The following is a 72,089-nucleotide window of genomic DNA, read 5'->3' on the forward strand; positions in this document are numbered from 1 at the left end:
ACATTTTCCACACAAAGAAAGTCTGATTTAAACCATTGGGAAAATGTTAATTACTCATCAGTAGGCTGAGTAAAGTGATAAAAATGACAATTCTACCTAATCTACTTTTTCAGTGCTAAAACAATCAAAGTACTTAAAAATCATTTATTGATATAAAAAAATAACAAAATTCATCTGAAAGAACAGAAGGTCAAGAATATCAAGGGAATCAATGAAAAATAATGTCAAAGAATGTGAATTTGCTGTACAAGCTCTTAACTGTAATATAAAGTGGAAACCACCTCAACTTTTTTGTAACTGGTTAAGAAATAGAGTGGATCAGTACAATAGATTAGGTACAAAAAACACAGTAATCTACTGTTTGATAAATCCAAAGACTCCACCTTCTTGGACAAGAACTCACTCATTGACAAAAATTGTAGGGAAACAGAAAAATAGTATGGCAGAAACTAGACATAAACCAGTATCTCACGTCCTATACCAAGACAAGGTTGACATGAGTATATGATTTAGAAAAAAAAAAGGATACCATAAACCAATTAGGAGAGGAAGGAATAATTTACCTGTCAGATCTATGGAGAGGAGAAGAATTTGTGACCAAATAAGAGTAATTTTTCATTATGAAATGCAAAATGAATAATTTTTATTACATTAAATTAAACAGTTTCTACACAAACAAAATCAATGCAACCAAGATTAGAAGAACTGTAGAAAGGTATAAAACAATTCTTACAGCCAGTGTTTCTGATAAAGATCTCATTTCTAAAGTACATAGAGAACTGAGTCAAATTTATAAGAATTCATCTCATTCTCTAATTGATAAATAATCAAAGGATGTGAAGATGTACTTTTCAGATGAAAAAATTAAAACAATATGAAAAAATGCTCCAAATCATTCTTGATTAAATAAATGCAAATTAACACTACTTTGTCATACCATCCCACATCTAACAGATTGACTAAGATGACAAAAATGGAAAATGATCAATGTTGGAGAAGAAGTGGGGAAATTGGAACACTAATGCACTGATTGTGGGATTGGGAACTGATTCAATTTTTAAATTGTTTTATATTTTTTCTTTCTTGTGATTTTGTCCCTTTTGTTGTGATTCTTTTTTTGTTTTGTTTTGTTTTGTTTTGAGGTTTTTGAAAGGCAAATGGGGTTAAGTGACTTGCTCAAGGCCACACAGCTCAGTAATTATTAAGTGTCCAAGGTCAGATTTGAACTCAGGTACTCCTGACTCCAGGGCTGGTGCTCTATCCACTGTGCCACCTAGCTGCCCCTCTGCTTTTTTTTTTTTAAGAAAGATTGTATTTCTTTTGAGTTTTACAATTCCCCCCTCCCCCCAGTCTTACTTCCCTCCCCCACTCCCCACAAAAGACATTTGGTTAGTCTTTACATTGTTTCCATGGTGGTATACATTGATCTCAGTTGAATGTGATGACAGAGAAATCATATCCTAAAGGAAGAAAAATAAAGTATGAGATAGCAAAATTATATAATAGGACAATGGGTTTTTTCCCCCCCCTAAATTGAAGGTAATAGTTTGTTCTTTGTATAAACTCCACAATTATTTCTCTGGATACAGATGGTATTCTCCATTGCAGATAGCCTAAGATTGTCCCTGATTGTTGCACTGATGGAATGAGCAAGTCCATCAATGTTGATCATTGCCCCCATGATGCTGTTAGGATGTACAATGTTTTTCTGGTTCTGCTAATCTTGCTCAACATCAATTCATGCAAATCTTTCCAGATTCCTTTAAAGGATATTTTTTATATCCATATCTTTCTTTTCCCTTTTATAGCAAATTTCAATAATCAAGAAATTTTGTAAGTACAGTAACAAATCTACTAAATAATAGATTGCTACTAGAACACCTCTGAGATGGTATAATAGGATGCAAGTATAACATCTTATAATTTTAACTTGTATTGTGATAAAATTATAATTAGAGATGATAGCTTCCTAAGGGGGAGTATGAATAGACAAAATTGTACTGAAAAAGTTTTCTAAATAAATGGAATACTAAATTTTGAGAAACAGGATTAGACTACTTTCTCTAAGAACAGATGCATATCCATATATATGTACATGACTATATATGTACATATAAGTAAGATAGGTAAAAAAAACCCTCCTTTAACTCTGATTCCAGGCATGAGTAATGCTTGACAGTCAATCAATGGGGTGTTAAAAGCAAGGCTCAGGACACAGAAGCAGAATTGGGGTTTTTTTGTTCTATTAGTTTTAATTTTCTTCTTAGTATACATGTGCAATCATGCTACATATCTTTCCCTATTAGTGATACTGGGAAAAAAGAATCACAACAAAAAAGGAAAAACTATGAGAAAGAAAAAACAAAAACAAAAACATAATTTTAAAAAAAGTGAAAATAGTATGTTTTGATCTACATTTAGACTCCATAGTTATTTGAATGTGGATGATATTTTCCATCACAAGTCTTTTAAAATTATCTTGGATAACTACATCATTTTTTTTAACTTAAAGATTTTATTTATTTTGAGTTTTACAATTTTCCCCCAATCTTACTTCCCTCCCCCCACCCCCCACAGAAGGCAACCTGCCAGTCTCTACATTGTTTCCATGGTACATATTGACCCAAAATTGAACATGATGAGAGAGAAATAGTATCCTTAAGGAAGAAACGTAAAGTATAAGAAAAAGCAAGATCAGAAAATAAGATATCAGTTTTTTTCCTAAATTAAAGGTAATAGTCCTTTGTCTTTGTTCAAACTCCACAGTTCTTTCTCTGGATACAGATGGTATTCTCCATTGCAGATACCCCCTGAATTGTGCCTGATTGTTGTACTGATGGAATGAGCAAGTCCATCAAAGTTGATCATCACCCCCATGTTGCTGTTAGGCTTTACAGTGTTTTTCTGGTTCTGCTCATCTCGCTCAGCATCAGTTCATGCAAATCCCTCAGGCTTCCCTGAATTCCCATCCCTCCTGGTTTCTGATAGAACAACAGTGTTCTATTTGCTAAGTCATTCCCCAATTGAAGGACATTTGCTTGTTTCCAATTCTTTGCCACCACAAACAGGGCTGCTATGAATATTTTTGTTCAAAGTGATGTTTTTACCCTTTTTCATCATCTCTTCAGGGTATAAACCCAGTAGTGGTATTGCTGTATCAAAGGATATGCACATTTTTGTTGCCCTTTGGGTGTAGTTCCAAATTGCTCTCCGGAAAGTTTGGATGAGTTCACAGCTCCACCAACAATGGAATAGTGTCCCAGATTTCCCAGCCCTTCCAACAATAATCATTATCCTTTCTGGTTATATTGGCCAGTCTCATAACACAGATCATAACACAATGTTGCTGTTACTATGTATAATGTTCTCCTCATTCTGTTCACTTCACTAGCATCAGTTCAAGTAAGTCATTCCAGTTTTTTCTGAAATGTGCTTGCCCACAATTTCTTATGAAATAATAATATTCCATTTTATACATATACCACAAATTGTTTAGCCATTTCCTAATTGATGGGCATCCCCTCAATTTCCAATTCTTTGCCACCACAAAAAGAGCTGCTATGAATATTTTAGTACATGTGGGTTTTTCCCTTTTTACAAATCTCTTTGGGATGGAGACCTAGTAATAGTATTGCTGATAGAGCTTTAGCCAGAATTCTAAATTACTCTACAGAATAGTTGAATCAGTTTACAACTCTACCAACAATGTATTTAGTGTTCCAGTTGGGCCACATTTTCTTCAACATTGATAATTTTCTCTTTTTTTGGTCATTTCAGTCATTTCTGATACATGTGAGGTGGTACCTCGGGTTGTTTTAATTTGCATTTCTCTAATTAATAGTAATTTAGAGCATTTTTTCAAATCTTCATATATATATGTATATATATATGTACATATATATATAAATATATATAATTTAGAGGCAGGATGTTGACCACAAGGTTGGTTTGGGCCAATTGGAGGAGGGCACAGCTCAGCAAGGTCAGCCAATGAACACCAGCAAAGTTTGGGGAGTGAACAAGACTTTGGCTCACTGTTGGCTCCTGATTGGTTCCTTGCAGTAAATTGGCTTACTCTATGTCCAGTGCACCTGTCTGGTAAAGTACTTCATATAAAGCAGACATGTTAATCTCAGAGGCACTTTCATGGTCATTTTTAATTTTAACAGTCTAATGTTTTTTCACTCAGCTATCAAACTGAATTTAAACATAGATCTTACCAAGTCACTTTCCTACTCAATCAACTTCAATAACTCCTTAAATCTTCCAGCATCACATATAAATTCTTTCTCTCCTAAAGTCTTCCTGTATAAGCTGCCTCCATTCCTAAATTTCCAGCCTTCTAATACTTTATTCCCCTCCCTTCCATATATACTGTAATTGAATGAAACCAACTTCCTTGCTATTCCTCCATAAGACTCCATTTCCTGTCGTACATTTTCACTGGTTGCCCCCCATTCCTGGAATTCTTTCCCCTCCTCATTTTTGCTACTTGACTTCGCTGGCTTCTCTGGTTTCCTTGAAGTCCCAGCTAAAATCCCACTATCTACAAGAAACTTTCCCAGTTACCCTTAATACTAATGCCTTCTCTATGTTGATTATCTCCAATTTAAATGGCATATATCTTGTTTGAATGCTGTCTCCCACATTAGATTGTACTTTCCTTAAGAGAGTAAGGACTCTTAAGAGTGCTTAAGATGGGGCACCTAGGTGGTGTGGTAGATAGAGCATTGAGCCTGGAGTCAGGAGAACCTGAGTTCAAATCTGACCTCAGACACTTAATAATTACCTAGCTGTGTGACCTTGGGCAAGTCACTTAACCCCACTGCCTTGCAAAAGAAAGAGTCCTTAAGAGACTGTCTTTCTTTGTATCCTCCCCCCATTATCACAGTGCCTGGCATATAGTAAGCGCTTAATGATGACTTGTTGGCTGATTGGTTTATTTAGGTCTGAATTAGAATAACTTTTGTAGGGCTACTTATTCTTTTCCTGTTTTAACATAATATTCCTTGCTGCTTATTATAATAGAAATATGGATGCTTTCCTCACAGTATATATGCATAATCCCTAGTGGAGTGCTAAATAGTAGTATCTTAGACGCAACCTGATTTTGTAGAAAGAGCAATGAATTTGTAATTACAAGATATATATTTGAATTCAAGTTCTGACATACTTATTAGTTGTATGAGTCACTTCAATTCTCTAATCCCCAATTTCCTCATGTGCAAAATGAGGGATAATAATAATTATGTTACCCACCTCCCAGTACTATTGTGAGAAATGTGCTTAGTAACCCTAATATTCAGTCTAATCAAACTGGCTTTCTTCCTGTTCCTTACACACAACATTTCAACTCCTGCCTTTGGGCCATGTCCAAAATGTCACCCCTTTTCAACTTCTTTCTTTAAAGCTCTATTTGCCTTCAAAGTTCCACTCAGATAATACTTCTTTCCTGATAGTTTTCCTAATTCCCCTAGCTGCTAATGCTACCTCTCTAAAGTTGCCTTCTTTTCACTGTTTTTATATACAGATGCACACGTATTTTGTATATACTTATGTGTTCAAGTTGTTTTTCCCTAGAGAATATAATCTCTTTGAGGGCAAAGTTTATTTTATTTTTATCTACATATTTCCAGAGTATGTAGTATATAGAACATAGTAGTTGCTAAATAAAATGCTTGCTGATTTATTGATTTATTAATGTTAAAGCAAAATGTTATTGAGTTACATTATTATTATTATTATTATTATTATTTATTCATTTTATAGCCTCCAAATCAGAATATATTCCCTACCACAATCAGAGAGTAGAGGAAAAATACAAAAATGATCACAGTTCTGTAATCTTTGAAGAAGTAGTTGAGTTTCAATATATTTTCTGATTGTAATCTCAAGTATTAAACTGAAACACCACAGGCTGATGAAAGTTATCTATAAAAATTCTCAAATTTACCAAAACACTTTTCAATAAATTTCATTTGCCAACTTACAAAAGGCATTTTAAAAATTCACTGACATTGAAAGAAAAAGATTTTTCCACTTACTTGTTGAAACTCCCCCAATCTATATCCTACCCACACAATCCTTAACTAATAATAGCCTATTTCACTCACTGTCAGGGAAGACTAAGAAGAGCTGTAATCCACATGCATTCTATTTTGTTGCACATGGCTTCAAACTATAATTAGCAGATATTTGCCATGAACATCAGTTAAACATTTTTCAGTTTTTTTTTTTTTTTGCTTGTGGCAAGTGATTCTATCAATTCTGAGGAGCAAACTGAACAAATCAGTATGTGAAAAGAATGTTTCTTCCTAAGAATCAAAAATAATTTTTTGTGGAAGGGAGTACAACTCCTTCAATTCCATTTATTTCATAGATTAGGAAACTGAGTCTCAGAGAAGTGACATGATTTACCCAAGAACACGGCAAGAGAGTTGGTGGCAGATCTGAAACATGTCAAAAATTAACTGACTCCATTATCAAATTCTTTTTAAAAATAATGTATAACTAATGTTTTGTTTAGTGCCCTAACTTTGTAAGTTAAAAAGAATTAGACAAGGAGTGAATATGTTTATGTAAAACAAACACACAGGCAACAGAGCTAAAACCAACTGAAATTGTGCCTGGAACAAATTCAGTTAAGTCCCATCAGGGGTGCAATCAACCTTTAAGGGGGCAGTCCTTTCTATGAGAGTGTCATGGAACAAAGTGCTACTTAACCTAATTATGATTTTGTTTAAACAACTTAAGAATACAGCAAGGAAATCACATCAAGTAACTACTTACAATGAGTACCAATTAGAGTTCATTCAACTATAGAATTAAAGATTTGTGAGGAGAGAAGAAACATAAGGAGTCATCTAGTCTAAATCCTTCCCAATGTGCAAATACCATTTCTAAAATCATTGGCAAATAGCAATTCATCAATCACTTTAATGTCTCCTGCACTGGGGAACTAACCACTCAGCCTGAGACAACCCAATCAAATAAATATTGCCCATTTAATCATTAAGTTTTACCTTGAACTGAAATGTCTTTTCTTGTATCTCTAGTCCATTGGAAGTTTGTCCTATTAGACCAAGCACATTAGAATAATCATAGCTTCACCTAATTTTGAATTAGAAATGATCTTAGAAGTCATCTAGTCTAGGGGGTGGCTAGGTGGCACAGTGGATAAAGCACTGGCCTTGGAGTCAGGAGTACCTGGGTTCAAATCCAACCTCAGACACTTAATAATTACCTAGCTGTGTGGCTTTGGGCAAGCCACTTAACCCCATTGCCTTGAAAAATCTAAAAAAAAAAAAGTCATCTAGTCTAACCCATTCTCAAAATGAATTTCTACCATATCCTTAAACCTTATCTTATATCCCACTATGTAAAGAAGTCATCCAATTTCTACCTTTAAGCTCTCAAATGAAGGGGAACCCATCACTTTTCCAAACAACTCATTTGACTTACAGATAGTTTTAATTATTTTTTAAAAACTTTGCTTATGGGACAGCTAGGTGGCATTGTGGACAAAGCACTGGCCCTGGAGTCAGGAGTACCTGGGTTCAAATCCCATCTCAGACACTTAATAATTACCTAGATGTGTGGCCTTGGGCAAGCCACTTAACCCCGTTTGCCTTGCAAAAACCTAAAAAAAAAACAAACAACTTTGCTTGTTTGTGATTTCTACACTTTGACATTGGTTCTGTTCTCTAGAATTAAGAATAATATTTGTAGTAACATTTTCACCTGCCAGTTCTTCAACTAAGACAGCTATTGTGTCTTCTTTAAGTCTTCTCATCTCCAGTATTGAAGTTCTTTCAATAGATCCTTGTATCTTTTCAAAATCTATTCTAAGTTATTTTCCTGTAGATCTGTTTAACTTATCAATTTGCCTTCTGAGATATAACATTCAAAATGGACACAATATTCTCAATGTGATCTGACCAGGATAGAACACAGAAGAAATTCCTCACTCTAATATGTGCCATTTTTATTAAATGTCTCCTAAGATTGCACTAGTTCATTTGACCACCCCATCACACTGCTCATTCATATTAAGCTTGTGATCTACTAAACTCATAGCCTTTTCTTACATGAAATGATTTCTAGTTATGTCTTCCCCATAGGATGATTTTCTTTTTTGGAATAAGTAAAGAAATTTACATCTATCTCTATTAAATGTCTCCATTCCAATGATCATTTTAGATAATGTAATTCTGTCTTTACTTTCTACCATTTGCAAATTTCATAAGCATATCATCACTGCTTTCATAGTAATCAGAAAAAATTTGAACAGAATAGGGCCAAAGGAGAGAGTACTGTGGCACTCCAATAAAGAATACTCTCTAGGTTGACAATGATCCAATTATCATTAATCTTTAGAGTCATTCAACTATACTATATTCATTCAGTCCAAAATTTTTCCATTTAGTTCAGGAGGATATTATAATTGACTATATCAAGCACCTTGCTGAAATTTAGATCTACTTCCCACAAGGCATTTCCTCAATCTTTTGAAAGTGTAAATAAGTAAGAAAAATAAGTAAAATAAATAAATAATAAGTAAAATTAATTTAGTATCACTTGTTTTTAATGAATTTACAATCTCCCAGTGACTTTTCCACATTCTTCATGCTCACAAGCTAAAATTTAATTCATTAATTCATTTTAGAATTTTATTTAAGAACAAATATTTATATTTTCAAATATTTGTGTCTTCCCCCCTTTATTTTAATTAGGTCATTTGCTTGTGATTTCTTAATTTTTATTATTTTTTATTATTTTTAGGGGTTTTTTGCAAGGCAAACGGGGTTAAGTGGCATGCCCAAGGCCACACAGCTAGGAATTATTAAGTATCTGAAACCGGATTGGAACCCAGGAATTCCTGACTCCAGGGGCGGTGCTTTATCCACTATGCCACCTAGCCGCCCCTGCTTGTGATTTTTTAAGAACCACTGTAGTCAGTTCATCAACCTCATCTGCATGCTCTTTATCTATTCTGCAACATAATTTGCCTTGTCTAGGTAAATGAAGCTCTAAAGGACAACTCTTACAACCCCTGCCCTTATTTTGGATTCTCAGTTAAACAATTTTGTTCTATTTTTAAAAGATTGAAGATCATTCTCTTTGATAAAGAAAACAAAATAAATAGGAATTCAATAATTTCACTTTTAAATCCCTAGTGCTTATAATCTTTTCATTATCCCCTTGGAGACTGACACTTTCCAATTTTTTTTTTGCTTCCTCCCTAATAAAGCTTTTTTGGAAAGTGGTCTTTTAATTACTTTTTCTACTTTTCCCCTTATTTGTTTGTTTGTTTGTTTGTTTATTTTCCAAATACATGCAAAAATATTTTTCAATATTCATCTTTTAGCAAGCTTTTGAGTTCCACAGTTTTTCACCACCTCCTCCTTCTGGCATTAATCTGATATGGGTTGTACATAATTTCCTTTTCTATTTATTGAAAGTCTCTGCTTCTGTTGGATTTAGACTGACACTATGTTATAGTTTCATCATTGTTTTGTATTCATCCTGAAGTATTTGCTTTTACTCCTATCCATCTAAAACTGTATATTTTAATTGTTGTTTTACAAGGCAATGGGGTTAAGTGACTTGTGCAAGGTCACACAAGTAAGTATTAAGTGTCTGAACTGGATTTAAACTTGGGTCTTCCTGAATACAGGGCTGGTGCTCTATTCACTGTATCACCTAACTGCCCCATTGTATATTTTAATTCTGAGTCATCAATGGCTTCCCTATGTAGCCAAATCTGTTTCTTTAGATATTTTTTCCTCCTTTATTAGAATTAATTTTCCACCTAATTCAACAAATATTTATTAATCTCCTCATTTTGACACAAAGTTGGAAATGCACTAATAGCTACTCTTAGAGAGTTCACAGATAAAGCATGTGCAGAAATATTAATTAGTCAGGGCAAAATGAAACTCAACAATAATATGAAAAATAAGTGGCAAAGTAGAATAAATGAGGGACTGAGAGTAAGGAAGAGCCAATTTAAAATTTGTTCCAGATACTCACTTGGATATATGGATAATGGATGAGGCACTCCCCATTTTCAGACTCCATTTCTCTATCTGTAAACTGGTGATAACAGTCTTTGAAACATCTATCTTACAGAGTTATTGAGAGAAAAACATTTTGCAAAATTTATTTTGCTAAATAAATATGAGTTTCTAATAATAGTATGGTGTTATAATTTGATGCTATTATAGCAGATAGATGAATGGGTGGATGAATGGGTAGATAGAAAGATAAATAATGATTTCAAGCTAACAAAGTTTTACATACATTATTTTATTTGATTTTCACAAGAGTCCATTGAGGTAGGTGGTATCATTATCCCATCTTTTTAAATGAGGAAATTAAGGCCCAGAGATGCTAAATGATTCATCCCTGGCCACACATACAGTAAGTATCAGAGGCAGTATAAGAACCACTAAAACATGCTCTATTAGAACAAATTTTAATCACTTGCAAACTGACCTAAGACTTTCATTAATGAGAGCCTCCCATAGAAGGTTACATATCTATATCTATATCTATATCTAATCTATATCTATATCTACACACATTTATGCACAGTATGCATATGTGCATATATACACATGTCTGTGCATATGTATTATGTTGTGTGTGCATGTGTGTGCGTGCGTGTGTGTGTGTGTGTGTGTGTGTGTATGTGTGTGTGTGTGTGTTGGGGCAGCTAGATGACACAGTGGATAGAATGCTGGACCTGGAGTAAGAAAGACCTGAGTTCAAATTTGCTCTCAGTCATTAACTAGCTATGTGACCCTGGACAAGACATTTAATTCTGCTTGCTTCAGTTTCTTCATCTGCAAAATAAACTGGAAAAGACAAAGGTAAACCAATCCAGTAGTTTTGCCCAGTAAACCCAAATGGCATAACAACAAGTCAGATACAACTGAAACAACAACAACAAATAATGCTCACACCAAGTGTCAGTAATATCTATGAGATTATATTGAACTTCCTCCCTCATGACATATTAATTTACTTTGTTAATTACCATAGAATAACAAAACAACAGAATTTCATTATAGAAAGGGTTATCAACACTGGTCAAGTTGTCAAACCTATACTTTAAAAAAATTTCCATTATAATATTCATGACTAGTGGTTATACTGCCCAAGTTTGAACATCTCCAATAAGGTGAGCAACACTTTTCACTTTTGGATTGTTCTCCCTGTTAGAAAGTCTTTCTTAATATCCCCGACTAAATGGTTTCTATCTGTTTTCTGGTTCTGTCACTTTGGGGCCAAAGAGACCTAGTCTAATCCTTTTCCATGTGACAATGCTTTGAATGCTTGAAGGCAGTGATCTTAGTCTCCCCTGAGTATTCTTCTGACTAGATGCTCTCAGTTTCTTTAAAGAATTCTCCTATGACTTTGACTCACTATCCTGGTTACTTAGATTTTTATATTTCTTGGCATACAGTTGGGCAAAATAGGTGTGAATTATCATTTAATTTCTTCCTCATTGGTGGTGAGTTCACTCTTCATTTTTGATAATGGTAGTTTGGTTTTCTTCTTTTTTTTAAATCAAATTAACCAAAGGTTTATCTATTTTATTGGGTTCTTTTTTTCCCTCATAAAACCAACTCTTAGTTTTATTTATTAGTTCATAGGTTTCTCATTTTCAATATCATTAATTTCTCCTTTGACTTTCAGAATTTCTAATTTGGTATTTAATTGGAGATATTTAATTTGTTCTTTCTATTCTATTCTTTCTTATTCTATTCTTTTTAGTTGCCTTTCTAATTCATTGATGTCCTAGTTCTCTATTTTATTCATGTAAGCATTTATAGATATGAAATTTTCCCTAACAACTGCTTTGATTGCATCCCACAAATTTTGGTAAAATGTCCCATCATTGTCATTGTTTTGGATGAAATTGATTATTTCTACAATTTATTGTTTGATCTACTCATTCTTTGATATTAGGTTATTTAGTTTTCAATTAATTTTATTTTGTATTTCCATGGCTCTTTATTACATGTAATTTTTATTGCATCATGATCTGAAAAGGATGCATTTAATTTTTCTGCTATTCTGTACTTGATTGTGAGGTTTTTATGCCCTAATACATGGCCAATTTTTGTGTAGGTTCCATGTACCACTGAGAAAAAATTATATTTCTTTCTATTTCTATTCAGTTTTCTTTAGAAATCTATCATATCTAACTTTTCTAAAATTCTGTTCACCTTCTTAATTTCCTTATAGTTTATTTCTGAGAGAGGAAGATTGAGTTCCCTCACTAATATAATTTTGCTATGTCTTCCTGTAACTCATTTGGCTTCTCCTCAATTTGGATGCTATACCACTTGGTGCACACATGATTAGTATTAGTTCATTGTCTATGGTAACTTTTAGAAAGATGTAGTTTCCTTTCTTATTCTTTTTAATTGGTTGAAAGGAGAGAGAGAGAGAGAGAGAGAGAGAGAGAGAGAGAGAGAGAGAGAGAGAGAGAGAGAGAATATAGAATAAATGAGAGATGAGAGTATGGAGGAATAGAGTGGAGGGAAATACAGCTAGTAATAGCAACCGTGGGAAAAATAGTGAAACAACTTCTCTGGTGGACTTATGATAAAGAAGGCAACTCATCCCAGAGACAGGGCCTTTGATATCTGAACACAGACTGAAGTATGCTTTTTTTTCCTCTCTCACAATTCTTGAGGTTTCTCTTCTTTTTTTGTGGGGGAGGGGGATTTATGTTCACTCTCACAATAAGATTATTGCGATAATATAGAATAAATAAACCAAAGTGTCAGAGATCCAAGGAAAAAAAGGGGAAACTAGGTGGCTCAGTCAAAGAGGGTCAGGATGAACTGAATTCAAATTTGGTCTAAGATACTTAATAATTACCTAGCTATATGACCTTGGGCAAGTCACTTAACCCCATTGCCTTGCAAAAAAATCAAAAACCAAAACACTAGAAAGTTTAGGAATAAATGGAGTTTTCCTTAAAATAATAAATAGTATCTATACAAAACATCAATAAATATTATATTTAATGGGAATAAACTCAGAACATTTCCAATAAATTCAGGGTTGAAACAAGGATGCCTATTATCACCATTACTATTCAATATAGTATTAAAAATGCTAGCAGTAGCAATAAGAGAAGAAAAAGAAATTGAAGGAATCAGAATTGGCAATGAGGAAGCAAAACTTTCACTCTTTGCAGATGAGATGGTGGTATACCTAGAGAACCCGAGAAAATCGCCTAAAAAAACTTCTTGAAACAGATTCAGCAAAGTAGCAGGATATAAAATAAACCCACACAAATCAGCAGCATTTCTATTTATGAACAACAAAGCCCAAGAGATAGAAAGAGAAATTCCATTTAAAATAACTGTAAACATTGGGTGGCTAGGTGGTGCAGTGGATAGAGCACTGGTCCTGGAGTCAGGAGTACCTGAGTTCAAATCTGACCTCAGACACTTATTACTTAGCTGTGTAGCCTTGGGCAAGCCACTTAACCCCATTGCCTTGGAAAAAAACCTAAAAATAAATAAATAAAATAAGATAAAATAAAATAAAATAACTGTAGACAACATCAAATACTTGGGAATCTATCTGCAAGACAAACCCAGATCCTGTATGAACACAATTATAAAACACTCTTCACCCAAACAAAGTCAGAGCTAAATAAATGGGAAAATGTCAAATTCTCATGGTTAGGTGAAGTTATGTTACTTACAGAGTGCCATATCAATCAAACTACCAAATAACTACTTTACTGAGCTAGAAAAAAATAGTAACAAAATTCATCTGGAGCAACAAAAGGGCAAAAATAGCAAGGGAACAGATGGGGGAAAAAGTAAAGGAAGATGGCCTAGCTCTACCAGATCTAAAACTATACTATAAAGTAACAGTCATCAAAACTGTTTGGTGCTGGTTAAGAAATAGAGTAATGGATCAGTGGATTAGGAAAAGTAGAAAAGAAACTGCAGTAAATGACTACAGCAATTTCCTATTTGACAGACCCAAAGACATCAGCCTCTGGGATAAGAACTCACTATTTGACAAAAATTCTTGAGAAAACTGGAAAATAGTGTGGCAAAAACTAGCCATAGATTCACATCTCACACCCTATACCAAAATAAGGTCAAAATATGTACAGCATTTAGACATAAAGAGCAATACCATTAATAAATTAATAGACCAAAAAATACTCTATCTGATCTATGGAAAAGGCTTAAATTCTAACAAGAATTAGAGTACATTATAAACTGTAAAATGAATGATTTTGACTATATTAAATTAAAAAAAGGTTTTGCACTAATAAAATCAATATTTCCAAAATTAGAAGGAAAACAGAAATATGGAAAACAATTTTCACAACCAGGAGTTTCTGATAAAGGTCTCATTTATAAAATATCTATATCTATATCAATATAGATAATTGCATCATATTTATAAGATCACAAGTTATTCTCTAATTGATAAGTGGTCAAAGGATATGAACAATTTTCAAATGAAGAAATTAAAGCAATATATAATCATACGAAAAGATGCTCCAAATCATTATTGATTAGAGAAAATGCAAATTAAAACAACAATGAGGTATCATCTCACACCTATTAGATTAGCCCAGATGAGAAAAAGGAGAGATGATCAATGTTGGAGAAGTTGTGGAATGACCGGGACATTGATGCATTGCTGGTGGAGTTGTGAATGTATTTAACTTTTCTGGAGAGCAATATGGAACTATGCCCAAAGAGCAACAAAACTGTCCATACCCCTTGACCCAGCAATTCCAATACTAGGTCTATAACCAGCAGAAATTGTAAAAATGGAAAAGTCCTACATGTTCCAAAATATTCATAGCAGCTCTTTTTTGTAATGGCAAAGAATTGGAAATTGAGGGGATGGTCATCGGTTGGGGAATGGATAAACAAATTATGGCACATGAATACAATGGAATGCTATTGTTCTATAAGAAACAATAAATGGTCAGACTCTAAAGTGGCATAGTAGATAAAGCACTGGCCTTGGAGTCAGGAGTACCTGGGTTCAAATCCAGTCTCAGACACTTAATAATTACCTAGCTGTGTGGCCTTGGGCAAGCCACTTAACCCCATTTGCCTTGCAAAAAAAACCTAAAATAAAAAAGAAGTATGGAATGACTTATAGGATCTGATGCTGAGTGAAGGGAGTAGAACCAAGAGAACAATGTTCACAAACACCAACATTATAAAATGAACAACCTTGAAGGAAGCAGCTCCTCTCGACATTCCAGAGAGCGAGGACAACTGTATTTGACTGGTTATGGACTATATTATTCCAACCAGAGGAAGAAAAACAAAACAAAACAAGACACACAAAAAACAACAAAAACCCTTCCAAATCTGATGTATATCTCTTTCCCTCAATCCTAATTCCTTATGCCAAAAATTACTAATTTGTAAATATGTTTAACAAAATGTAAAATGCTAACCTGACTATTTCCTGCTGAGGGGAGGGGTGTGGGAAGGGAGGGTGGAGGGAAATTTTGTAACTTGGAAATATGCATATATAAATGGATATAGATAGATAGATAGATAGATAGATAGATTTGGAAAACAACAACATGATTTTCAGGAAAATATGTCACCAAATTGTGAGTTTTTGCAAAAGAAAAAGATCCAATTTCCTTGTTTCCTTGCTGTGACATGACAGCAAGTCTGATCAGGTAGAGAGCTCTCACCTGAGAGCTTGATTCTGCTTGTTCTACATAAAACACACAATTTAAACAAACACCTATAAAACACATGAACCAATTCAAAGCACCTTGACCAGAATGATCCCAGAACTCCAGGGAAAACTCCAGAGAGTCCCCAAAACACAGCATAAACAAAGAAACTGATCTACATTACCACAATATAGTTTTGAGAAATTATTATTCCTTGACAACGAATACTTGCAAATATCCACATCCATAGTCTACATTTGCATGTATGTGAGTGCTCCAATGCTAATTCTCAGTCAAGGATTGCTCAATGTCCTTAAGCAATCACTAGACACAATGTGCACAGTGATTACAGAAAAACCTGACCAGAATATTGAAAGATCTCTTTCTCTCACCATTTCCTCTTCAGTTTTCCATTGTTTGTCCAATCTGTTCTTCATGTGGTTAGACTCAAAAAAACACCTAAAAAGACAATTTACAAGCAATAAAGCAATATCCAAATGAATGGTATCAGTGCTGGTATTACTATAGGGGACGATCCTGAAAAGGACCAACCACATTTATTACTTCATACTTCTGAACTACCCTTAAATTTTAACCACAGTAACCCTGAAAATGAACTGAACTACAGTTAGTCACCCTAAGCGTGATAGATACTTCTCTTGATATCAAAACGATTGTTAAGCTGGTCAAAGTCATCAGATCAACCAAGCTGTACTCTAACAATTTTCCTCAGTGAGTGAGGACATATTACTTTTAAAGTAAATACTAGCAATTATTATGGAATAAATTCAGCATATAAATACAGACTATAATTTTTTTAACCAGCCTAACTCCTAAATGTGAACTCATCTGACTACATTTTTCACCTACTATGTGCAGGTTACCTTAAATATGCAAAAATAAAGAGAACTAATGTCTTCCTTCAAAGAGTTTACATTTTACATGTATCTATGACATTGTACAATGTGATAGCTACACAGATAAGTAAATATGAAATAATTTAAGGAAGAGAGATATTAGCAACTTAGAAGAACTGGGAAATCTTCACAGGAAATTTTAATGTACCAAAGGAGAGGGCATCTGATATTTTTTATTTAATTTTGTTTTTTAAGAAAGATTGTGTTCAAATATCTCAGAGCACTTTTTTTTCTCTTGTGTTTCTTTCCTCATCACTTAGCGAAATGCTTAACACACAATATGCTTAGGTGCTTAATAAATGTTGGATGATCAGGCATTGATTGATTGGACTGTTACACTTAAAAATATGATATCTCTAAGTCCCCTTCAGGAACACAAATTCTGGGAGAATTCTATTTTGAAGCCCATTCAAAATCTTGTGTTTAGTTAGATAGGCAATAAGGGAGGGAAGTAATGGAGCCACACAGCTAATCAATCCAGCATGTTTTTATGCTTATGTGATATGTGTTGAGGATTATCTAAAGTACAATAGAGAGATTTGCAGACTCTAACACATTATAGACTATAAATTACAAAGAAGTTAGGTGAAGTTTTTACCAAAAATATATGAGTAAAACATTGGACTGACCAGTAGTGAGAGATAATGAAAAAATTATTGTGCGCTCCAATGGTATTTTCTCCAATGGCATTCTGTAAGAAAGGTCCCCAGGATGTTGAGTAAAACCCATGTAAGGACTCATAGGAGAATGCAGAGAAGAGTCACATAGATTAGACTGTAATGGATGACTTTACATCTACATCATTAGAAGAACTTCTGAATTATTGAGATATTGGAGTATTTGAGGAAGAGGGAAAGATGGAGAAAGTATTCTATATAAAAGAATAAATCAGTCAAGTAATTCTGAAATGGAAAAAAATAAATCTGATGATGATACCATTAACATCTATACCTATATGCCAAAATGACTGGAGTCTGGTTGTGGCTGGGGGTGGAGTGTGTGGAAGGTGTTTATCATTGAGGTCTGAGCACTTCTATTTCAAAGGAATCAAAAAAATGCAGCATCTATAATGCCTAATACCCAAAAGGAAACCATGTTTTGTGAGAAGACTGATGATAGTAGAAGAAAAAAAAAACCTTTTGAAAACTTTAGCCTCTTTTACTAGAAGATTCTGAGGAAGACTAGCAAATAAGATGCTAAAAAACCTATTACTTAATTCTTAATTTATCTGACAGTAATTAGATACTGAACTATTGGGGTCTAAAGTAATATGGAAAACATCTATATTCCCTCTTTCCAAGATATAAATGGCCTCTGAATTGACATTCTTTAGGAAGACACATGCTTGATAAATGGGATAAGAATGTAATATATATATATGTATGTATATATACTAATTCTTATCTGCCAGCTAGCTATATTGAGTGTGGGTGATCATGTAGTCACACTCTTAGATTTCATTTTAGGGAGAATAGAGCAGAGTATGCTCAGGTACAGCTATCTCTAAAACATGTCAAAAGGGGTCAATTACTGGGGGATCAGAACTTTCCACTGGGAGAGTAACACAAGGAGGCATATGGTAGAAGAGGAAGAGATGGTTCCATTAGCTGGTGCTAAAAAAGACCTGAGTTTTTTATATAACCAACTAATCACTAACCAGTACCAAAACACCTACCCTTTTGGGAAGTCTTAACTATTTATTTTTAGCTTTATTTCATCTAATTAAAATATAGAAATTAGGAAACATTGATTTATCCTGTATCCACAGGCATGTAAGGAACATTTCAATAGGGTGTGTACCCAGTGATTTTAGTTTTCAAGGTATATGTTTATCAATAGTCTTGTTAAGTCATTTCAGCTGAATCTGACTTTTTTTGTCACCCCATTTGGAGTTTTCTTGAAAAAGAATCTGTTTTACCATTTCCTTCTCCAGTTCATTTTACAGATGAGGAAACTGAAGCAAGCAGTAAGTGTAAGTTTCTGAGGCCAGATTTGAACACAAGTCTTCCTGATTCCAGATATGACACACTATCCACTCTACCACCTAACTGCCCTAAAATATTTACTGTATAATAAGTCATAAAATATTTCATTTAAATTCCTTATTAAACAAAAAAATTATTTTTTAATAAGTTAATGAAAACAATTTACAAAACAAAATTTAAAATGGCACACAAAATAACAAATTTTGTGTGAGGTATTAGAGTATAGCTAGCTAGAATGCAGCACACCCTACGTGAACTACATGTGTGAACACCAAACTCTACTTGGGGTAGCCTTCTTCAGACTAAAAAGTCCAGAGACTAAGGGTAGCTATTACTCTTGTTAAGACAACTCAGAGGCATTATTATCTCAGCTAACTCACCCATATATATCTTGGGGCAGCTAGATAGTGGATAACATGCTGGGCCTATGGTAAGGAAGACCTCAGTTTGAATCAGTCTTCAGATACTTGGTATGTGACCTGGGGCAGGCCACTCAGCTCCTGTTTGCCTGATTCTTTATCTGTAAAATGGGTAACCATAGTCCTTACATTTCAAGGTTGTATGGGGATCAAATAAGATAATGAATCTTAAGTAATCAATATAGTGCTTGGCACATAGCAAGCACTATATAAATGTTAGCTATTATTATTATTATTATTACCAAACCTCCTTTCCCACATAACACCATGAATTTGTCATTATTTGCCAAAGAGAATCCAGGAACAATCTCAATATTTTTTTAAATTTTGGCTTTGGGGGAACTTAATACTTTCAATCAATTTTTTCTGGTTTATTTTGAGCTCTCAGCTGGTAATTCAGCAATTCAGAAAGAGAATTTTCTTCTCTCTATGAGGATAGCCAACTTTAATCCACACTTCACGAATCTTAACTTTCTCCCCAAGGACACACATGAACACACTGAATATTATTTTAGAGAAACTGCTTCTCTTACCCCACCCCCAACACTTGGTTAATACAGAAAGTGAATCCTTGTTTTTTTTTTCCTTTACAAAAGAAACAAGAAATGTAAAATAGCTCTCAGTGAGAGAGTCAAAACAAAGTAGGAAATGAGAAGGCAGGAGTTCTTGCTATTCTCAACAACCAATGAATAGCTACAGTATTTCTCCTGAAGTAACACTGGGCAAGGACTTAACTGACTAACCTTGGGCAGATCACTTAACCAAGCCTCAGTTGCTATATTTGTAAAATGAAGATCAATAAAACACTTACCTCCCAGGGTAGTTATGAGGATTAAATAAGCAAAAATAAAGCACTTGGTGTAAAGTTACTAAAGATAAAGCACTTGGCACAGTGCTGTAGGTAATAGGTGTTTAATAACTGCTAATTTCCTTCTGTTCAATTCTTCTTTGTGGTTTTTACTCACAAATTCATAGTAATGATATATCCTAGGAGGCAGACACTCTTCTAGTCCTCTCCTTCTTGGTCCTGTGTGGAAACTTTACTTGTCTCTTGAAAGATTTTAGCTTCTCCTTCCTTCTAGAATAAAGGAAAGGACCATATGTCTTTTCAGGTGTAAATACAATCCCTCTTGGTTTTCAGAGGTACATTAAGGGAGGCACCAGAATTCACTGTCTACCAGCAGACATAATTTCTGGTGACCAGCTACATTTTGATAGCACAAGCCTTAAGAATCAGAAGGATGAAACTTGCTACTTAATAGCTTGCTTTATGTTTAATCAGATCTTAATAGAATAGGTCATAATACCTAGTAGGAAAATAAAATAAATATTACTTGTGGTTTTATGGATATGACCCAGCATGGTTAAAGAAGAAAAAATAATTTCCTTCTCTTCTTAATAGGCTAGACATGAAATAGTTATTTCTAAAGTACTCAAAGCCAGTGTGTCAAAAATATTCTCAATCTCTTTGTTTTATTGCGATGGCCCATTTAATCCCTACTGTAATCCCTACTACTTGTAATCCTTACTACCAGGGAGGCTAAGGTTGGTGGATCACTTGAATTTAGGAGTTTTGAGTTGTAGTTGAATATGTTAATTGGGGTCTGCACTAAATAAGGTGAACACCTGGGATTGAGGAGTTAACTCGCCCAAGAGAGAGCCATGTCAGAAAAAGAGCAAGTTGAGAAAACGGAAAAACAGTATGATAGAAACTAGATATAGACCAATCCCATTTCTAACAAGATAAAGTTGAAATGGGTATGTGATTTACATATAAAGGGTGCTACTATAAGCAAATTGGGAGAACATGGAATAGTTTGCCTGTAACATCTATGGATAAGGGAGGAATTTAGAACCAAGCCATATATAAAGAGGATTAGGAAATATAAAATAGATAATTTTGACTTTTTATGAAATTAAAAGTTTTTACACAAACCAGAACAATTCAACCAAAACTAGAAAGAAAGAAAGCAGAAAACGGGGGGGTGGGGTGGATTGCAGCAAGTATCTCTAATAAAGGCTTCATTTCTCAAATATATAGAGAAATGAGTCAAATTATAAGAATATGAGTCATTCTCCAATGATATATGATCAAAGGATATGAAAGATGGTTTTCAGACAAGGAAATCAAAGCTATTCGTAGTCATATAAAAAGATATTCTAAATCACTATTTATTAGAGAAATGTAAATTAAAACAGCTCTGAGGTACCACTTCACACCTACCAGATTTGCTAATACGACAAAAAAGGAAAATGATAAATGTTACAGGAGATGTGGGAAAAACTGGGTCATTAATTATGGTTGATTATGAAATGATCCAACATCTGAAGAGCAATTGGAACTACACCCAAAAGGTCATAAAATTGTCTATACCCTTTGATTCAGCAATACCACAGCTAGGTCTGTATCCCAAAGAGATAAAAAAATGGAGAAAAGGATCTACTTCAACAAAAAAAAATACATAGCAGTTTGGTTGTTTTTTTTTTAGTGGTGGTGGTTAAGAATTGGAAATCAAAGAAATCTCCATCAATTGGGGTATATGATTGTAATAGAATATTATTATTGCAAGCAAGATGATTTCAAAAAAATCTGGAAAGATTTAAATGAACAGATACAAAGTGAAATAGGCAGAATCAGAACATATATACACTAGCAGCATTATTGAAGGATGATAAAATATGAATGACTTAGTTATACTCAATAATACAATGATCCAAAACAATCCCAAAGGACTCATGATAAAAATTTTATCTACCTCCAGAGAATGAACATACTGTTTAGTAGTATTCCTCCCTCCCTTCCTCCCTTCCTCCTTTCCTCCCTCCCTTCCTTGAGGCTTCTTGCAAAAATAACTTATATGGAAATGTTTTAAGTGGTTGTACAAGTTTAACCTATATCAGATTGTTTACCATCTGGGGGTGGGAGGAAAGAATTTGGAATTCAAAAATTTTTTAAATGTTAAAAATCATTTACATGCAATTGGAGGAAAATAAAGAAAGGGAAAGAAAGGAGAGTGGAGGGAAGGAAAGGGAAAGGTGAAAGAGAAGGGGAAGAGAGGGGATGGTAAAGAAGTCTTCTTATAATCAAACCATTATTAGGCATGTTTTTGAGGGATGGGGATGATTAGGAATCTCTGCTCTTCTAAGAGTTACTGATAAATATCTTTTGAACTGACAGATTAGGGATTTCTGGCTTGACTAATAAAAATCAAAGCAACATACATGACTTCTAGATGGCAGACTTCTAGGAGCCTGGAATAGAAAAGGATTTTCCAAACCTGAAATCCAGCCTTGAATATCACTGACAATATTGTTGCAATTCCAAAATCATCTTATTCATTCTTTGTTGTCACAAGAGTATGGGGGTAATTTCCATAGGAAAATGTAATCTCCATTGAGGACTGTTATAATCTAGGTTTAACCACTTTGATGCTTCCAAAGAAAAATTTAGATTATAGACTTTAAAATTTTCTGGCATCACCATGTCTTATAGAAAGGGAAGTTGGGGTGTGGGGGTGGGGAGGGACAGCATCCAAAATGTGACTCACTATTCCTATGCTGCAGTATGTGAATCTAGGTATTCATAATGATAGATAAACTTCATTTTTATTCAGACATTTTTTGAGATAAGGAAGATACCTAGTTTTATAGAACTCAAAATATCCTTTTCTGCTGAGAACATTTCCACTGAGTTATTTCTAAATGCCTCTTGCTTTACAAACCATTCTTATTCATTTTTATCTAAAAGCATGAAGTAGGTTTTCCTAATTTATGGATTTATACTTCTAAAATATGAATAGTTAACAATTATGACTATATATTATACCTCATCTCCTTCTAGACAAGTCAGAGGAAATAGGGTAGAGTGTGAATTCAGTTAGATCTTCATATTTACTTGCTTGAATACTTTGAGTGGATTTCCTATACCTTTCACTAGAATGACATTGCTCTCCCAGTCCATAACTCCCTGGAGGACACTAGGCCACTAGCACTTTCCTTGTCTTGTGAATAAAATTCCATCTCTCTTAATCTTCCTCCAATCCTAATTATTCAAAATCTGCCATCTATCAATACAAAACAAAACAAAATCCTCCTCTACTACCACTCTCTGAGTGCTTAACCCCATGAAAGGAGTAATGCATTCCTCTATCCTCTTTTTCCCTCATAGACTTCTTCCTTTTAACATTTTTTCCATTCTCTTAGCTCACAGAAATTTTGTTTTCCTGAGACATTATATCCCTGATCACCCTCTTCACTACTCTGTTCTTCTTATGACTGTGACATACTGAGACAAGAGGAATCAACATACTCCTTACTGTTACTTCTAGATTTTTCTCCTGCCACCATCAATCAGGATCTTTTCTTCTACTGAGGCTCCCTCAATTAATCTATAACACTTATTTGTCTATAACACTTTGCTTAAGTCTTTGTTTGCTGTTAAGCTACTAGACTCCAAGTCACTTTCTTTTTTCACAAGGAGTTCTGGGAACATGGTTCATAATCTTGGTCTATGCCCTTATAACTGAAATCTTCAATACAAATGTTAATGTGTATTGGTTAAGCACATCTGCCTCCTTAGTTCCTATGCACCATATCTTCTCTTTCCTTTTACCAGAAACTCAGTAATTATCCCACTCTGATCATGATTTTTTCCCCCTACTTTTTTAGTATTGCACAGTGGTTCTGTAATCAGAAGGCCTCGACACAAATATTACCTACCCCCTGGACATTAGACAAGATATTTATGCTTCTCTGAATCTCAATGATGTTTCCTATAAAAGGAAGGTAGTAGACTATAGTGCTTCTTTTGCAGGAGCAATAGCTACCATGTAGACTAGGTTGGTATTTCTTTAAAAAGCATTAAAACCATCTTTGAAACTTAATGAATTCAAAGGACTAAGGCTTGGACTATTAACATAGCTTCCTGTTAGTTTAAATATAAAAGTATAAAAATTCAGTACATGAAGAGTCAGCAGTTTTTAAATTGGACTTCTGACCTTGTTTTGTTAATTATTAATATCTGATCCACAAGTTTCTCATTCAGAAACTGAAGCACCAGACTAGACTGAGGCCTGCAACAGGAACTCTCCAGTTCTCTATTTATGATCTTATGATCCTTCTGCCTCACTCCTCCTAAAGTTAAGCTTTGGGTGAACCTTCTTGTGATACACCTGCAGTTCCCTCCCTCTTTTTCCAGTCCATCGCCTTTGTTTTTCATTTTCTTCTTTCAGAGTCAAAATATCTGGGCTCAGATCCAGGCTCAGCTATTTATGTCCCTTGTGACCTTAGGTTAAGATATGTCTTAGGTTCCTCATCTGTAAAACAAAAAGATTGGAATAAATTATCTCTAAAGTCACTTCTTTAAATTTTCTTCATTCTTGATTAAGGAAGGTATACTGAGATGTTCATGGAGAAAAACAAATGTTCAATAATCATTTCTAAAACTATATGTCATTTGTGATATCTTTTATAATCAAATTAAATAGAATTTGAAATATATCAACTTTACTCAAACATCAAGTGACAATGAGATGAACTCTTGAATTAAAATCTCTCGTCTGCCCACCATGATTAACCACTTTTGTAAGTGCTGAATTCTTAAAAATAAATACACTTCATATTTGTCTTATACTCAAATGTACCATTTTTCAAATTAGAACTTTGAAGTTTATTATCTTTAATTACAGAACATTCACTTTATGGAGAAAAAAGACTAGTTCAATAAAAAAATCTGCAAAGGCATACTCAGTCAAGGGAAAACAGGTATACCTGCTTACCTGTAACTCAAAATTAAAGTTTGGTACACTGGTTGTGCAAAGAGAGGTAATAAACAATTTTAAAGTAACTTTCAGCTTTAACTCTGTGATCCTTTAAGATGTTTAGATAGGTTTTGAGTGTGTGTGTGGGGGGATAGAAAGGCACAGAAACTGACAAAGATCAGTCAATAAAAACAAGGGTTTTTATTTGCAGCAGTGAAGGACATTTTGTTGTTCAATCACGTCAGTCATTTCTGTGACTCTCTGTGACTCCATTGGGCTTATTTGCTTATTTGAGTTTTTTTGGCAAAGATACTAGAATAGTTTGCTATTTCCTTCTCTAGTTCCATTTTACAGATAAGGAAACCAAGCAAAACAAGGTCAAGTAATTTGCCCAGAATCATATAGCTAGTGAGTGTCTAAAGCTAGAGTTGAACTCAGGTCTTCCTGATTTCAATCCTGCAACTCTATCCACTCTGCTATCATGTCAACAAAATCATGGTCCAGGCAATGCAGTGCAGTCAAAGATCTTAGGTTCAAATATTGGCTCTGCCACATAGTGTATATTCAAATCCTAATCTGTTTGGCAAGTCACTTAGGCTTGATGGGTCTTGGTTTCCTCTTCTGTAAAAAGGGTTAAAGAGATGGCCTTTCAAGGTCACTTTTGGCTCTAGACCTATCCTTAAATATATATTGAAGGAACTAGCTTTTGCAAAGATGGTTAATGAACACCATACTGGTTGTAGTATACTCCACATATTAAAGTTTTTCATGAATAATTCATATTGGCATAAATAAGAGATTGGCAACCTGAAGTAGAACTTGGGCAAATCTCAGGTGCTAGATTGCCTAGTCATGACATGATTTTTAGTGTACTCTTACTGGGAAAAAATATACTCTATTCTTCCCATTTACATGTTTCCTTATGAATGTATGATTACATCATGGTCATGGTGGAAGACAGTAGTTGCCACTAACAACAGTGATTATCTATATAATAGTAACATATTCATTCCCTGAGTTTTGTTTTTCTGATTAACCTATAGATCTTCAAAAAAGCTGCTTATTATAGCTCCTGTTCTTTCATCTTCCCAGACAGGAGGGTCTTCTACATTACTAATTCTAATTCCTGGCTACATGGAAGATATTCTATGTAAGTTGATCTCAGGAGAGAAAAATCAAGATTTATTGGCACTCATGCCTAATTTTGAGAATGATAAATGGAATGTAGTCTACAATTTTTATTTTCTGAGAAAAAAAACTTATATCCTGTTAATTTTCTGGTGGAAGATATTGGTATAGGGAATGGACCCATTATTCCTTTAGTATAAAAAATATTCAGTGAGGAAATTCTCCCTACCAATAAAAATTGGTACTTTGTGTTTAAATTTAGTCTCAGAGAGTGGCCTAGGACATCAAGAAGTTAAGGGATGTGCTCATTGTCACACAATGAGAATGTGTCAAAAGTGAAACTTAACCACAGCTCTTCCTGACTTTGAGATTATTTTTACTACCCCACTCTTCTTCATTTGCTAAAAATTACTAAGAGCAAAATTTCTTTTTGCTAGCTTCCCAGAACAAATGGAAGGGACCCAACCTTCTTCATTGATCTAAGGATCAGTCAGTGCACAAGCTGAACACATGCCTAATATAATAAGGAAACAGGACAAGTTTTCACCTTGAGATGAAGTCACTTGGAGACTGGCCAATCAAACTCGATAATAAAAGATCTAGAAAAGATGATGGTGCTCTCTTAGGTACTTCTTCCTTCAGAGAGAGTTAAGTTACATCTGCCACAAAAGGAAACATATGGTTTGGGCAGTATTAAGGACTGTTTGTTGCCTTGCAAAAATGAAGTTGTAGCATTGCTCAGAAATTAGATCTCTGAATCTCTAGATTGACTATTTTGAATAATGGGGGCTGCCAATTCAGGGTTATTGGTAATGAATTGGACAGCAACTGATTTCAACTTAATCTTGAGTGCCTTTTGATTTTAAAAAGTATCCATTGCATACTTCAATAAAAGTATTTTGTGATTGTATGAACTTTTAGCCTTTAAAGGTTTATTTTTAAATGTAATCATTTCCAGTATCTTTTATTTCAAACATGATCAACTGAGTCATCAGGTTGACACAGATCTTTAACAAGCATTCCTAGGAACTTTCTTTCAGAAAGGAGTGAGTTCTTGCCTGGGATGCCCATTCTACTAGATTCCTAGAACAGACATTTCTAGCATCGGGTAAGGAGATCAACGAAAGAGAATAATGTGAAGTCAAGTCACCATTCATATGAGCCTGGATTTCATGGTATTGGAGATATGTTGAGTCCCACTTCTGGATTCCCTTATCTTTCCCAGGCAAGCATTGGAGGGGGCAGGAGACAAGGATGACAAGAGACAAATACACCATCAAGATCTCCAAGTGCTCCTTTATTCACCAGAATAAAAAGTGCTTAAATATCCTTCCCATACCCTAATCCACTCCCACTCCCTTAGCACTTAGCAAAACAAGGTACTGATGCTCAAAGGCATCAGTAATTTATAATGATGATCAGGTGATGATAATTTACAATGTTCTCATACACAACAGTTCCCAACATATACCCCTTCTTGTTTTTGAAAGAAAATTATTACATAATGAATGGCACATAAGTTGTAAACAAAAGTTCAAAAATAGTATACACAAATGTCAATTTAACAAAACTAATATTCCTAAATTCCTTCATATACATTTTATCCCCAATTTGCAAACAGACAAGATTACAAAGTTTTTCTTTTACCAACAAAAAAACTTTAAAGTAATCAAATTCAAAATTCAAACTAAAAGGAGTAACATTTAACTTTACCTATTTCAGATCTGAATTACACACACACAGGAGTTTAGACACTAACACAAACAACAGAAACAACTCTCTTGTATCACATTTACTGAGCTGAGACTGATACCCTGACCAGTATCAGATCTCAGAATATAGAAACATTTTCCCACCTCTCCAGGGCAGTGGAAATGTTTAAATACACAATACACACAAAACATACCAAAATATTAGCCATAAGCACAGGCTTCATTCGAAAGACAAAATCTAAATTTCCCATTCCCCCCAAAAAAGTCTTCTTCCTAATTATGTAGGTTCTTTCCTTTGGTGATAATGTGGACATTCCTTTCAGGAACCCATATTTTTCTATCTCCTGTGGAAATACAAACATATCCTAGCCCTTGGATTATTATCTGGTCAGGTCCTTTCCATTTTCCTTCCCTATCTTTCCACATTACTTTTTCTTGCATAGGGTATTCATACTTGTCTCTTTTGTCATCCTTGTCTCCTGCCCCTCCAATGCTTGCCTGGGAAAGATAAGGGAGTCCAGAAGAGGGACTAAACATATTTCCAATTCCATGAAGTCTAGGCTCATCTGAATGGTGACTTGACTTCACATTTTTCTCTGTCCTTGATCTCCTTACCCAATACCAGAAATTTCATGGCTGGAGTAAACAAATTGGAATCAAATTTTAAAAACTTTATGGTATAAGTTGCATAATTCAATCTATTGGTGGGCATATCATGTGTTGGGAATGGAAAAGGCAAATTTCTCACAGTCTTGTGGGTGAATGGGAATAGAATAGAAACAATCTTTAATGTCAATCACCCACAATGGTTGCTCTTTAGGAATCATGTTATGGGAAGGTAATCCTGATTGTAAAGCACACATATTCATGGCCTCGTTGATCTCTTGTAAATCTGTTAACATCCTCCATTTTCATGATTTTTTTTAATAGCAAACACAGGGGAGTTCCAAGGACTGTGACTTTTTTCAACATGCCCTCTCTCTTTTTGTTTTGAGGCACTATTTTACAATTTTAAGCATCCAATTCATTCTTTCCACCACCCTTGCCCCTGTGCATCATAAAGAATTCCAGTAATATGTGTGATAGCAAATTCTATGCAAAAGTTTTTAAACAATTGTGCCAGATAGGCAGAACCATTATCAGTCTTCAAAGTCTCAGGAAGTCCATCAAGATCAAAGCAACTCAATAAATAATTTCTCACATGTTTAAAGGCCTACTTGGTTTGTGGAGTCACCCATACAAAGCCTGAATAGGTATCAATGCAGACATGAGCATACTTTAGTCTGCCAGACTCAGATACATGAGTGACATCCATTTGACAAAGAGAATTTGGACCCAATCCCTTAGGATTCACAGAATCCCTTGATGTTTTTTGGATAAAAGGCACACAGTAAGTACATTGTAGCACAATTTTCCTAGCTTGTTCTTTGGTAATTCCATACAAACTTTGTAATGATCACACCAACAGATGTAATTTATTATGAACCTTCATAGCTTCAAAAACAGGAAAGATTAATAGAGCACCAGCTGTATTTAGCTATCAGGCCTAAAAGAAAGGATAAGTGCATCTTCTAGCAAAAGTTTCAATTCCTGAAATAATTGAATAATATTCTGGTTGTTAGTGTCTTTGATCTGGGAAAGTTTCTAAATACTGGAGGACACCCCAAACATATTTACTATCTGTGATAATATTGATGGATTCATTAATTGTCACAGTTTGTATTACTGTATAAAGTTCATTTTGCTGGGTGGATTGAAATGGAGCAATAAATAGGCCCCTTCTATTTCTATTTGGAATATAAAGGAAAGCTCTGTTATTTTTTGTTGCATCTGTAAAAATATTATACCATCTACAGGCTCCTTTTTCACTATCTGCTCCATAATCCATGGTCATGAAGAGAAAAATTTACTATGCACTAATGGTGATTTAGATGTTATTGACATATTCACCAAAATCTGCCATTCTTCTAAGTGTTTAATACTATTGCCTATAATTTCCATCCACAATGGGACATAAATCTTTGGAGGTTCTTTTCCAAATAACCCTATTACTCTATTTCTTGCCTTTTTAATTAAAAATGCAAGCATTTGCCAGTAAGTAATGAACACATTCTTTCCATGCACACTTAAATATACCCATTTCACAATGCCTTGCCCCTGATGTATAATTCCAGTAGGTCATTTAACTGTGTCCAAAATTGATCATGAATCAATTGTATAATGGTCTGAATGCTAGACTTTGCCTCTGGAGTACATTCCCTCTTTGATAACAAATTCTTGTCTCCTCTCAGCATTTCATACAGTGGTTTCATAAGATCATTAGAAATCCTGACCTGAGGTCATATCCACCTGTATCACCGATCAACTTCTGAACATCATTTAATGCCTGTATTTTGTCTGTATTCAATGCAGGAGGCTTTATTTTTATGATGATGGAATTTATCTGGAAACCTAAATATTGAAAAGGAGGATGTTTTGTATTTTGTCTGGAATTATCACTCACCCATATTCCTGAAGATCAGCTATGGCATCTCACAACCTTTCTTCCAATACTTCACTATTTTTATGAGATGCCAAGATGTCATCCATATTATGTAAAAAAAAAAATGTTTCTATTTATTCCTAACCCCTTTTAATGCTTCATGTACAAAATATTGACATATAGTTGGACTGTTTTTCATTCCTTGTGGCAACACCTTCCAATGATACCTATCATGAGGAGCTCCAAGATTTGTGTTGGGAATGGAAAAGGCAAATTTCTCTTAGTCTTGTGAGTGAATGGGAATAGAATAGAAACAATCTTTAATGTCAATCACCCACAATGGTTGCTCTTTTGGGAATCATGTTATGGGAAGGTAATCCTGGTTGTAAAGCATCTTTGATGGCCTCATTGATCTTTCATAAATCTGCTAACATCCTCCATTTTCCTGATTTTTTTTCTAGCAAATACAGGGGAGTTCCAAGGACTTTTTTTCAACATGCCCTTGTTCTAATTGTTCCTTAACTATATCTTTTAAAGCTAAAATCTTTTATTCTGTAAGGGGCCATTGTTCCACCCATATAGGTTGCAGATTCTTCCATTCCAATTTAACAATTGGTACATTAATCCTTCCCAATTCAACAGCGGCCCCAATCAAAGAATCTGTGCTAATGTTTGCCCCTAATTGACATAATATATCTCTTCCCTATAATATTGTAGGTGAAGGACAATAGCAATGTTTGTGAAATTCCTGTACAGAAAGGGGTCCCTGACATTATTCTGGGCCCTGAGAAACTTCTTGGAAATATAAATTTGGCTAGGCATCTTTGGGTCTGAAAATAATCTGATAGGACCTAAGTACTTGACCCTGCGGGTCATGGATATACCATAAAATTGTCTAAAGATTTACAAAGCAACCTTGTTAGCCTAATTATCTTGCTGTATCTGTTAAATTCCAGAACTGCCTCCTCCTTCCCCAGATGTGGCTGGAACCATCAGATAGTAAATTCTACTCCTCAAACCTGTGGGAAGCCCATGAATATGTGACTCCCTCCATCTCAGAAAATATGTTCAAACATTACACAAAGACCCTGACCCTTCCCCACTCCATCTAGTTCCCTGTCTATACGGAACTCTATGTTTACATATATTTATGACAAGACCATATAGCTAACTGCTGTCTTTGATTCTTTATCCTGCTTGCTCTCAGTAGCCTCCCACTCCAAAACACGATAAAAACCCTACCCCTTGAACACTCAGGTACTGTCTGATTTGGGTACTCTTCATCCCCAGGCAGTCCCTGGGAAATAAAGATCTCCAAACATATCAAATTCTGGTCTCTGTCTTGCACTTTGGGTTCAGCATTTGGAGGCTCTAGTGAGATCTTGGTGTTTTGTGCCACCAAAGGAGACCACAGGAGCCTTGAGTTTAGGTTCCAAAGGACTGACTCTCCCTTTCCTAGGGGAGCTGGCCCCTGATGATGTTCCAGGGCCCCAGGACTAGGCAGACATAGTCTTAATATGAACCTCTCCTTGACTGCAATCCCCCATTTGGCCTAAGTGGAGATCCTGTTACACCTCTGTAGGTAAGCTTCTTCTGGTTCTGGGTCTAGACATTTGGTTGCAGGGGAATTCCATATCAGATGTGATGTCCGAGTCTCCTCTTTTGGGTGCTCCTTACAACAGCAAGGAACACATTTCGTCAGCCTTTGGGAGGGAGAGATGGTCAGATATGACACTGAAATTTCCTCTCATGGCATTCCTGAGACATCAGGAATTTGCCATTGGCCTGTGTTTGTGGATATGCGTTGAGATTGTCAGTTTGGAAAATTCTGTTGCATTTGTGTGATCTGTGCTTGTGCCTCATCTGCCTTTATGTGTTTAGATTGTCTATTTACTTGTGTGTTTGGTTCTTCTGTTGATTTGTTAAAAGGGGGAAAAAGGGGGGGTCAGTGAGTTCCCCTAAAAATTTCCTTGGGTTGCTTCATTTAAATTGCTGCTCTTTATTTTTAGGCAGAATTCATCTAATGCCCTCATGGGCTCTCCCCTTGAACCTGCTTTCTGCCTGTGTTACAATGGGTAATATGATCCCTCCCTCTTCACCCTTGCATTGTCTCTTGAGCACTTCCAAGAGGGATTTTTTATTTTTATTTTAAAAAGGAATGAATTTTGGTGTTAAATTGAATGAGGCCAAACTACTTACCCTGTTATTTTACTATTATGAGAAGGCCCCCCATTCCTTGTTTATGTTCCCTTCTCTTTCCCATTCTCCTTGATTCTGTGCTGCTGGAGTGTTTCCCCCTCCCTCCCCTTTCAGGAGAGAGAGTTACTTCAGGGAGAATTGGTAAAGTAAGTGTTAAAAGGGACCTTATTTTGAAGTTAAAGAAACAGCAAATATTACCAAATATGTTAAACAAAGAAATCATAGAAAGAAATGCTATTTTAATTTGAAAATAGAGAAAATAAATTTTGGAAAGACAAGAGAGTTAGGTTAATCCTAAAGTGTATAATGTGGTTACCAAGATATGCCTGTATAGGGGAAATTAATAGTAAATTTTCTTTTTTCAGAATGATATGGCATCATTAGAGCTTCAGGAGTTTATCAATATAGATTCAGATATTGTTAGTTATTACAGAAAATTATGGGACATGTAAGGGTTGAAGAATAGAAGATCAGCTCCCCAGAAAGAAACTAGGATGTTCTTTCTATAAAAGTTATTCAGTTTACTCTATTTGAAGGAGGGGGGACAGGGAATATTCTAATTAGGCTAAGGATTTTTGAATGACTGTTTGCCTTCTCCTGGATTTTAGCAGTTATAATCAAGAAATGTTAAATATTAAAACCTTGGAATGGAAAATGTATTGTGAAAAGTGGAATCATATCTGTGGTTTATATAGCTGTATAAGCTATGTGATTTTAGTTCAGAATAGTATGAATTAAAGTCAAGAAGAGCTAATGAAAAGGAAAGGTGCAACAGTATATCGAGGAAAATGTGAGTTGTATAGTCTGAGTAAGAGGTTCTGAAAGTACTGGAAAGAAAATTCAGAAATAGAGACAACTGGGGTTTTTTTGAACCATTTGTTAAGTATGGAAAGTGGTAAAAGCATGTAGACAGAAGGTTTGGGTAGGGTTGACTTTTGTACACCAAAGATGGATTTTGGGAACTTTGGAAAATGATTTACAAATCATTGTAAGAAAAGAAGAAAGTAGAACTATAGGTCTAAAGGGAGATATGTGTTTATATGAGGTTGGGGTGATTTAAAATTGCATTAAATTGGTACTTTTTGCAATGTTTGGCAATGAATTGATTGGAAAAGAAATAAATCCCATAAAGTGAAAAGTTTGATAGGAAAGCAATTGCTAGGTAAATGTTAATTTCATTATGTTATTATTGATCATATAATGTGCTACTCTAAAGATACATGTAAATTGAATTAAGGGGTTTGTAAAAAATATGTTTGAGTTTGGATTCTGATGTTTTATGGTCCCTCCAGAAGCATGGGAGTCAGGACAGACTTGTGAGTTAGTTTTAGAATAACTAAACAAGGGGAGGGTAATATTTTACACTGATTGGAATGTAGTTCATGTATTTGGGGGAAAATCTGAAGTGAATAAGTAATGATAAACAGTAAAGGTAAAGAATTAGTATATATTACTTTGATATCTCAAATTGTGGGGAATCTTCAATTCCCAGAACATAGAATGTTCTAATGTTAAGAAATGTTGGTCAGTGAGGATAGAAAGCTCTTATAAGTGAGAGCATTGAGAAGTTAGAATTGCACTGATAAAGATAAAAAGAATTTACAAACTTTTTAGGCTTTTGAAAAGAAAATGATTTAAGGCTGATTTGAATATGATTTTTGGAATTTAAGAGAAGTATGAAGAAAATCTTGTAGTCATAAGAAGGGATTTTTAGCAACAATTGGTCTTAAGAATTCTTTCTATTGTAAAGTTTTAGGGAGTAAAGAAAACATACATGCAATTGAAATATGCTGTGTACAATTAGTAAACTTTGTATAAGAACAATTTAAGCTATACTTTTTGAGATTTTAAAATTAGTTTGTAATAACAAATTATGAATGAATAGAAGCTTCATCTATCACATTTGTAAAGATTTTGTTATGAGAAAAAAAAAACTAGAGAATACCTTGCCAATGGGTTATAATTCTCAAGGTCTTCTTAGCCCAGAAAATTTGTGAAAGGCTTTGTTTTCCACCTCATGTTTATGAAAGGGAATATTGATATGTGAGATCAATGTAACTTATTTATTATCTGTTAAAAAGAGGAAATTATACATATAACTGTAACACCATCATAGGTAATAAGTGTACATTGGACTTTTGAAATTATTGTGTAAAACTAATATTGATAGAGGATCTTATTTTCTTTGAAAATAGAAGTGGATTTGGAAGAAGAGAAAATAAGTTATAAAGCAAAAATTCAGAAGAGGTTTGTGTGTGAAAGATACTTAATCATAAGGTTAACTTTAAGAGAACCTGTTGTTTTATGTTGCTTTAAGAAAATGAGATGTCAGCATGTTATATTTCATATAGGTTAAGAATTTAATGTTTACATTATATCTTAACTACAAGATACCTTTTCCAATGATATTAAATAAATATGAGGGGCTTTGGAAAATGATTAGGAAATTAAAAATTATGTAACCCTAACTAGATGATTTATCAATAAGTAAGATTGAAGGTGTTGTCAAAAATGTGATCTGCTTTTGGAAATATAAACTATTTTACTGTAATGATGTCAAAGTTGGAATTAATGCTTGTTAATGAGGGAAATTATCAAAGCATGACCCTCTGGGTTCCCTGAAATTTTAAATGATGTGTTGGACCTTGCTCTAGATCTGTAAGTCCAGGTATAAATGTAATAATGGAAAGATTATTTTGTGAAATCTAGTTCTTAATGTGTTAAATTTAGAGATCTCAGTTCCTGAATTTCCAAACACCATCCCCCCACCCCTTTTACCGGGTCCTGTCTGTTCCCCCTTGGAAGATTCCTTCCCTAAATCAAAAAGGGGGAATACAAGAGCAGGGAAGGTAATGAACATTCCTAGATGAAAAAATCCTGTTCTCTCTCCCCTTCCCCCTGAACCAGCCTACTCCCCCCTTGGAAGATTCCTTCCTTGAATAAAAAGGAGAGAAGAAGGTAGCAGGAAGATGGTGGGGAACTGGAAGAAAAATTCTTGTCTTAAAAACAAAAGAAAGAGAGATGGTAAAAACGCCTACCACAGGTTTTGAGTATTTCTTGGTTTTTGTTGACATATTTTCAGAATGGGTAGAAGCTAATGAAACAGCCTTGGAAGTAGTTTAAAAATTTTGAATGAGCACCTCCCTGATTTGACCTCCTGCTAGGAATGAGGTCAGACAATAGCCCTGCCTTTACAGCAAAAATCTCTCAAGGAATACTCCAGATACTGGGAGAACTTGACTGCTTTTTGAATGTTTAGAAAGTCACCCTATTTAATGTATTCTGATGGCAGGGACACTCAGAGTAGATACATGTATAAGAAGGGAGTTGATTGATTGTGAGCCCCCCCCCAATCTAAATTATGAAGTGGATTCACTTGGAGATCTAATTAGGTAAAACAACTATTTTAGATCACAGGACTTTTTTTTTTAATATCAGATACCAGGATGGTCAGCCTTTGACTTCTCTACCTATACATACTGATACAATACAATTCATGCATGATACATTATAATAATTGTCAATCATAATTATGTTTACTTGGAATATAATTATCATTAATATTATTTTATCATGCATATATATATAATAGTTATTGTATATCATATTAAAATTTATAATTATAATTATCTTTACTACACTATGCTGTAATTGATGAATTTGCCATGAATGATGAAAGAAGTTAATAATTCTATTACCTGATAATAGGTGTACAAATTGAATTTGGATACTTGGGTCATTTTGTTTCATTATCTGTTCTCTTGGTCACAATTGTATTCCTATTCTTTCAGGGGTGTCTTCAGGGTGGATGGGGGTAGTATAAGAAAATCAATCCAATTTTTTAAAAGTCACACTTTTTTGCCTCTTTATTTTACCTCTATTTTTGTCCCAGTTTGATCAACCCACTTTTCTCAACTTGGTAAATGAAAATTTTTGGTTCTTTTGAGAAATCAACTTCACTTTCACCACCAGTGAAGTTATTCAAAAGAATGTACTACACTCCAAAGACAATTCTCTAAAAAATGAATGTCAAAAATGGTCTGTCTGAACAAAGCATTCAGTGTGGAGTCTCCCAGAGGAACAAGTGCAGAGTGGGCAATATTCATCTGAAAAATAAATTCTGAAAGATTTTATCACATTATTTTGCTTCTCTCTCTTCTGTTTTTCCTTTAATGTTTTTTTTTAGGTTTTTTGCAAGGCAAATGGGGTTAAGTGGTTTGCCCAAGGCCACACAGCTAGGTAATTATTAAGTGTCTGAGACCAGATTTGAACCCAGGTACTCCTGACTCCAAGGCCGGTGCTTTATCCACTACGCCACCTAGCCACCCCAATGTTTTTCTTTTTTTTAATTATTTTTAAAATTTATTTACTCATTACTAAAATATTCTTGTTGTAAGAGTAAACATAATCCTCCTTACCCCCACAAAATTAGAAAAATCTCATGAAAAATAAAGTGAAAGAAAGAAGCAAAATTTTGTACTGCAGTCTGTGTTCAGATGCCATCGGTGTTATCTCTCATAAGTCCATCAGAGAAGTTGCTTTCATATTTTTTCCCACAGTTGCTACTGCTGACTGCATTTCTCTCCATTCATTCCTCTCCACTCTCATTTATTCTATTTTCTCTCTTCTTTCACTTTGTCCCTCCTCAAAATCATGCTATGGGGCAGCCAAATGGTGCAGTGGACAGAACACAGACCCTGGGTCAGGAAGACCTGAGCCCAAATCTCACCCCACACACCCAATAACCACCAAGCTATGTGGTCCTGGGCAGGCCACCCAATCCCACCTTGCAAAAAAGTAAAAAAATTGGGTTGTATTTGACTACTCTCTCCCACAATCTACCCTCTCCTCTATCACCTATACTCCCTTCCCCTACCCCTTTCCCCTTTCTCCCGTCCCTTTCCTCTTCTTTTTCTTCTAGGGTAAGATAGATTTCATTCCCTATTGTGTGTGTTGTTTCCTCTCTGAACCATTTCCAATAAGAATGAAGGCTCACTCATTCCCCTCATCTTCCCTGCTTCCACTCTATTGCAAAACTTTTCCTTACATCTTTTACGTGAAATATCTTAGTTCAGTCTAACTCTCCTTTCACTATCTCTCAGTATATTCCTTTTTCACTCATTGACTCCATCTTTATAATATATATTATACCTGCATATTCAGCTCTATCCTGTGCCTTGTCTAAATATGCTCCTCCATGGGGCGGCTAGGTGGCACAGTGGATAGAGCACCGGCCTTGGAGTCAGGAGTACCTGGGTTCAAATCTGACCTCAGACACTTAATAATTACCTAGCCATGTGGCCTTGGGCAAGCCACTTAACCCCATTGCCTTGAAAAATCTAAAAAAAAAAAATATGTTCCTCCTAACTGCTGTATGAATTGAGATGGTTTATATGAGCTATCAATATCATTTTCCCATGCAAGAATGCAAGCAGTTCAGCATCACTAAATTCCTCATAATTCATCTTTCTTGTCCTCTCTCTATGTGTGCTTCACCTGAGGCCTGTTCTTGGAGATCAAACTTTCTGTTCAACTTTGAACATTTAAATAGGAAAGTTTGAAATTCCCCTATTTTTTGTCCATCTTTTCCCTTAGAAGAGGATGTTCAGTTTTATTGGGAAGTTTATTCTTGGTTACATTCCAAGATCTTTTGCAATACAGAATATTATAGTCTAAACCTTTCAAGCCCTTAATGTAGACTCTGCTAAGTCTTGTGCAATCCTGACTGTAACACCATGATATCTGAATTATTTCTTCTGGTTGCTTATCTTCTCTTTTGACTTGGGAGTTCTAGAACTTGGCTATAACATTCCTGGGAATTATTTTTTTTGGATTTTTTTCAGAAGGAGATCAGTGGATTCCCTTAATTTCTATTTTACCCTCTGCTTCTAGAATATCAGGGCAATTTTTCTGGAGGAAATTCTTTAAAAATCAAGTCAACTTCTTTTCCTGATCATGACTTTCAGGTAGCCCAATAATTTTTAAATTGTCTCTTCTAGATCTGTTTTCCAGATCAGTTGTTTTTCCAATGAGATATTTCATGTTTTCTTCTAGTTTTTCATTCTTTTGATATTGTTTTATTGTTTCTTGATTCCTCACAAAGTCATCATCTTCCCTTAACTCCATTCTACATTTGAAGGAGTTGTTTTCTTCAGAGAGTTTTCTTATCTCCTCCTCCAATTCTGCTTTTTAAGGTATTCTTCTCCTCAATAACTTTTTGGATGCTTATAAAGAGATAACAAGGTATGGATTCTAAGTGCTAGTCTTAGAATAAAAAACCTGGGTTCAAATTCTGCATCTTATATTTACTGTGTGGTCACAAGGTTAGTCAGTTAAGCACTCTGAACCTCATTTTTCTTATCTGTAAAGTGGAGATCATAATACCAATATGAACTGCTTTAGAGGATTTTTACATTATCCAATGAGACAGTATCTATATAATGGTTTGCAAATTTAAATTGATATACAAATATCAATTGTTATTATTTTTGTTATAGGAAATCTAATGTTAGGACTATTGGGTTAAAATAATTGTGCAGGTCAGTATTTTTTAAAACCATATTAAAATCTAGTCCAATGACTTCATAGTCCCTTTAGTCAATTCAATCATATTATATTTTATTTGTATGTGTAAAGTACTAGATTTAGGGGTGGCTAGGTGGTGCAGTGGATAAAGCACTGTCTCTGGAGTCAGGAGTACCTGCGTTCAAATCTGGTCTCAGACACTTAACAATTACCTAGTTGTGTGGCCATGGGTAAGCCACTTAACCCCATTTGCCTTGCAAAAATCTAAAAAAAAAAAATAAAGTACTAGATTTAGGTCAGAAAGTCCTGGATTCAAATCCTGCCTCTAATATTTACTAGCTATATGGTCATGAAAAAGTCAATTGACCTTTGTAAATCACTAATCTAAATTCTAAGTCAACGCTTTAAAACTTTTAGTTAAAGATTGATTTTCTGAGAATTGAGTAATAAATGGGGGGGGGGGTGCAGTAGTGAAGTCAGGAAGACCTAGAGTCAAATTTCACCTCTCACACTTAAGAAGCTATGGGATTCTGGGTAATTTATGTACTCTCCTTGTTGGTAAAATAAGGTGAGTGATTTGATTTCAATGACCTCAAAGCCATCTAGATCACTCTCTTCTTTTTTTTTTTTGGCAAGGCAATGGTGTTAAGTGATTTGCCCAAGGTCACACGGCTAGGTAATTATTAAGTGTCTGAGGTCACATTTGAACTCAGGGCCTCCTGACTCCAAGGCCGGTGCTCTATCCACTATGCCATCTAGCTGCCTCAAAGCCATCTAGCTCTGATACTCCTAAACTGAAATCATTTAATCTGTCAGACTTTCAGGCAATCTTCTAAGACTGTAAGTGATAGGCTGAGTTGGAGGGGATTTCAACACAATCAGATCCATAGTTTCTTGATATATTATACATATATATATATATATATATATATATATATATATATATACCCATACATACATATATATTTATCAATCAAATATATAACTTTTACATTTAAAAATTCAATATGACTCTGGTAGATGACATGTACAGGCAAAAATTCATTATTTAAAAAAAAGTGCCTTGCAATGCTGTGTGTTTCTAGCAGAATTTAAAATGCTATATAAATATTACTATTATCATTGTTGTTATCATTAAGTTCCTTTTCAGTTGGTTGAGGTGGAAGTTCAGTGTTCAAAAAAAAAAACAGTTTGGAATTCAACATCCCAGAGACTGAAACTGCCAATTCTATTTTTTAACAGACTTTTTTTTATAAGAGGTTTCACTCATTTTCATTTTTAAGAAACCTAGGCTCCAAATGACGCCCAGTCACAGCTTTTACTGCAAAGAAAAGTTATGTCAGGAGTGACTGAAATGGGTTCTTTATGAACCTCTTTGCCAATTTCTTTCCCTACATTTAAATAACTCCCCAGTTGTTCAACAAACTTCAGTTTTAAGGTAACTTTTTAACAAGGAGCACTTTTTTCCTTCAGTCAATTAACTGAACATGGGTTTTTTCTCTGCACAAAAATAAAAAACAGCCTTCATGGATGATGAAACTGAAATGTACAATATGTCCTATTGTTTCCATTTAAGGACAAACTATCCTAAGAGAAATTTGCCAAAATTTTGACTTTTCTACAACATAGAGCCTTATTTGTCATGTTTGGGTTTTGGTTTTTTTTTTCCTGACAGGTTTCAGAGATAAAGATGGGAAGGATAATTTCTGCTATCATTATTCTGTTCTGCCTTCCATTGGGTAAGTCCAAAATAAAGTATTAAACAAGGAAATGGGGAGCACTGCAGAAATTCTAACAATTCAAAGTGACTATGAAGCAGGTGTAAACATGTATCTATTTTTCCACAACTTTTGTTTTCTAGATATGTGATGTTTCAGATTATATTTCAAGAAGAGATTTTAAATTTATTCATCTGCTTCCAAAGGAAACAAATCTGTTTTCTTCTGAGATTAAAGTTAGCAGGGAGTCATTCTGATGACATAGCAATATCTCTGTTCAAGAATAGGATGCAGTTTGAAACATAATTCTTTATGAAAAAATTGCAGGAAATAGGATAGATTATGATGTCAGATGATAGAGGAAGGGAGAGTTAAGGACAAGAAAATGTAATGTACTTTTCATTCTTGGGATACATAGTTTCAAATGTATAGGAATGCTTGCACAGATGTAGATAACAACCCTTCTACACCCTCTCATTCTGTAATTTTTGCCTGAGACCATCAGCAAATCCTTCACAGAGATCTAGTGAAATCACTAGAAGTTTCTCTTCTAGCTATTTTTATGTCCCTGAGATACAGGGAGAGAGCTCTTCGAAAACCCATCTCTTGTCTGTTGTCACTACCATGACTAACCCTCCTCCTTTCCCAATCATAATCATTAAATATTTAATAGTTTTGGATTAAGGTTAAGGAAAATAGGAGTGAGGCCTACCTATGTTCAGATAAAGGAAATGAAAGGGGCAGGAAGTTTGGAGGGAGCCTTGGTCTTCCTGCCTATGCAGGAAGAAATAATTTATATAGAAAATTATCTTCCTTTAGTGGAAGTAACTTCAGTCAAATAAACTCACACTCAGTTAGTCCCTGGCTTATATTATTAAGAATAACTAGAAAAATGTGGTGGTGGTAAAACCATGAGACATATGATTTTAACTTCATCACTATCAAAACCTTCCTACCAGCTCAACTGTCTTAAATTCCAAGAAAAAAGCCTTTCATGTAAATAAGTGGGGTTTTTTTTGTCCACTAATTTCATAGGTGGCAGGAAATAGAGAGCAGAATCATTGGGTTCCTGAAAGGCAGACTTCACATGGGGGAAAATTCATTATTTACCAGAAGGATCAAGGTTTCATAGGATCTCATTTGACATGGGCTTTCCAAGATGAATCAGAATTCAAGAGACATAGATTAGACCAGTTTGACTAGGAATAATAATGTACAACTAACCTAGAAGAGTAGGTTATATCACATTATTAATTAAATTGGGTTGAATTGAATTCCTAGAAAGCCACACATTAGAGTATGAACTTTCCCCAGTAGACAATGAGGAATATGAACAGATCTATCTATGCTTAAAAAAGATTATGTTTGCAACAGTGTGAAGGATGGATTGAAGAGAGAGGAAGCAAAAGCATTAGGAGGGTCTTGCAAGAGTCTAGGCAAAGGGTTAGAATAATAGTAATTGAAATGTAAACATAAAGTTTACATAGAAAAATTAAGGTTTGTATAGCACATTACAGATTATTTCATCCTGAAATAGTTCACTTAAGAGTCAAGATGAGGGAGAAGAGTATAGCTAATGGCAGATGTGATGACCTTGGAAAGAACTAGAGTGGGAGATTAGAATTAGAGGTCATGGTGAAGACAAAGAACAGGATAGAGGTGGAATGACAACAGATTGTTATAAGATTAAGGAAATTTTGGAATTAATGAACTTTAAAGTGGAACATTTGTGGGTGATGACAGGATAAAAGGTTTGAGGTGAAATGGAGGAGTAGTAGGTCATGGGAAATAAATTAAGGAACTGGGAGGTTAGGGAACTTGAGGGATTATCAGTATATAAATTGAAGTCTTCTAGTATTCAGAGAAGGGGTAAGTGAAGAGAAAAAAAGGGTAACAAGCCAGGCACTGTACTTATTGAGGCAGGAAGAAAGTTTTTTAGTGGTTAATTGGTAACAGCTACTAGAATTTTGATTAGTTGGTAAATATGGGTTGGGTGAAGGATGGTGGTAGGGAGACCTTGAAAGTGGCAGCAAGAAGTATTCTAACTTCTCTACCATAGCCAGTGAGATGACAGCATGTGATGTGATATAATTGTGTTGCTGTTGTTGCTGTTGCTGTTTAGTTGTTTTAGTTGTGTCCAATTCATTGTGACCTCTTCTGAGCTTTCTTAGCAAACACTAGTCTTTCCTTCTCCAGTTCATTTTATAAATGAGGAAACTGAGGTAAACAGTGGTTAAGTGGTTAAATGTTCAGGGTCACTGACACAGCTAATCTAAGGTAAGATTTGAACTCAGATCTTCCTGTCTTTGAGTCAAGCTCTTTTTGCTGTACCATCTGCCTGCCTAATAAGCAATTCTGTGATTCAACCTCATATTCATCAAGTAAACAAAGATGACAAAAAAGAAAATAAGTGTTGGAGAAACTATGGGAGCAAATATAATACTACATGTACTTTTGGAGGAGTTATGAAATGCTTCAATTACTCTGAAAAGAAATTAGTGATACAACAGATCACTAAACAATGCTTTCTCTTTGACCCATTGATACTATGATATCATTAATAGTTATATTCTTCAAACATCTGTTTGAAGACATAGGTAAAGAAGTACATGTACAAATGTATTTATAGCAGCACTTTTTGTTAAAGCAAAGAACTGGAAATAAAGTGGAGGCCCATCAATTGGGGAATAACTGAAGAAATTATGGTATATACCATCAAAAATAATGGAAGAGATGACATATTTAAAGAAACCTTGGAAAACTTGATGAACTGATGAAGAGTACAGTAAGCAGAACTAGGACGACAAAATTAGGAAAAAACCCACAAAAACAGCTTTGAAAGACTTGAGAACTATTATTGATTCACTGAGCATTTAGGTCTCCAGAAAAGGATGAAGTATGCCTCCTACTTTTTGTGAAATAGTGATGGATTATTAGAGGCATAGACATTTTCAGACATGACCAATACAAAAAAAAACTTGTTTCACTTGACTAATGGTTTATTATTTTGGTTGGGGAAAAAAGATATGTAGAGTGTGGGAAATAGTGAAGCAAAAAAAAAATTATCATGGAAACATTTTAAAAATACATAGAAGTCTACAGAGGAATTTTAGAACATGAAAATAAGTCAATATTGGTACTATATTAAATGTAATCAATATTAATAAACCAGTTGTATGTAACTAGTTCCATATGTAGTTATCTTGTCCTGACCTTATTTGTATAAGGAAACATTTATAATTCTTGATCATTTTCTTTTTCTTAGAAAAAATTAAATAAAAAAGCATAATGTGCTATGTAACAATTTGAAGAGAGAGTCTGTTGTAAAATCCAAAAATGCCAAGAATCATCTAAATGTCTTGCATTTCTTTCTTTTTTCTTCCTTTTTTCTCCCCCTTCTTTTTTGTGCTTTTAGGTGGCATGCCTCTAATATGCAGATACTGCAATCTCTCACTCCCGTTTCATGGCTGTCTTTTGGATGCTGGCACCTGCAGAGCCAACAATGGCCAATATTGTAAACTTGAAGGTCATGAACAAGGTAAGGTTCCAATGTGGTCTCTAAAGCATAGGATACTTTGCTGATACTAAATCAGGTGTCTATTTAAATAATGGCTCAGGTGCTGACTTAAATGGAGGTGTGGATTGAAAGGTGGAAAGGGATTCCAACACACAAATACCTCCTTTTTAGCCTCTCAGTTTGTCTGAAATCCCACCATTTAAAATTTAAATTAATGTTTGTTAACAAAATTTTCCTGCCAAAATGCCAATAACTGGGGTGGCTAGGTGGCACAGTGGATAAAGCACTGGCCCTGGATTCAGGAGTACCTGGGTTCAAAATCTGGCCTCAGACACTTAATAATTACCTAGCAGTGTGGCCTTGGGTAAGCCACTTAACTCCATTTGCCTTGCAAAAAAACCTAAAAAAAATGCCAATAAACTTTAAAAGACATTAAACGAATTATTAGTGAAGAACACCTCAGCATGAATTACTTTCATGATATTTTTGTTTTTCTTTTCAAATAGATCAGATGGAATTATCATAGAACAGGGATAAGTATTTTAAGTGAATCCCACTTATCTCATCACTGTAGGTAAACCCCCCCCCCCCCCCCCCCCCGCCGCCAGTATACTTATGTAGCTGTCCAAATTCTTCCTTTTGTCTCCCAGAAGAGTTAACCAAAGTACTCTTAGAGGCTTTCCATTAGGTTCTCTTCCATTTCACAGCTATCTTGGAACACTTGTTCTCTCATCATCCTCATTCATTTTCCTCCTTCCCGACTTCTTCCCTAAATATTCCTCTTCTTTGAACAAACATGAACATTTCCAAGTTAATTAACAAAAAACGATTGTATGTGAAACTGAAAATTACATAGAATATTTCTCTTTTAAAAGCACATATGAAAAATATGAAAAAGTATATTTGTAGTACAAACATTGCCCTACTGATCTTTATCTCCTACTGAACATTATTCTATACATTTTTTAAAAAATGCTTCATTGACACTTTTCACTTTAATTTTTAAAAAAATTTTAATCTCTTATCAACAGATCTCTCCAAGTCTCTCCCCTCATTCTTCCTTCTCCTCCTCCTCCTCCTCCTCTATGTCTCCTCTCTCTCTCTCTCTCTCTCTCTCTCTCTCTCTCTCTCTCTCTCTCTCTCTCTCTCGCCCCCTCTGCTCCCCAGGAACCCAAACTGTTGCTTTGAGGAAATATTCCTCTCAGGCTGAGAAGACTCAGGTCACATATTTCACAACCAATATAGAAAAACTATCATTTAGAAAGTTCTGAGGCCCCTTTTCACAATCCTTACTCTCAGCTGAATTAGAGCAAATTTATTTGATCTCTTCACAGTGTACTTCCCTGCATACACACAGTAAACACCTCCCACAGAATCTTTGAGATTGGTGATAAATCATGCATGTCTCTCCTTTTGCCTTTTCAATCTTCTAGTTCTATATTGAAGTCTTCTTTTTTTTTAAGAACTCTAAACTGTGTTTCTTTATATTTTAGAAATATAGACCAGATGCAGACAGGGATGTCGATATGAATGTGCCACAGATAAATGTATAGAAATGCATGTGTATATGCAGGGTATAACCTTGTAATTAAACATATATATATATATATATATGCATATATATATATACATATACATATATATATACATATACATACACACACACACACACACACACACATATATGTGACAGGGAAGTGGTCCAGTATCCTTACTTTGTAGATGAGTGAACTAAAAGCCTAAAAATTTTTCTGCCCAAATTATCAAATTTTCTGCACAAAAGTTACACTAAAAGTAAGGGGGCTAAGATTTGAAGCAAAGTCTGGCATTTCTCCTTTTGTGCTAAGGAAAAATTTGCTATCAGGATATGATTAGGAGGAAGTCTAGAAATACACCCTGATGTATGCATGACAGCAGAGTGCTGGTAGGATCACTGAACTTGAGTGAAAAGACATGAGTTCAAGTCCTGACTCTGATATCAATTACATTTGTGACTTTGTTCAAGGCCTTTAATTTCTCTGAGCCCCATTATCTTTAGCTGTCAAACAGCTACCTAAGATTGCTATGAATAAAGTGTTTTATAAACCTATTATTGAGACAATTCTATGTATGCCTTTGATAATATAGGTAGAAGTTTGAAACCACTCCTGTATATCTGCCAAGAAAACCTCAAATGGGGTCACAGAGCATTGGATACAATTGAAATAACTCAACATCAAACAGAGGTGTTTTTGTTCTTTTATGAAAAAAAAATCTCAAATTCCAATATTTTGGAATACACTGAGTATACTTTATTAATATCCCTAGTACTTAGCACAGTATCTGATATATAATAAGCACTTAATAAATGCTCATTGATTAAGTGAACTATAACAACAATAATAAAGATAGTCATCATCAGTGAGAGGTTCTAATGGGGAGAAGTAAATATATCCTCATTTTACAAACTAGGGATGGAGATCTGGTTGAAGTAAGGTAATGGGCTTTCATTTGTGGCAGGACTCTGAAGCATCTGTTATTGGAATTTGTAATATCTCTACCCTCTAATGGAACATTTCCTTCCCCAAATACACATCCCCCTTTCTGATTTCTTCAGGTGGTATGGAGTGGTTCCTAGTTAAAGGCTGTACTACCACCAAAGATATATGCCATTCAAAGAGAACGATCGGCAATACTGTTCATTTTACCCAATGCTGCTATGAAGACATGTGTAACTTCTGAAAAGGAATCCCCAACTGGATGATATGGGTCATGGAAGGGATATGACACCAATTTAAAGCAGCCTGGCATTAGGATAGCAATGATGACAATCTAGTGTTTGCTCACAGGACTTGGTAAATTGTAGAGCACCTGATGGAATCATTAATGAATAGTTAAACTCAGGGAGGGGGGCAGGAAAGGAATATAGCCAAAGGCTGTCAACACATTCCTGTTCCTGAAGTTTTCTGCAGCCACTTCTTCACACCTACTTAAAGACATTCGCATCCTTATTACCTACCCCAAGCAATTCTAAGACTTAGGAGCTTCTGGTTTGTTTTTTCTTTCTCCAGTCTCCAACATTCCCCTATAAAGACTCCTATTCAAATGGTTCAGATTGATATCCTACTATATATTATTCAAAATCATACTCCTCTGGTTCTTTTTTCATTTAGGATAGTTCTAATAGTGATATATTGCATTCATTGCAGAATTCTGAAAGTTAAATTGGTTTTTAAAGTGATAACTGTATTTTTCTCCTGAATAGTTCAAACATGAGGAATCTTGATGTCTTAATAATCCCCAAAAGAATAAAACAAGTATAAGAAAAGGCAAATTTATGGACCTATAAGATAAAGCTTTAGTACAGAGGACTGTCACTTGCAAGCATGACTTTTCCTAATGATAAAATACTACAAAATTTACCTTTACTTTATAATGGAAGTCTTAAATACACACAGCATTTACATAAGACAGGCAAGTGAGACAATCCAAAGAAACTCCTACCTATAAGAAGCAGATGAATAATTGGCCTGAAATAATTTCACAGTTAAGTCAGAACACTGTTTTTGTTGATAGCATTTTACGAATACAGTTATAGGGTAGGGGAAGATAGTATATTTTAGCATTTAGTTTGACAATGTTTTCTTCTGAAACATCAATGTGTTTCAGAAATTTTTGTTAAAAATTTTTAAAAATCAATAAAAAAATCATAATTTTTACTTCTCTTTCAGCTTTCAGACCCCCTTCTTCCTCCCCAATTCCCATCAGCCACTTGCCCAGATCAAACTTCCAACTCAAAGTCTTAGCCAATTATCTAATTAGCACCTTCTAATCCACCCTATACTTGCAAAATGCCCTCCCTCCAAATCACTGGGCTAAGCTGGCTCCATTATTAATGGTATTTTAATAAGCTAGGCAGGGCTGTCCAACCTTACTTTAAAAGTTTTTATTGAAACAATATTCAATATACTTTTGTTTTGCCATTTTAGTGAGAACTCTGTGTTAGCTCTAGTTATTTACTGAAGCATTTAGTAAATCCATAGGCAGGCTGTATACAATCTCACTACGGGTCACCCGTGGGCCATGGGCTGCATTTTTGACAGTAAATATATACTACTTTCAGAGGGGAAGCAACTGAGACTGAGAGAAAATGGTGTTTAAATTAAGATTCCAAAATAAATTAGTGGATGAATCCAAAGAAACTCAATACAATGGTGTGGCTTTGGAGTCAAAAGACTTGGGTTCAAATTCTTACCAGAGCTAGGTGGCATAGTGGATAAGAGGGTCAGACCTGGAGTCAGTAAGATCCTCTTCATGAGTTCAAATTCAGCCTTGGATACTTAGCTGTGTAACCCTTGGCAAGTGATTTACCTTGACTCCATTTCTCATCTGTAAAATGAACTGGAGAAGAAAATGGCAAACCAGTCCAATATCTTTGCCATGAAAACCCCAAATAGGGTCATGAGTCAGACACAATTGAAAAACTGGCACCTAAAACAAGTCATTTTAACCTTGCTGGGTCTCAGTTTTAGTAACAAAATGTGGGATCTGGATTGGACAACTTCTAAGGTCCCTGACAGCTGGAGATCTATAATCCTACTGACTCCCCATCATACTGAAGATGGCATGGGAGTTTCAAAGGAAGAAAGCAAGAGGAGTCAAGTTCAAATACTTCTACCAGCTACAACTGTGACCTTAGGTAGGTCTTGTCCCTTCTATGAAGTTGACTTCCTCATATGTGAAATAGAAGGGTCGAACCAGATAACTTGGGTTCTTCTCAGTCCTAAGACTATTTCCTTTTGTCTCAGTGACTGCCATTCATCTGACTTCTAAAAGGCTTAGATGGAATAAAACCTGTATCACACAATGAAAGCATAAGTGCTGCCTACATAGCTCTCCACATGCATGGAAAGAAAGAAGAAAAAAGAAATGCAGATGTTGGGAGGATTGATTTGTTGGATTTGTTTCTGAACTAGTTACCTGATCTCGAAGCTGCACTCTTAAGTCTCAATTGGGAATAGCAAAAAATGCTATTTTGTTGTCCTGGCCACACTGGTGTATACCCATGGTCTGGCTTACTTAGGATGTCTTTGATAAGAATATGTTCTGTGTATTTTTTTCTTCTACTCAGTTTTTTCCCTCCTTTAATTAGAACACAGATGTCCTAGTAATGATACAATTTCATTTCAGTTTACACCTCTACCCATTCAAGATTTCTCTTATATTTATAACCTCCTTTAAGGCCTTTTGCACACAAAAATGGGGTAGTTTTATAATGATTTTGCTTATTGATTCCCTCCTAGGACAAGCAGACTATGGACCAGTGGATTTTAGGCTATATATGATACTCTCATTCATTACTCTTAGCAGTCATTCCATCATTATCTTCAAGTTAAGGTTTTCTGCTGGAGAGTTAAGCTTAACTACAAGTAAAAATTTTTAAAAATATAACTTTTGTGTTTACATAACTTTCCACTTCTCCTTCCTTTATTTTTCAAAGACCTTAGAAATGATCTGAGGCCATCTAATTCTTCTCTTAATAACAAAGATTTTTCTTTAAAGATAAAGTTGACAAAAATTTAAAAACCAATCAATACATAGAAAAAAGTCTTGACAATATAAGCATTGTTCTCAAATCTCTGCAAAATAGTGGGAAGAGGAACATTCTCATATCTTCTTTGGGGCCTGCTTTTTCTTTTGTAATTTGACATTTCTTTATTCTATCCCTCCAACATCTAAAATTAGTTGCCTCAGGCTTAAATATTTATTAATATTTAATTACAGTCCTAGGAAACAGATTTATTCCTTGTCATACACAGATGACAGTAGAGTACCAGATTGTTAGTAAGGGAAGAAAATACATCCTGAAAGAGTAACAACTATCTTCCACTGGCTCAATCATAGTGCTTTCTAGGCTTCTATACAACAATCCATTTTTATATTCATAACCTTTATATTCAGAGATGGGCAAACATCTTGGCCCCCCTTACAGGACATTTGGAAAAGGATATCTTTTACCATTGTCCTAACAATATGAATTAGACCCTTCTCTCCTCTATACTTTCTACCACAGGTATTAGTTTCCCCTAAAAGTAGATAGCTATCCCAGGAACTGATGGCTTGTTTTCACTGATACAGCTTCCCAATCACCTAAAGGCATAAGTTCCATCTATTTGCTGCCTACCAAAGGGGCCCTCTGGCTTGGTACATTTGTGAGGAACACATTTAGCACTATATCATTCATCATATCCTGCCCTAATGAAACATTTCCATGGGGAAACAAAGCAGGGAAGCACAGAGAACCTAAATACGACTGTATCCTTGTTGCATATCCTTTTAACTATAAAATAACATTTGAGTGCTACTTTTTGTCTCAACATCAAACCTGAATTAAGAACTAAGGTTGGGGGCAGCTAGGTGGTGTAGTGGATAAAGCACTGGCCCTGGAGTCAGGAGTACCTGGGTTCAAATCCAACCTCAGACACTTAATAATTACCTAGCTATGTGGCCTTGGGCAAGCCACTTAACCCCATTTGCCTTGCAAAAAAAAAAAAAAACGACCTAAAAAAAAAAAAAACTAAGGTTGTTTACCACATCCCTGAGAAATGTTGGCCTTGCTTGTTAAGAGGAAATTTCTTCTTACACTAAAGGAGCTCTAGGAATGTTATAAAATGGAGAGAACATTCAATGGAAAACTACCATTTTTCACTGAGCAATTTGTACAAATCACTTGAACTCCTTGATTTTCACTTTCCTCATCTGAAAGGGAAAAGGAGGGAGGATGGGAAAAGTAGTTGGTTCCTATACCTGCCCAGATTACATTTGTATCTTCACATCTAACCAAAAAAAGATGCCAGCTCTTGACATTTTATATTCTGCATGATAATAGAAAACATCATTTTAAGGTGTACAAAATGCTCGAATTACTCAATTGTTATAATCTATGAAGGTAGATGGTAAAAGTTCTATTTACTCTCCTGAGTATGAGAGTCTAAATGATACAGCTTAAGTGGCAAGGACATGTATCCAGGTATTCTGATCTGGTGTTCAACAGTCTTTCCATTGATACCAAGTAGATGCAAATATTGGAAAAAGAAGGGACCTTAGAATTTATTTTTGTTTGATCATTTCAGTCATCTTCAACTTTTTATAACCCCTTTTTGTATTTTCTTGGCAAAGAACTGGAGTTATTTGCCATATCCTTTGACTCACTTTATAGATGAGGAAATTGAGACAAATAGGGTTGTGACTTAGCCAAGGTCACACAGCTAGTCAGTGTCTGTGAGATTTGAACTCAACAAGATACAGATGTCATGGTATCAAATGATGCACCCATGAAATGGGAAAAAAAGCTCTATGGGAGTTCAAAGAAGGGAGTGAACTCTGTGGAATGATATGGTCAGGAAAGAACTTTACAGGGAAAAGTAGGACTTGGGTTGAGTTTTAAAGATGGAACAGATAAGTGAAGAATGGAAAGAACATACAGATGGGGGAGTGACTCAAACACTATATGCTGGAGAGAGATGAATAGGCTAGTGTAGTAAATTAAAAGACAGACAAGGTTGAAGGGGTAACAGGTGGCTAGATTGTGGAGCATTTTTAAGTCAATTTAAATTTACTTAATGATAGTACTCATCAACTATAAGAGGCTGATTCTTTTTTTTTAAGGTTTTGTTTTTGTTTTTTCAAGGCAATGGGGTTAAGTGGCTTGCCCAAGGCCACACAGCTAGGTAATTATTAAGTGTGTGAGGCCGGACTTGAACTCAGGTACTCCTCTATCCCACTGTGCTACCTAGTCGCCCCCTGCTGATTCTTGTCAAAGAATTGTTTTCATTCATTAAAGGTTCTCCTCTGACAGTAGTGGAGGGAAGAAAAACTACTTGATAAATTATATATCAAAAAGTAATAGAAAGTTACATAATTTGTATAAAATATAGATGACCCCAAGACACAGCCTCAGATATAACCAGGGCTGTGCTGAAGACAGTTCGAACAGGCTCAGTAGAGCTGATTGTTAAAATTTCAGTCTGAGCATTTATATCTTGAAATTGAATAAATTTACAAGCATTTATTGATGGATTTTTAAGTCAACTTTTATAGCCTCCCCCCCCAAAAAAAAGTGATGGCCAAAATGGTTGTAATGAAGATTAAATGTAAGTGTGGTGGGCACTTATTTTTTTTTTTTGAAGAATCAGCTATGAAATACCAACATCTCCTTGAAAACAGCCTTAATTAGCTAGGTCTGAGGCCAATTCTCATCAGTGCCAACAGCTCACTTGAAACTAGAACAATCTGATAAACCAACTACCCTCATTCTTCCAGAAGTTCCTGGGCCCTGCTTTCTCAGAATATAAGGTTATATCACATTTGTCTCAGGCAAACTCATGCAAAGAGTCTATTGAAGGAATTCATGGCTGAATTCCCTCCCTTTGGGTCTAAGTTCCAGCATAAACACCCTAGCTGTAGAACGATTCAGAATTACCATCGTGTAAATTGATCACAAGTTTCTGAGGTGGCAAACATTTGCACTAATTTCATTTTTTCAGGCCCAACAGCAGCTTGGTCCTTGTTGCTCTACTTGTATCAGTGCCTCAGTTCTCAACTGCAGTGGTAGGATTCCATTGATAACTACTGATTTGTAGAATTGGCTCCAGTTGAGTATGTAAAGAATTGTTTACACTGTTGTGTGTTCACTTGAGTGTCAGGACATCTGAACTGGGAAGTAGTCAGTTGAACTAATCTTACACTTCTGCTATGGGGGGGGATTTAATCCAAATTTCTTCCTAGGCAGTTTTGAGTGGTGTGACCAATGTCAAACACGCTGTAGCAAACAAAGCTGGGATTAAGAAAATGAGACTCCATATCATGTTCTTTCCATTATACACAATAAAATGGCTTGGATATGAAAGAATTTCTTCTACTTTCCCCTTGGAAATTATAGATCTATATTGTGAACTTTTATATATTTAGGAAAATTTTAGACAAAAACACAACAGAATGGGATAAGTAGCATCATTTTGCTAAAAAAAAAGGGAGGTACTGCCAAACTAATCAGTTCTTAAGAGTGGATTAATAGGTAATGATACTGCAATTAATGAAATCTAAAATAGGAGAAATGAGACATAGTGCAATTATCTTCAAACCCCTCTGAACAAATTGTGATATATGACTGTGATAGAAAATTACTATGCTATAAAATATGAATGACTTGCTTGAAGAAAGGAAAAGCAAAATGGGCAGATCCAGGAGAATATTGTATACAGTAACAGCAAAAATTTAATGATTTTGAGCAAATACAATGTGAAGAAAGATGCTATCTACATCCAAAGAAAGAACTTATAAGTAGAATTTTGAATAGAATAATTTCACATATTTGTCTAATGGCAACCATCTCTAAGGTGGAGGGAAGAGAAAATTTATATAATTTTGTTGTATATTTGAAAATAGCAAATTGTACATAGTAGATTAACAATTTCATATGCAATTTTATTGTACTTTGGAATAAAACAAGCATTTCCATGACAAAAATTGTTCAAAAATAATGGGCCTAGTTCCTATTTTTGCTTATTATGCCTTTGTACTTTGTTATACACTTGCACAAAAAATATTTTTTAAGGATATAGATGAAATAGAAAGGAGTCACTAGAGTTTGAGTTGGGGAGTGACAGACCAGCACTTTAGAGAAATTAGTTTGGAAGTTACTGTAGGGAGAATAGTATGGCAATAGCAGAGGCTTGTAGCAGTGAAAATAATTAGGTGGTTATTGCAATTGTTAGAGTAGAAGGGTATAGACAGGTGAGTTGGTCAAAATGATTAGGTTGGGGGAGAGTGGAAGTCAAAGATCACAGGATGCTAGGGTTGTGAATCTGAGTGACAAGAATGGTGTTAACTCTCAATAGAGAAGTTTGGCAAGGTTAGAGAGTAAAATCTACAATCTGACACAGCCCATCCAGGCCATTTTGTGCAACTCACACTGTCTTGCCCAAAAAAGAGAAAAATAGGGCTCTAACTCACCAGGTACAGGATTTCAGAGGATCTGTTGTAGCCAAAAATGCTCTGGCATCCCTGGGTTGGGTGCACAGAGGGAGAAGTGCATGAAAGTTTTTCCAATAGCACCTTGAAAGCTGTCAGTATCCATGCAGCAGTTGGGCTATAATTTCCTTTGGGGTCAACATACTAGGCTCAGAAAGGTGGTAGTAAGCAGCAGAGAAAGAAACTAAAGTGAGGCCTGCTGAGGGATAAAGATGAGTATGATTATGCTGGTGCTAACCCTCATGATTGGCTATCAAGAGGAAGCTGGGATCTTGTCTCCTCACCCTCTGATCCTTGTTGTGCCACAGCCCCTTTGGAATACTATCTTTTATTGGAGAGAACTGGAATAGAAGAGAGTTGGCCCCATTGTCAGGAAGACTTGATTTCAACTCTTGTCTCTTGCATATAAAGGCTGATGTTCTAGGCAAGGTCACCTAATCTCTCATCACAATTCTCCCAAGACAGTAAGATATAGAGCAGGTGTAGATCAAGTTTTTCTGCTGAGGAGTGAGCAACAAGCACAGAAAAACAAACTCATTTTTAATTTGTGTTTTTCTAAGTCAATATGCAGTAGGCAGAAATCTGTTTCTATTTGAGATTGGTACCTCTGCCTTACATTAAAGAGTAAGCCATCTTTTCAATCATGTCTGACCCTTCCTGTTCCCATTTTGGCAAAGATACTTTTCTCTAGTTCATTTTACAGATGAGGAACACAAGATTAAATGACTTATCTAGGGTCACACAGCTGGAGGGAAGAAAAACTACTTGATAAATTATATATCAATAAGTAATAGAAAGTTACATAATTTGTATAAAATATAGATGACCCCAAGACACAGCCTCAGATATAACCAGGGCTGTGCTGAAGACAGTTCGAACAGGCTCAGTAGAGCTGATTGTTAAAATTTCAGTCTGAGCATTTATATCTTGAAATTGAATAAATTTACAAGCATTTATTGATGGATTTTTAAGTCAACTTTTATAGCCTTCCCCCCCCCCCAAAAAAAGTGATGGCCAAAATGGTTGTAATGAAGATTAAATGTAAGTGTGGTGGGCACTTATTTTTTTTTTGAAGAATCAGCTATGAAATACCAACATCTCCTTGAAAACAGCCTTAATTAGCTAGGTCTGAGGCCAATTCTCATCAGTGCCAACAGCTCACTTGAAACTAGAACAATCTGATAAACCAACTACCCTCAGGAAGCTATCATTCTTCCAGAAGTTCCTGGGCCCTGCTTTCTCAGAATATAAGGTTATATCACATTTGTCTCAGGCAAACTCATGCAAAGAGTCTATTGAAGGAATTCATGGCTGAATTCCCTCCCTTTGGGTCTAAGTTCCAGCATAAACACCCTAGCTGTAGAACGATTCAGAATTACCATCGTGTAAATTGATCACAAGTTTCTGAGGTGGCAAACATTTGCACTAATTTCATTTTTTCAGGCCCAACAGCAGCTTGGTCCTTGTTGCTCTACTTGTATCAGTGCCTCAGTTCTCAACTGCAGTGGTAGGATTCCATTGATAACTACTGATTTGTAGAATTGGCTCCAGTTGAGTATGTAAAGAATTGTTTACACTGTTGTGTGTTCACTTGAGTGTCAGGACATCTGAACTGGGAAGTAGTCAGTTGAACTAATCTTACACTTCTGCTATGGGGGGGGATTTAATCCAAATTTCTTCCTAGGCAGTTTTGAGTGGTGTGACCAATGTCAAACATGCTGTAGCAAACAAAGCTGGGATTAAGAAAATGAGACTCCATATCATGTTCTTTCCATTATACACAATAAAATGGCTTGGATATGAAAGAATTTCTTCTACTTTCCCCTTGGAAATTATAGATCTATATTGTCAACTTTTATATATTTAGGAAAATTTTAGACAAAAACACAACAGAATGGGATAAGTAGCATCATTTTGCTAAAAAAAAAAGGGAGGTACTGCCAAACTAATCAGTTCTTAAGAGTGGATTAATAGGTAATGATACTGCAATTAATGAAATCTAAAATAGGAGAAATGAGACATAGTGCAATTATCTTCAAACCCCTCTGAACAAATTGTGATATATGACTGTGATAGAAAATTACTATGCTATAAAATATGAATGACTTGCTTGAAGAAAGGAAAAGCAAAATGGGCAGATCCAGGAGAATATTGTATACAGTAACAGCAAAAATTTAATGATTTTGAGCAAATACAATGTGAAGAAAGATGCTATCTACATCCAAAGAAAGAACTTATAAGTAGAATTTTGAATAGAATAATTTCACATATTTGTCTAATGGCAACCATCTCTAAGGTGGAGGGAAGAGAAAATTTATATAATTTTGTTGTATATTTGAAAATAGCAAATTGTACATAGTAGATTAACAATTTCATATGCAATTTTATTGTACTTTGGAATAAAACAAGCATTTCCATGACAAAAATTGTTCAAAAATAATGGGCCTAGTTCCTATTTTTGCTTATTATGCCTTTGTACTTTGTTATACACTTGCACAAAAAATATTTTTTAAGGATATAGATGAAATAGAAAGGAGTCACTAGAGTTTGAGTTGGGGAGTGACAGACCAGCACTTTAGAGAAATTAGTTTGGAAGTTGTAGGGAGAATAGTATGGCAATAGCAGAGGCTTGTAGCAGTGAAAATAATTAGGTGGTTATTGCAATTGTTAGAGTAGAAGGGTATAGACAGGTGAGTTGGTCAAAATGATTAGGTTGGGGGGAGAGTGGAAGTCAAAGATCACAGGATGCTAGGGTTGTGAATCTGAGTGACAAGAATGGTGTTAACTCTCAATAGAGAAGTTTGGCAAGGTTAGAGAGTAAAATCTACAATCTGACACAGCCCATCCAGGCCATTTTGTGCAACTCACACTGTCTTGCCCAAAAAAGAGAAAAATAGGGCTCTAACTCACCAGGTACAGGATTTCAGAGGATCTGTTGTAGCCAAAAATGCTCTGGCATCCCTGGGTTGGGTGCACAGAGGGAGAAGTGCATGAAAGTTTTTCCAATAGCACCTTGAAAGCTGTCAGTATCCATGCAGCAGTTGGGCTATAATTTCCTTTGGGGTCAACATACTAGGCTCAGAAAGGTGGTAGTAAGCAGCAGAGAAAGAAACTAAAGTGAGGCCTGCTGAGGGATAAAGATGAGTATGATTACGCTGGTGCTAACCCTCATGATTGGCTATCAAGAGGAAGCTGGGATCTTGTCTCCTCACCCTCTGATCCTTGTTGTGCCACAGCCCCTTTGGAATACTATCTTTTATTGGAGAGAACTGGAATAGAAGAGAGTTGGCCCCATTGTCAGGAAGACTTGATTTCAACTCTTGTCTCTTGCATATAAAGGCTGATGTTCTAGGCAAGGTCACCTAATCTCTCATCACAATTCTCCCAAGACAGTAAGATATAGAGCAGGTGTAGATCAAGTTTTTCTGCTGAGGAGTGAGCAACAAGCACAGAAAAACAAACTCATTTTTAATTTGTGTTTTTCTAAGTCAATATGCAGTAGGCAGAAATCTGTTTCTATTTGAGATTGGTACCTCTGCCTTACATTAAAGAGTAAGCCATCTTTTCAATCATGTCTGACCCTTCCTGTTCCCATTTTGGCAAAGATACTTTTCTCTAGTTCATTTTACAGATGAGGAACACAAGATTAAATGACTTATCTAGGGTCACACAGCTAGTAAATGTCAATATTTGAAATCCGGAAGAAAAGGCTGATTATGGCCTAGCATCCTACTGCTGCCCCAATATTGAGCTTGGAATCCCTAAAACCTCCAGATATTTTTCACATGAAACCATCGGCTAGTCATGAATCTCCCAACTTGTACTTAGGCAGTGATTCCACCTTATTTTTGCCCCACAACTACTGACAAGTCCAAGTACCAGGGAGTCACAGCCAGGGCAGATAGAGCAGTCCCCTAATGTGTGCTGCCCCCCAAATCCTACCCCCTATCAGGGACAATTTAGATGAATAATATATGACTAACTGGCATTCCTAACTTCATTCCAGGATATGTTACTCCAGACAAACCCTGGTCAATTTGAGGGTTCTTCAGGACCTGTCACTTTGTTAGGGAAGGAACACCTTGTACTTGCCACTGGGCAGACCTCCCACAGGCCCTGTATGAGGGCCAGGCATCTTGGGGGGGGGCGCGGGCCCTGTGATGGCTGCTGTAATCCCATGAATACAAGCCACATCTGTTTATATGATGGGCTCCAGTATCTTTCCTCAGAACATACACTCCTTGAGCACAGGATCTGTTTTTTGCCTTTCTTTGTATTCCTACTGTTTATCACACTGCCTGGTACATAGTAGGAGCTTAATAAAGTTTAGTGCCTGACTGCCGGTCTGTCTTATAGAAAGCATTGATTCAATTTCCTCACATTTTCTCCAGAAAAATTGACCTCCAAATCATCCCCTCTCTCTTATCTTCAATCTATAATATCTAACTGCTCCTTCCCTACCACCTTTAAACATAAAAGTTACACTGAGTGATGCAAAGACTTCCTGATTTCCTTTTTGCTCCCTATCCCTTTGTTTCTCCTTGTTTTCATAGCTAGACTATTCTAGCATTCTATATACTAACTGGTGGCTCTTCAAGGGGTTTTTAACCTGAGATCCATGAATAGATTTCAGTAGGATTGTGAAATATATATATATGTGTGTGTGTGTGTGTATAATGTGAAATATATATATATATATATATATATATATATATATATATATATATAATTTAGGGTTTTTGCAAGGCAAATAGGGTTAAGTGGCTTGCCCAAGGCCACACAGCTAGGTAATTATTGTCTGAGGCCTGATTTGAACTCAGGTACTCCTGACTCCAGGGTCTGTGCTCTACCCACTGCTCCATCTAGCTGCCCCTCAGGTCTTAAAAACTCAGGACTCTTGTCTGGATTCAGATATGAAATGAAAGGTTTCACAAAATTATGTATGGGCATGTATAGGCTTAACCACCTAGCTACCCCATGAAATATAATTTTTAAATTAATATTTTGCTAAATACATTTCAATATAACTCATCTCTTTTGTAATTCCATGTATGAATTTTAAAAATTATTCTCCAGAAAGGACAATGATCAATGTTGGAAGGGATGTGGGAAATCTGGGACACTAATACATTGTTGGTGGATCTGTGAACTCATCCAAACTTTCTGGAGAGCAATTTGGGATTAAGCCCAAAAGGCAACAAAAATGTGTATGCCTTTTGATCTAACAATACCACTACTCGGTCTATACCCTGAAGAGATTGTGAAAGGGGGTAAAAACATCACTTGTACAAAAATATTCATAACAGCCCTGTTTGTGGTGGCAAAGAATTGGAAATTGGGCAAATGTCCATCAACTTGAAAATGGCTTAATAAACTGTGGTATATGTATGTGATAGAACATCATTATCCTATTAGAAACCAGGAGGGATGGGAATTGAGGGAAGCCTGAAAGGACTTGAATGAACTGAGGCTGAATGAGATGAGTAGAATCAGAAGAACATTGTACACCCTAGCAGCAACATGGGAGTGATGATCAACATTAATGGACTTGCTCATACCAACAGGGCAACAATCAGGCACAATTCTGGGGTATCTGCAAAGGAGAATACCATCTGTATCCTGAGAAAGAATATGGCGTTTGAACAAAGACCAAAGACCATTACCTTTAATTTTTAAAAAAAGTTATTATGTAATTTTGCTCTCTCTTATACTTTGTTTCTTAAGGATGTGATTTCTTTCTCATCACATTCAACTTAGATCAATGCATACCATGGAAACAATGTAAAGACTAACAGACTGCCTTCTGTGAGGGTGGGGGGAGGGAAGCAAGATTAGGGGAAAAATTGTAAAATTCAAAATAAAATCTTTCTTAAAAAAAATGAGATCCAAGAAGACTGCAAATGTCAGCATTTCTTCAGCACAGATTTTAGTATTGCTTGATGAGATATTAAACACAATTGTACACATACGACCTATATCAGATTGTTTGCTGCCATGGGGAGGGAGGTTGGTAGGAAAAATGTGTAATTCAAAAGGTTGCAAAAGGAAAAATGTTGATGTTTGGAGTCATTAAAAATTTTTTAAATATTCTGAGGGGCGGCTAGGTGGCATAGTGAATAAAGCACTGGCCCTGGAGTCAGGAGTATCTGGGTTCAAATCTGGTCTCAGACACTTAATAATTACCTAGCTGTGTGGCCTCGGGCAAGCCACTTAACCCCATTTGCCTTGCAAAAAACCTAAAAAAAATTATTCTGAGAAGGAGTCCATGGGCTTAATGGGACTGCCATAGTGGTACATGATACCTGCTATAAGGGGGGTGGGTGGCAAGAATTAAACCCACTTTTTAGGATATAGCCTTTTGGATTTGGTGTGTGATGGAGAAAGATTATCTTAGAAGTTTCACTTTAGCTCTTGTTTCATTCCTGGGAATACCCTCCCAGATGATTTCTTGCTATAGTGATTGGGGAAGAAAATTAGTACTTTATAGACTTTAAACCTTGGAATTGTGGGGTTTTTTAAAATATTTAATTACTAAAAAGTAGTTTTTAATTGGATTTTATGATCCATGAGTAATTACTCACTTTTAAACTTCAACCTATTGTAAAAGTGCTCACTACCAAAGTCCATGGAAATGATTCAACATCAGAAGGAGATAAGATTTTATCAGAGGAAATGACATGAAAGATAATGCATTATCATCTGCTTTGCTACTGTACCCTAAGGATCATGGGACCTTTCCAACTATCTTTCAGTTAAAAAGTTGTGTTGTCTCCTTCATTAGAATGTGAATTCTTGAGAGTATCAGGAAAGGACTTATTTGTATTCCCATCATATAAAGCAATTAATAAATGCTTTGTCATTCATTAATAAATAGGGGTTTGGTTCTTAATGAATAGAGTGTCAGGAGGTATCTTTGCATTTGAGGAGTCAAGATCATATGAAGTGGAAATGCTCTTCAGTGGAACCAAGTTCAGTTATCTCTTCTTTGCCTCAGTGATCTTGGCCTTTAATTTGATGACCCTTGCTTATTGCTAAATTGAAACAGAACTAAATTTTAAACTTTTTCTCTAGAATCTGAGATCACATTGGAAAGATTATCTCCCAGAGATGTTAGGGAAAATGTATGTACTTTGTTCTTACCATAGAAGTAAATATATCTTTGTAAAAGCTAATCAGTGTTAAGTGGATAAAGGGAACTGGGATGCTGGTGACAAGCCCTCAGGGTTCAAGACTATGGCATTAGAGAAGAGATAACCCAATCCCTCAGGATGTCCCTCTGGAACTCAAGAGGGTAACATAGCAGGCCTGGATCTGGGAAAGAGAGTTAGTATGGACATATTATATACTTATTTATTCATAATATGTCTATGACCTTTCAACTTCATATAAATTAATTGCAAAAATGCCCCCTCAAAATTACTTAAGGATAAGAATGAACTCTAATTTCAAGAGGAGAGAGGAATGACTATGGATGCATAGAAATCACAGAAGATGACTTGTGATCATTTTCTGAATGAATTATAACTCCAATAGGAGTAATTAAAAACAGTGTAGTTTGAAAAGGAGATATGATACAAGAAACATAATAAGTAACCTGAGGGGCGGCTAGGTGGCGCAGTGAATAGAGCACCGGCCTTGGAGTCAGGAGTACCTGGGTTCAAATCCAACCTCAGACACTTAATAATTACCTAGCTGTGTGGCCTTGGGCAAGCCACTTAACCCCATTGCCTTGAAAAAAATCTAAAAAAAAAATAACCTGAGAATCACTAGGTGATTGAACCAGTGGCATTAAAACTTGACAAATTTTTAACAAAATAGTATGATTTTGGAAAGCATAACTAAAGAGGAATTTTTGCTAACTTGGAAAGGGTTTCAGAAATGTGTACAATGTTCTAAAAAGATACAAACCTAAGAAAATGGAGAAATAATTGAAATCTTTTTTTTTCCAGGGAAGAGAATCTGAGAGGTCATTTAAACCATTTTGCTGCATATTTAAAATGCATCTACAAAAGATCATGGTGATGTTCTTTATCTCTACTGAGGCCAGAACAAGAGAGGATGATGACAAATTTCCTGCCAGTAAAGTCTGGTTAAACACTGGAATAGACTACTAAAAGGGGTCAAGATTCTTCTGAAAAACATTTTTAAAACAAAATAAATTTTTATGCTTTAGATGTCTGATTGGATGATGGGAGGAGGGGGCTGAATAAGAGCTTTCTGAATCCTTTAAATTCATGACTCACATTTGCATACATAACATTCTCTAGAGCACAGCTGTAGTTAAGAAGTTACTTGATGTAATACATTTTTATTTTGCTCTCATAAATTGAGTGTTTTGTTCTTTTTATCTATACATATGTATGCTTCAGGATGCACAGAAACTGGATATTCACAGAGAAGGCAAGACTGGATAGGTAGGGAAGAAGGAGGTGAATGAGTTATTACTCTGCATGCAAAATGAAGGGGAAAGGTGCAGAGATGGGGTGAGAAGTTCAGATGGGATCATGCTGGATTTCAGAAAGCTCCATTAGATAAGCAGGAAGTAAGGACAGTCTCTTTGAAATCATGGCATCATGACAAAGTTAGACATTAACGTGAGCCCTTCCTGGAGTTGGCGGAAATGACAGGATCATAGATTTTGACTCATAAGCGACCTTAAAGGTTACCTAATCAAACTGCCTTATTTTATACAAGATAAAACTAATTCTCAGAGGTTTAGCAATTTTCCCAAGATCACATAGAAAATATGTAAAGAGCTGAGATTTGAACTTAGGTCCTCTGATTGCAAAATCACTGACCATTCCATCTGAACACAGGACCTTTCAATGAAAGTAAAGTTTCTGTGATTCTTAGCACGTTCACTTTTTTCTTTTTTTGTCACTCCTTACTAGAAACCCTAATTTCTAACAAATGTTACTCCAGAAACATTACCACTAATGATAATCTCTAGCACTTTTAGAATGCTCTAATAGTTTAATTTGTTCATTTTATCTCAAAAAATGTGCAATAGGTCTTCCAGGAATCATTATTCCCCCTTTTCAGGGGAGAAAACAGCCTGTGAAAGGTTAAGTGATTTGTCTGGGATCTTTCTTCACAATCAGGTTTTTTCTCATTTCAAGTCCAGTGAGCAAATTGCCACAATCCATTGAAAAACAGAGGGGAAAAAGGTTATATGTTTCATTCTAAATCTTTCAGATTGTGCTTCTGAGAAAATTACTTTAATCCAAGTCTCATTTTTCTCTTCTAGAAAAAGGAAATGTGACACTCATTGACATCAGCTTCATTAGATTAATGACTTCCAGGTTTACAAACTTCCAGACGCTTTTAAGTCCCTTGGAGACTAATTTTAAAGTTGCTAATATTTAGTATTTCCATTTGTTTTTACAAAAGAAAAATATTCTTTAGTATTTTATTTTTAGGTTCCCAGATAATGAGAATTAAGTCAGAATTAGTCAGAATTACTCATCACAGCATCACCTGGTGACCAAAAAAGAATTACTGCAATGAACCTTTTCAGAAGCTACTTTTTAGCAAACTTTCCTGAGATTGTTTAGTCAAGAAATATTCATTAAACTACTACTGGGTGCCAGACACTGTGCTAAGATGTAGGGACACACAGTAGGGCAGGGGGTGGGAAGCCTATAGACCAAAGGCAGTATTGGGTGGGATGTTGCCAAGGCAATTGCAGGACTTGAAATTCAATAAATTTAGGTGCTTTTTAGGAGTAAATTGATGTTGATCAAATATGTTATAATGTTAAAAATATCCAAATATCCTTTGAGAGAAAAAAAGGTTAGAAAACATTTTTTCCTTTCAAGGAGCTCACAATATAAGAGGGGGAAATTATGCAAACAACTATGTATAAACAAGACCCAAATGATATAACTTGGAGAAAAATTTTGGAAAGGAGGCACTAGAAAGGAAAAAGGATTGGGGGGGGCAGTTAGCTGTGTGGCCTTGGGCAAGCCACTTAACCCCATTTGCCTTGCAAAAACCTAAAAAAAAAGAAAAAGGGCTGGGAAAGGTTTATTACAGAAGGTGGGATTAGTTGAGATTTGAAGGAAGCCAAGGAGGCTAGAGGAAGAAATGATGAGGGACAGAATTTCAGGCTTGGGGAACAGCCAGTGAAAATACTATTGGGAGTTAGGACATAGTGTTAGGATTAACACCCTGAAAATGTTGGGATTTGGTGTAGGATGTCTAAGGAAAAATTAAATTCAGGCTCTCCTAGGCAAGTAGGCATTTTTATGGCACAATGGACTGAGAATTGGGAGATACCTCTAGCATTGAACTATTTCATTTACATAAGAGAAGAAGAGAAAAATTGTTCAGTCATGATTAAATCAGGATATCAGAAATTGGTGCCACCAGGGGATGGTTAAAAGGAACAGAACTTAATAATTAAGTTATAAATATGCTTGTTAAGGAGGGCTTCTGGAGATCAAAGAAGACCACAGGTGTTGAAAATCAGTAATTAAAACTCTAGGCAGACTTTTCCACATAAGCAGTTTGTGTGTGTGTGTGTGTGTGTTTCTTATTTTTTTTTTAAATTTTCTTTGCTTTATTTACACATTACTAAAATATTCTTGTTTTAAGAGTAAACATAGGGGTGGCTAGGTGGCACAGTGGATAGAGCACCAGCCCAGGAGTTTGAATCTGCCCTCAGACACTTAATAATTACCTAGTTGTGTGGCCTTGGGCAAGCCACTTAACCCATTGCCTTGCAAAAAAAAAAGTAAACATTACCCCTCCCTCACAAAAATATAAAACCTCATGAGAAATAAAATGAAAGAAAGAGAAAAAAATCTGTTTGTCTGTGTTCTGATACCATTAGCTCCATCTCAGGTGGATCACTTTATCATAAGTCCATCATAGAAGTTGCTTCCATATTTTCCCATAGTTGCTGTTGCTGATTGTAATCCCCTCCATCCATTCCTCCCCATTACCATCTATTATATTATCTCTCTCCTTTTACTCTGTCCCTCTTCAAAAATGTGCTTTGGGGCAGCTGAGTGGTACAGTGGACAGAGCACTGGCCCTGGAGCCAAGAGACACTAAGCCTACATCCCACCCCAGAGACCCAGTAACTTCCTGGCCCTGTGGTCCCAGACAGGTCACCCAATCCCAGCACCTTGCAAAAAGAAAATGTGTTATATCTGACTATCCTCTCCTATGATCTATCCCCTCCTCTATCACCCACATCCCCCTCCCCTCACCCTGTCCCCCTTTTCTCCTTTTTCTTCTAGGTGTCTATACCCTATTGAGTGTGTATGCTGTTTACTCTCTGAGTCATTTCTGAGGAGAATGAAGGCTCCTTCATTCCCCCTCGCCTTTCCCCCTTTCATATTGCAAAAGTTACATGAAATATCTTTTACATGAAATATCTTAACCTATTCTATCTCTCCTTTCTCTTACTCCCAGTACATTTCCCTTTCACCCATTGACTTCATTTTTACAATATATCTTCACATTCAGCTCTCTCCTGTGCTTCATCCATAAAAGCTCCTTTTGTTTGTTTTTTGTTTTTTGCAAGGCCACACAGCTAGGTAATTATTAAGTGTCTGAGGCCAGATTTGAACTCAGGTACTCCTGACTCCAGGGCTGGTGCTCTATCCACTACGCCACCTAGCCGCCCTAAAAGCTCCTTTTAACTGCTCTATTAAGTGATAAGGTTCATATGAGTATTATCAGTATGTACTTTAAGATCAAGCTTTCTGTCCAGCTCTGGTTATTTCAACAGGAACATTTGAAATTCCCCTGTTGCACTGAAAATCTATCTTTTCCCTTGGAAGATAATGTTCAGTTTTGCTGGGTAGTTGATCCTCGGTTGCATTCCAAGCCTTTTTGCCTTCTGAATATTATATTCCAAGCCCTATGAGCCCTTAATGTAGATGTTGCTAAGTCCTGGGTAATCCTGACTGTAACTCCACAATATTTGAATTGTTTCCTTCTGGATGCTTGTAATATTTTCTCTTTGACTTGGGAGTTCTATAACATTCTATAACATAACTTGGCTATAACATTCCTGGGGGTTGTTTTTTGAGGGGACTCTCTTTCCAGGGGAGACTAGTGGATTCTCTCAACTTCTATTTTATCCTCTGCTTCTAGATTATCAGGGCAACTTTCCTGTAGAAATTCCTTAAAAATGAGGTCAAGGCTCTTTTCCTGATCATGACTTTCAGGTATCCCAATAATTTATTTTTTATTTTTTTTATTTTTTTAGGTTTTTGCAAGGCAAATGAGGTTAAGTGGCTTGCCCAAGGCCACACAGCTAGGTAATTATTAAGTGTCTGACCCCGGATTTGAACCCAGGGCCAGTGCTTTATCCACTACACCACCTAGCTGCTCCCCCCTCCCCAATAATTTTTAAATTGTCTTTTCTGGATTTTTTTCAATGAGATATTTTTACACTTTCTTTTAGTTTTTCATTCTTTTGGTGCTGAATTATTGTATCTTGATTTCTCACAAAGTCATTAACTTCCTTTAGCTCCATTCTACATCTGAAAGATTTCTTTTTCCTCAGGGAACTTTTTTGTATCTCCTTTTCCATCTGGCCAAATCTGCTTTTTAAAGCATTCTTCTCCTCAATAACTTTTTGAACTGTTTTATCCATTTGGTTTTTAATATGTTGTTTTCTTTAGCATTTTTTGGGATCTCCTTGACTAAGCTGCTGACTTTGTTTTCATGTTTTTCTTGCATCTCTCTCATTTCTCTTCAATTTTTCTTCTGTCTCCCTTACTTGATTTTCAAAATCTTTTTTTGAGTTCTATCATAGCCTGAGCCCAACTTCTATATTTCTGGAGTTTTTAGATACAGAAGTTTGGATTTTCTCATCTTCAGATTGTGTATTTTGGTCCTCCATAAAACCAAAGTAATTGTCTATGGTCAAGTTCCTTTTTTCCCCCTGTTTACTCATTTCTCCAGTCTGTGCCTGGTTTGGGGGTGCTTCCTGAACTTTTGAGCATTATTGGGATACCCCCCAAAAGGACTTCAGTTCCTTCAAGGTTTTATGGAAAGCTATGATTGCTCTCCTGGTCTGTTGAATGGCCACAAGCTCACCCCTCTGGGGCCCCAGACTGCGACCAGGGTCTGAATGTGGTCAAAGCCTCAGAGTTCTATCCCAGGAACAGAGGATAGACCCTGGCAGTCTCCCTCCACTCCCTTACCATCTGTGTCACCTCTGTGACAAGAAGTAGCTGTTTGGAAGGCTTCTACTGGGTGGTTCCACAGGTCTGCTTCCATTTCCTGGGATCTGGGCTACACCGAGGGCCATGGCTATAATGAAGAGGACCATGCTGGCCTGGGCTTTGCGCTTGCTCTGGCAGAGTCTCCCTGCTGACCTTCAAGTTGTGCTTGGCATTCCCTGGGGTGTTGGGTCAGGAAACTGCTTCTGTTGCCAGGAGCCAGCACTGCCAGGACCCAGAAGCCCTGAGACTGTTAGTGGAAGTCTGAAGCTCCCTCGCTCCAGTGTGCTACTGTCCCTCCAACTCTGTGGAACAGAGCCTTTCCACTATTTTCCAAGTTACCTTGAGCTGGAGAGTTGCCTCACTGGATCTTTCTGAAGGTTCTGTCTCTTGAAAATTTAGTTAGAGTCATAATTTTAACATTTTTGAAATATTTTGGAGAGAACACCTAAGAGAGGCTTTTCTTCTGCTGTCATCCTGGTTCTCCCCTTACCCCCCCCCCCATAAGAGTTTTAAAAGAGCAAGGATGGCTTTAAGTTGGTCTGGAGCAATGGGCACTAATAAAAAACAACCAGAAGACAAAAAAAAAAGCCTTGGGCAGAAGGACCTTGGACTGAGACAGGGACAGCAAAAGATAATAAGTTATAGATGGAATTTCCAGTTCTAGCAAGTATACAGGAAGGACACTCAGAGTAGATCTGAATGTTGGGGTCATTAATTGGATTCCCCATCAATGGGATATCTTATTCTAGAAACAGTAAGAATGTCAGTGTCCCTAGATTGCATAAAATGCGAGGAAGAAAGAGGTGGGATACAATATGTAAAAAAGACTGGAAAGGCAACTTTTGTCCAGTTTATGAAGAACTTTGAATACCAAAGGATTTTATATTTGATCCTAGAGGTGACAAGGAACTAATGGATTTTATTGGGTGGAGGTTAGGGTGGATGTGAATATATGTGTGATGTAGTCCAAATTATGTTTTAGTAAGATAGTAAAGTCACAAAGCCTTACAAAAATTAGTGTCCTTAAAATTTTTTTAAAGGAAGATTTAAAAAATATATGAATTTGAGAAATATTCCAGCAGGTCTATTGTGGACCATGTATTTGAAGTGTGAATTATACTGTTATTTAACCTAAGATTTCAGAAGTCTGATGCTACTAGTTAGAATATGGTGCAGTGAAAATCCTAACAAGGTCATTAGTCATTTGACATTCTCCCTTCAACTTAGAATCATTAGGTTTAATAATATATTCTGAAGTATATTACTATAGGAAACAAACAACCTTGCTCTTAATATTTAAGGCACATCAGGAAAATGTACTCTTTTTTTTTTTAAGGTTTTCTGCAAGGCAATGGGGTTAAGTGGCTTGCTCAAGGCCATGCAGCTAGGTCATTATTAAGTGTTTGAGGCCAAATTTGAACTCAGGTGCTCTATCCACTGCGCCACCTAGCTGCCCCACACATCAGGAAAATGAAGAAAGATTAAAAAAAAAATTAGCCAGAATGATAGAACTGAAGATTTTATTTCAAGAAGAGACAGTGGGGATTCTCTTGGGGAAAAAAAAGTTTTTCTCCGTTTACTCTGTCTCTGTATCTTTGTCCCTTTCTGTTTCGCTACTGTTTTCAGAGAATTATCTTAGATTTACTAGCTGTGTGACCTTGAGCAAGTCACTTAAAATCAATGAACCTCAGTTTCCTGATCTGTAATACAAAGGGGTTAGACTCAATGATCTAAAGGTAACTTAAAGGGACTTTAATTCCCTTACAATTCTAAATCTTTGATCTTATTCTACTGTCAATTTGATTTTGACAGTTGTCTTAATCATGATTATTGGTTCTTTTTCTCATACTTTTATTTTGTTTCGCCTGTTACATGTAAAAACAAGTTTTACCATTCATTTTTTAAATTTTGTGTTCAAATTCTCTCCCTTCTTCCCAGCCCATTCCCCCCTCAATGATAAAGCAAATTATTTGAAACAGGTTAAAAAGGGTGTTTTCATGCAAACATGACCGTAAAAGTAATGTTGTGAAAATAAATTCAATCCCCCCCAAAAAGAAGAGAAACCTCAAGAAAAATAGAGTAAAAAAAGTATGCTTCGGGGAAGCTAGGTGGTGCAGTGGATAGAGCACAGGCCCTGGAATCAGGAGTACCTGAATTCAAATCAGGCCTTGGACACTTAATAATTACCTAGCTGTGTGGCCTTGGGCAATCCACTTAACCCCATTTGCCTCGCAATTAAAAAAAAAACTTAAAAAAAAGTATGCTTCTATCTATATTCAGAAACCATCTTTGTCTTTGGGAATGGATATTCTTTAAATTCCTGCTGAGAAAAGGTTAAGTCATTCACAGTTCATCATCCTTCAATATTACTGTTACTTTGTATATAGTACATTTCCCATTCCATCTGCTCATGTAAGTCTTTTCAAATTTTAACGAGAACATCCTGTTGATTATTTCTTATAGCCGAATTCTGCTATAATTACATACCACAATTTGTTCCCCAACTAATAAATATTCCCTCAATTTCTAATTCCTTGGGGCAGCTGGGTGGTACAGTGGCTAGAGCACCAGCCCTGGAATCAGGGGGACCTGAGTTCAAATCCAGCCTCAGACACTTAATAATTACCTAGCTGTGTGACCCTGGGCAAGTTACTTAACCTATTGCCTTAAATAAATTTTAAAAAAATTTCTAGTTCCTTGCCACCAAAACAGAGCTGCTATAAAAATCTTTATAGATATAGATCATTTTCTTTTCTATTTTTCAACTTTTTCTGAAATATGGACCTGATAGTAGCATTGTTATGTCAAAGAGTAGGCATGGTTCTATGGTTTTGGGTTCTTAAAATGACTACTGTAAAAAATTGTTTATTAATTGCCATTCTAACTTTCCCATTCCAGCCTGTTCTATGTCTTTGTGAACTCCATTTATCCTCCTCTTGGCTTTTGGCTGTCACCAAAGAGAACAATCTGACTCCTGGATTCTTCTTGTTTTTATGATCCCTCCCTTCCTGTCTTCTCAAATTGCCTTCTCAGGCATCCATCCTTTTAATCTTCACCTTCTCTATGGGTTCCTTCCGTATTTCCTATAAACACATCCAAATTTCCCTTATCTATTGTTTTTTTGAAAACTCTAGTCCTTACCATTCTTTTAAGCTTTTTAATCTTTTATTTCTGTTCCTTTTCCCAGGCAAACTTTGAAAAACTGTCTGTATCTTTACTAATGCCATGTCTCAGTGCTTAGCAATCTGTCTTCTGACCTCATCATGCAACTGAAACTGCTCTTTTCAAAGATATAAATGATCTCCAACTTTGATGGACTTGCTCATTTCATCAGTGCAACAATCAGGGACAAGTTTGGGCTATCTTCAATGGAGAATACCATCTGTATCCAGAGAAACAACTGTGGAGTTTGAACAAAGACCAAAGCCTATTACCTTCAGTTTTGGAAAAAAAAAAAAAACCCAACCTGTTATCTCCTTATGTAATTCTGCTATTTCTTATACTTTATTTTTCTTCCTTAAGGATATGATTTCTCTCTCATCACATTCAACTTAGATCAATGTGTACCATGGAAACAATGTAAAGAGTAACAGACTGCCTTCTGTGGGGGTTGGGTCTTCATCCCACTGAATCTATTTGCTGAATGTGACAGATCTGACCAAGTCTCTTCTCTCAGATAGCCCCTGCTCTCTTGATTTTTGTGTCATTACTCTCTCTCCTGATTCTACTTCACCCTGCATATATGACTGTTTCTTCTCAGGCTGCATTGCTGATTCATCTTATATATCATACCTTTTAACTGTTTTTTTAACTGTTTAACTGTCCTGGACTCCTTTTTCTTCATCTCATATTCTCTCTCTCTCTTCCTTCACCTCTCTCTCCTCACCTCTCCCTGTGTCTCTCTTTCCCCTCCCTCTTAGTGCTTTTCCCCTCTCCTATCAATTGTCATGAGTTTAATGATTATTTCTATATAAATAATTCTCAGATACACACACACACACACACACACACACACACACACACACACACACACACGCTCACAAAACCCCAACCATTCTAATCATCAATCTTGGATCACCATATGCCTACTGAACATTTTGAACTTCATGTCCCAAAGAAATATCAAATTGAATGAGTTCCAAACAGAACTCGTATCTTTTCTTCTCAATCCCTTCTCCAAACTACCATATTTCTACCAAACACTACCATCCTTGCAGTTTCCCAAGTACCTAATCTCCTTGGTTCCTCATCCTCTCTCACCCCACATATTTAATTACTTGCCAAATCTTGCTGTTTCTACTTTCATAGACTCATACAAAACCTTTTCTCTGCTACCACCCCACCTTTTGATCAATCACAATGAACTCCTACTTGGTCTTCCTGCCTCATCTCTTTGTACTCTTCTCTATTCTCCAAACAATTGCCAAACTGATTTTTCCTTAAACACAGATCTGACCATTTCATTCCCAGTTCATTCCCTGCTGAATAAACTACAATGGCTCATTATTTATAGGATATACTCTTCTATTTGGTTTTTAAAACCCTTTACAACTTGGACCCAACCAATCTTTCTAAGCCTCCTTATACATTACTCCATTCCCCACACTACCATCCAGTCAAATTGGCTTACTCTTTTTTCCACATGAATGACACCTGCCAAATCCATGTCTTGGCAAATAGCCAACAAGGGCTTCATAGATGTTCTTTCTTTCTTTCTTCAAGATGGCGTTCAAGAAATATCTTATACACATAGTCTATCCTAATTCCCTGCAACTTTTAGTGTCCTTCTCTAACTACACTATAGTTTTTTGTGTATGTATA

General features: G+C 35.7%; 1 protein-coding gene across 2 annotated transcripts; it reads left to right on the forward strand.

Moving 5' to 3' along the window:
- Positions 1 to 39,571: 39,571 nt before the first annotated feature.
- CXH9orf57 (chromosome X C9orf57 homolog) lies at positions 39,572 to 47,772 on the forward strand. 2 transcript variants are annotated; one of them, XM_074201334.1, is made up of 4 exons: positions 39,572 to 39,675; positions 40,511 to 40,574; positions 43,969 to 44,091; positions 46,667 to 47,772. In XM_074201334.1, exons 2-4 carry the CDS (start codon positions 40,526 to 40,528, stop codon positions 46,789 to 46,791), a joined length of 297 nt encoding a protein of 98 aa, XP_074057435.1. In that variant the 5' UTR covers positions 39,572 to 39,675; positions 40,511 to 40,525; the 3' UTR covers positions 46,792 to 47,772. The 2 variants fall into 2 exon arrangements, with proteins under 2 accessions (XP_074057435.1, XP_074057434.1); XM_074201333.1 differs by lacking the exon at positions 39,572 to 39,675 and adding an exon at positions 40,027 to 40,273.
- The last annotated feature ends 24,317 nt before the right edge of the window (positions 47,773 to 72,089 follow it).

Source organism: Macrotis lagotis, chromosome X, assembly GCF_037893015.1.
Source record: "Macrotis lagotis isolate mMagLag1 chromosome X, bilby.v1.9.chrom.fasta, whole genome shotgun sequence".
Taxonomy (NCBI): Eukaryota; Metazoa; Chordata; class Mammalia; order Peramelemorphia; family Peramelidae; genus Macrotis; species Macrotis lagotis.

What these genes read in the sequence shown, in the direction of transcription:
- CXH9orf57 (XM_074201334.1), top strand. Translation starts at nt 40,526, where the DNA reads ATGGGAAGGATAATTTCTGCTATCATTATTCTGTTCTGCCTTCCATTG. An exon ending in TCTGTTCTGCCTTCCATTGG is followed by an intron (nt 40,575 to 43,968) that starts GTAAGTCCAAAA and finishes TTGTGCTTTTAG; the next exon opens with GTGGCATGCCTCTAATATGC. An exon ending in ACTTGAAGGTCATGAACAAG is followed by an intron (nt 44,092 to 46,666) that starts GTAAGGTTCCAA and finishes TGATTTCTTCAG; the next exon opens with GTGGTATGGAGTGGTTCCTA.